This window comes from Hakea prostrata, chromosome 1, assembly GCF_041222555.1.
Source record: "Hakea prostrata isolate BN-2017 chromosome 1, UWA_Hpros_2, whole genome shotgun sequence".
NCBI lineage: Eukaryota > Viridiplantae > Streptophyta > Magnoliopsida > Proteales > Proteaceae > Hakea > Hakea prostrata.
The window spans coordinates 38524636-38596724 of NC_142600.1; the positions used below are offsets into that span (position 1 = coordinate 38524636).

Genomic DNA, 72089 nt, shown 5'->3' on the forward strand with positions numbered 1-72089 from the left:
AGGAATGGAAGTATCTGGAAATGGCATGATATGATTAAGTAGATGACTTGCATTGGGCTAGGCTATACCCTGACATGCGCCAATACTTAGACCAAACGGTGATGTGAGAGAGCGGTGACCGAAACCCCAACCATGGATTTGTCCGAGAGGGATGCAGGGACCCAATTCCCCCGGTGATGAGTGACTCGAGACTACCTAAAGAAGTATGGTGCTATGACTTAAAGCATGTCTACCATAGATGACCAGCATACTTAGAATAAAGTCATATTGCATTATATGCCTCATATCATCTGCATCATTTTATGATTATCTTGTGGTTTATGTGTGGTGGGATAACTTCCTTGCTGAGTTCTTTTGAACTCATTCCTTTTCTCGTTGCAATATTTTGTTAGGCTATTCTACTGGTGATTACTCGATGGCACCCTCCCCGAGGCGGACCCAGATACCTCATACTACCATCCAAAGGCTGGCTACGTTGAAGACTTCGGTGACCATACCGAAGAAGATTACCAGGCGTACCAGGGTTAGCCCCGGAGTTGTATGGGAGCAGTCATGTTGGGTCTCCATGGTCCTCAACTTTGAAGAAGATATATTTATTATGGAGGAGACTTATGAGTAGTTACCCCTTCTTTTGTGACAGTATACTTAGAAGAATTGTAATAACTTTAACTTACCTTTATAACTTGAGACTTGTACTTAACTAAATTTTGACCTCACTTCCGTTTGGTGAAGGAGTGGATTCCGCCCACTGCCTTCTTAATTTATCTGATTTGATATTTATTTCCGCACTCTGATTATGTCTGACACCTTATTTCTGAATTCCATGATCATTCATTGTTAGTTTATGATTATTATCTGTTCATGATTGTATTATCGTCGATGTGGATTATGTGGTCCCTGAACTATGGATCTTCGGGGCTGTGGATCACATCTCGGGTATGCCAGATAGGGTACCGGCTGGGTGGATGTGACAAGCTATCTCAAGAATATTCTCAGGATTAACATTTACAGCAGCATCATTTGAACCAGTCTGCATGATGATATTTTCTTGGTTTTCATGACCATTTTGAGGGTCAATTACCATGAGAGCTTCAGGTGGGGAAGGATTATTCTCTGGTGGAGCTACTTCATGAATTTCCTGGGAAATATTCTGGTTATTTTCCTCCAAAGGAGGAGCATCTTGATCACTTTTCTCAAAAGGGGGAACATCAGTATCTGGGGCAGCAACAACATCAGTATTTGGGGCAGCAACATCCAACACAGGGATGGATAAAGGTAAAACGGAAACGGAAATTTCATTCACATGATCCTCGGCAACAACATCCAAGGGAGAGACAGGAACATCAGCATTTTCATCACATAATTGGTCAGCTATTTCCTCAATAATACCACCTGCAGCATGTATTAATATGTCTTCAGCAATTCTCTTCAAATGGTCAAAAGAATAGTCAAATAAATCCTTACCTTGACCTTCGTCCTCAACCATTTTTTCTGGGAAGACGGAAGTATCGTGAGGAATTTCTTCATGTGGACTATCTTCAACAGTGGGAACTTCTGTGGGGGCAGTATGAATTTCTTTTCTTCTTTTCTTCTTCTTCTTTGAACCAGACGAGCCCTGGTCAGAAACTGGACCTGTAGACCTAAGTCTGCATCTCAGTGTATTGGAGGTTCTGGAGGTCCTCATCTTGGGACCAGGGGTCTTACTTGCAACTATTTTCACAATTTGCACATCGGTATGTTCTTTGATGGCACTTTCTGGAGCCGGGATGGTTTTCTCCTGGTCAGGGGAATCTTTTTTAACAGTTTTTCTTTTTGAAGGATGATAGGCAGTGTGTTTCCTTTTCTTGGAGGGTTTAATAACCCTAGAATCGGATTTCTTTTCCTCTGAAGCACTTCTTCGGAGATCAGCAACATTAGGGATTGGACGAGCAATTACTTCTGATGGTAAAAATATATGATAATAAGTAAGGATTACAAAAAGAAAGAAAGGTATACAACAGTTATTATCTTTACCTGGAAAAAGGCCGTGACTAATGAGACCTGCATCTGTCTTCAACTTGGCCGCATCTATGGGAGTTCCAGTGGGAATCATACTCCAGGTTATTCGGTCATATTCAGTAAGTACAGGACGTACTTTCAGAGGAGATAAGGATTCCAAGGAATGTAGGCACCATCGAGACCGGAAGTTTGGATTTGGAATGGCACAGAAGAAGTACTTTTCCCGCCATTGCTTGTTGTCATGGGGAATGGAAGAATCAATGAAAATTTTGGATTCTCTTCCCAGTTCACTCACAATGCAGGTTCTTCTGGCAAAGTGAAGGTATCCGCGTTCGCGGGATACTTTCAAGGTGTAATAATTTCTGAAAAGGTCAACAGATGGAGGACACCATTCATCTGGAGAATAAACGCAAAAAAAACAGTAAACCAGTCTCCAACTATTTGGAGTAAGCTGAGAAGGACAGACATGATAATAGTCCAATAAAGATTGAACTACGAGAATCAGGGGGATTCTAAAACCTGAATCAAGGTGATCAAGGTAGATGGTGATAACACCTGGATCAAACTAAGTAGGGACGGTCGGAGGAGTCAGGAACCCATATTCTAGCATCGGAAGGAAAATGGTAACTTTCCAAATAAGAATCCAGATGGGATTTCTTTATTTTGGTGGGATACCACTCGGGACCAGCATGCTTTGGGTCCATTTTTTCTCTGGACATGTTGACAGGAGTATAAAGAAGGATGGCTTCATCGTGAGCATACGGAACAGGTTTCCAGTCTGAAGGATTATGCTGAGAGGAGGAAGCACCAGACACGGTTTTCATTTGCTCGTTGCTTGAAGGTATATCAGGTTGGGCAGAGGTACTGGGTACTGAAGGATTGGAAGCAGGATCCATGGCGGAGACAAGAAAGGAAGAAGAAGAAAACTGGAAAGGTAAAATCTGGAAAAGAGTGATAAAGGAAATAGCAGAAAGGTATGTTTGATGTTCGCGAAGAAGAAGAGCAGAGTAAGGAAAGGAACAGGTGACAGTTGACAGATATATATAAAGAATGAGAGAGGATTTCTTGAAAGGAGGGGGAAATACACGATGGTCCAAAATCAATGGTCATTACCTTTCAGTAATCGACGCGTGGGATCAATCGGCTAATGTATGAAAACAGCAGTTGAAAAGAATGAAGATGATGTGTGAAAAGGCAAGGGAACAATATGATGGTAATGCATGGGAAAAAGACAAAATTAGTGATCAAGCGGCGGTAACGTTAAGGAAGCTAAAAAGTTATATTTGAAAATTCATAAAAGGTCTGACAAGACAGTGATTTCAGCCAGTTTTAAGATAACTTGGGGGCTGAGTACAGTAATATAATTTAAACCAATGCAAAGGACATGATTTCATGAGGGACATGGTTATAAGCTGATTTTCAAGATAATGATGATATGATATGATAACTCGTCATCAAGGTTTTGAAGAAATCGAGGATTACCTGGGGAAAAGGCGTAATAGCTGGACAAGGAATATTGTATGATCTTGGTGAAAAGGATAAAGCCTACTGATCAGAGTCTCATTTAGGATCAACCTGATCAGCAGGCTAGGGGGCTTATGTTGTAACTAATATGTCCACTGCCGGTTCATACCGGTCAAACCAATCTTAGTTGGGTTCGATTGAGAGATAAAGGAAGGATGATCAGCGACGTCCAAAGAGGAGCGATGATCCGACGGTTATGATTGAAAGAGTGTTATAAGCGGAAATGTAAGTATAAAAGCGAGGGAAGATCCGAAAAAAGGTAAGTCTCGAGGGTCAACCAAAACTCTAAGCTCACTCTGATTGAACTCCATTTGTCACATCCTCCCAGCCGGTACCCTATCTGGCATACCCGAGAGTGTGATCCACAGCCCGAAGATCAGGTATCGAGTAATCAACCTCCCACATAAACAATAACATAATCATGAACAATAATAATAAAAGTGCGGAAGATAAACCATAGATCCAAATAAGGAAAGAATGAATCATATATAAATCAGAGTACTAGATATAATCAGAGTGTCAAAACAGATAAGTAAAGTGAGGCAAAATCCCACTCTACAACCAGCGGAAAAGTAGCTCTAAAAGAGAATAAGCAAAACAAAATCTAATCCCAGTAGCAAGTACAATGGGTAACTAAATTGTTCTCCACTCTATAGATAACATCCCTATAAGTATAAATCTCATAAACGGCACAAGGGCGCTTCCACTCAATGGTCGGACTAAGCATCGTACGGAGCATAACCACTCGCGGGATCCTCAGTGTAATTGTTGTAACCGCAACCACCTTCCTGGAGATATGCCTCTTTGCCTTGCACTTCTTCATAGGGACCGTCATAATATTCAAGACTGCAGAGAATAGTCTAACAAACATTGTACAATAAAGGAATGAGTTTCAAAGAAACTCAGTAAGGCAGTTAAATCCATAATAACATAAATGGCAGGATTTCAGAACAAACATAAATGCAATATGGTATGAGACAAGCAATGAATGAATGAATCTAACTCTATATATGTTGGTCTCTATTGGCAGACATGCTTTAAGTCATAGCACCGTACTTCTTTAGGAAGGTCTCAATCACTCATCATCAGTTGGTAAAGGGTCCGGCATCCCTCGGGACATTCCATGGCTGGGGGTTAAGTCACCACTCTCTCACATCACCATTGGTCTAAGTACAGGCGCATGTCAGGGTAAAACCTAGCCAAATGCAAGTCTTCTACTTAGTTACATCAAGTCGGATCCAGATACGTCCATTCCTCGTCCCCGACGATCCTTTCCGGTATCCTTCACACTAGAGTCCTCATAGTCCCCGACTACGGACTCATCAACCCTATTGGTTATCCACATATGGTAAACGGGAAGCTCTCACGTCCTCTCACGGGTTGGTTACCAGTCTTGAGCGCCCGTGAGCCCAAGTCTAACCATATGCAACCCTACCAATAAATGGCCCCCACAATGTGATTCCTGTCCTCTCACGGGTTGGTTACCGATCTTGAGCGCCCATGAATCCCCATTGCTACCACGGGTCGTTCGGTCTCAATACCCCTCCGATTAGGGTCTGACATAACAGGACATCCTAGCCAAACACTACTAGACAATCCTAGATATGTCATCCAACAGTTTAGGAAGGTGTCCATAGGGCATCTCCGGAAACATCCCATAATATTCCCGTAGTAGTCCAAGGACAGAAGTGTCAAAAGGACACCTCTCCTTTCCAAACCATACTTAGGCATACACATGCATCAATTCATATCATCACATATATGGTAACTGCATATATGGAAAGAAATCAATAATTACAATCACTTTGTATATAATTGGTAAGTAAATCATACATGAGTCAATTCAATATGATTAAGTAATGCTACTGATATCAAGATAGTACCACAGTAGTATAACATCATAAGAATCTAATTAAAGAAATAACTTAACAAGATTCTAATATAGAAACTAAGATATGCAATTTATGTTGTCAAAGAAGTAACCATCCTTACCTTTTATAACTCGCAAAGGAATCCTAAGAAATCAAGTAAGATCTTGGCAAACTTGAGAAGAAGGTCCTAAACAAGTGTATACAACATATTAGGAAAGATCCCTAACAGAAAAGATACCAAAACATCCAACACAGACCAATTCTGGAGTTGCTGTACTCATTGGTCGAGTGGGTTGGTCGACTGGTCCAATCGACCAATCAGTCGACCAATGCGACGATAAGCCTAAAAAAAACAGAGTTTTAAGATATAAAATCCGAATTTGGTGGTTCAAAAGGGTACTAATCAAGGGGTAAACTACATCAGTAGTATCCTAACATAAAGGGGACCTCAAAACACTATTCCAATCAAGCCATCAAGATCCAAATTAGGAAACAAAAAGTTACCATAATTAGATCAACCATGGATCTTGAAGAATTCAAGATAGAAATCATAGACAAGAACAATAGAAGAATGGATCATTGTTTCAGGTAAAGGTATTATGAAAAGCATACTTAGATCTTCAAGGAAATAGGCTTAAAAGCATAAATCTAAATAAGGAAACAAAACCTACCATATATGTAACTATCAGGATTCATGAAGAAAACATGGTATGGTAGAAGAGGAACAACTAGAGATTGATAGATCATGGATCATGAAAAGAAAACACAGCAATTGATACTAACATGATCAATATAGAAAGATCCAAGGAGATCAGAATTCAAATCAGAAGTTAAACAAAGACTAGATCATGCTTTGATCATGATTCCTTCAAAAGCTTGCAATGATCATGGTTAAGATCATTGTTCTAGCCATTAATCCTTAGGATGATCATGAGAGACAAGTCCAGAGATGTTTGCAACAGAGAATGCAGCATCTCCTCTACTGTCTCAACTCAAAAAGGAAAGAAAAACAGAGATGGAGGAGAAGAAGAGAGTGTAGACATACCTTTGATGCAAAAGGAAGAGTTTCGACGAAGATCCGTCAAGAAAATCACCAAGGATGCAAGGGAGATGACTTGCAGAGGTCTTTGGTTCGTTCCAAAGAGTTTGGAGGCAGCAAATACGAAGTAGACTTGAGATTGGACTTAAATAGAGCAAGCAAGACCTAATTGCCAAAGACAGCACTCATTGGTCGAGTGGATTGGTCGACTGGTGCAGTCGACCAATGCTGATAGCAATTCCAAAACAGGGAATTGAAGATCCAGATCAAATCCAATCCTAAAGGGATTTTGCACACATAACAAGTGACTTACCTAATAGGTAGAAATGCCTTCAAACCATGATAGAGAGCACTCCAAGTCCATCAACTAATCCGATCTTCATCAAGATTCAGTTTCCATAAATAGAACTTCATCATCAACTCTCATGGATTCAAAGCCAGACACCAAGTCCTCCACTGGGATGGCCCAAAGTTGACTTCTTACTTTACTTCGGGTCACTGGACCTACAAATAACAAGGTTTCCGGGTCAAGGTTAGGGCTGGGTTTTACACCATTACTAGCATTTTAGAAGCTCCAAAGAGCTCTGAAAACACCGTCGACACCATATTGACTAAATCGTCGGAGACGAGACGCTGATCATGACGATCGGCTCCGTTTCTTATTGGTATTCTGTCTTTTTCAGGAGTGAGAGGTTGATCGATCGAAGAGCAAACCAGATCGAATCAGATCTGAGGAGTTCGGTGCGGAAAACTACGGCTCGAGGCGATCAGAAGAAATAGCACCAAGACCATGTTTCAATTCTACAATCATATCCACTTCTCATGACTAAATTAAATAAACATTTTGCTAAATTTAGTGAATGCAGATATACAACACTACACTCAAGGTTATAACCCACACTTGATCCAATCTCACTTCCATAGTCCCAATTAATGCATGAACCTGATAAATAAATAAAATTTTGCTCTATCATACAATAACACAAGCACATTTTAGGCATAATAGAATACAAACCCTAGGATATAACATGCAATTCCCTTGGCCTTGGCATATGAAAAAACTTGCTTGGATTGGAGTGCCATCCCTAAACATGTTCCCCTAGAACGAGGGTTCACGATAGGGCTTCAAAGTAGCCTCTAAAGGGCATTTGGGTTCATTTCCACAAATTAAATCCAATCAGCAAGGTCATTGGCCGATTAATTGCAGTAGCAGCAAATGGCTCCACAACATTGTTTGATCTATAAGTTCCTCGTTAGAAGACCATTTGACTTGATTTTTTGACATTGTTTTCTACATTATATGAGCTTCATTTCATATGAAGAACAAGGGGTCCAATTCCAATGCTAGCATTTCCTAATATGTGTTGGGGTTTGACTGCTCTGCAACCAACCAGGTAATTGGTCGTCTAGTGAACTGGGTCGTCGATCCATATCACACATCACACCAAGGGGGGAGTAAACAAAGTCCAACCAATCCACAGTTACTCTAACCCCCACTAAAAAAATGATAGTGAAGGAGCCGCACAAAAGAGCCACATAACTTGGCAACAATTTTCCAATTTTAGATGCTTATGTCATTCAAATGATGGGTTCATCAAAATTGTTATGTCAAAACAAGAAGTTTTGAATGAAAATGAATTTAATAAAATATAAAAAATTGCCAATACATTTTCCTAGTCAATCATAGAACTTCAATCCTCAATTGATCTCTCCAGCATGATATATGTTTCTATGTTCTAAAACCAAAAATAATTTTTATATATTTAACTTGACCATCCAATGCCTTTATGGATTCATGCAATGCGACTTTTTTATTTTATTATTATTTTTAAAATTTTTTTATTTAATCGTATTTATCTACATAAAATATACAAGATGGACGGCTTGCCCTGACGGGACCAGAACCACGGCTTCTGGCTTCAATAGGTAGTAGTACTCCATAAGTCAACAAGGTGTCTGCCACACGCGTCGTTCTTGCCATTTTTTCTTTTTCTTTTTCTTTTCTTTATCTCTTTCTTCCCTTGCATGTTGATGTAATTCAAACTTTCTTCATTGTGGCAAATTTGTCCTCTTTTTGGAACGTTCTTTCTGGTAATAAGTGTACTTTAAACTTGGAAATACAGTACACACGAAGGGCAAAACTGGAAATAAAATCTCTGACGACAAATACGGCAGTTACCTCAGCTCCGTTTAAAATTCAGCGTTAACGACAACCTTAAAGAGAATAAGAAAAAGATTTTTATTTTTGTTTTCTTTATTTTTCCTTTCCCTTGCATGTGCTTCAAACTTTTTTCTTTCCGGTAATAAGTGTACTTTACACTTAGAAATACAGTAATGCCAGAGGGCAAAAATGGAAATAAAACCTCTGACAACAAATACGGCAGTTACCGCAGCTCCGTTTGAAAACAACGTTAACGACAACCTTAAAGAGAATAAGAAAAAGAAAAAAAGAACACCAAAAACGAACGATAATACACTTCCTGTGCGGCCCAATTAAATCCGTTCGCGGACTTCTCTCCTTCTCTCCTTCTCATTTTACTCAATCTCCACTCACTCGACCTGGTGACAGATAGAGCTGCGGAGGAGAGCTTTTGAGCACTTGAACTTGTTCTCTGTATTTGTTCATCATCTTTTAACTTGCATGTACCATTGTTTCACAAGTACTGTTCGGTATGCCATAATCTCACTCTTGCTTGAGCAGTCTGTTTTACTCTACGTTTCACAATTCAAGTGGGTTGCTTGTAATTAGGGTCCAAGACGCTTTAGGCCCGATGTTAGGCCATTGTTTGAGCTCCTTTTGATTGCTGAGGTATTTCTTCCTAATTCTCAAATAGGTTTGACTATCCACATTTTTTTCTGCTATTTTTGTCTTATTTTTTGTTCCTGCGTAATTATTAGTTTCTTTTTTAATAATTCTTTGTTTTATGCTCAAATTCTCTCTTAAGTTTGCATTTGTTAACAATTTCCTTTATTCCCTTAACCTTGGTGGGTTGGGCAGCTAGGTTGGATTTGGGTTTGCGCAAGAAACGAGGAATCAGTTCTTAGCCTGAGCTTTTGGCTTCCTATTTTGAATTTCTTTTGATCACATAGAAGATATATGCTGGTTCTAATTGCAGCATGGTTCTACGGGCTGCTCTTCCCACTTTACATGCCCAGTACAGTTTAAGATTGCTTGGTAGATAGGGAATAGAAACTACTGTGATGTATTTAAAAATGTTCTGTAAGCATGCAGTGCAATTCTGGGCCCCGACTATTTGAGCATTTGTATTGAAAGATAGCAGTGCCAGTTGCCGGGACTGTTGATAATTTGAAATCTAAACACACTTCTTTCTCAAACCTGAGTTAGTTGGCTAGCACCACTAATTGCTGAGAAGGAATTTGAATTTTCCAGATTAATTGCAACGGAAACTTATTCTTCAAAAAAAATCCAGTCTCATGGAGCTTCTTTATGGAATACTTTTACTGTATTTGACAACTCTCCATGCTATTAATTTTGCAAGGCTACCTAAATTAATCTTCCTCGTTTCCTTGTAAATAGTTAATATGATCACTAATTATTTTTCTTGCTTAGAAGCTCTTGATGAATTTCTTTAATAAGAATCTTCTCGCCAGCAAGAGGTGGGTGTGGTACTCTGCAACATCTTTGCACTTCTGCGCTTTTGAGTTGCTTGGTTCTCAGTTAAAGCTTTTCTCATCCTACCCTTTGCTGTCTTTCTCAATATTTTTGATGGGTGTTAAGATATTTGTAAAGAATGAATTGTAAAAAATGTGAAATTCTTAGTCAAGGAATAGAAAAATGGGAGTAACCATAAACAGACCATAGACAGAAACCTAATAGGTAGGGTCTTGTAAAAGTGGTTTCAAATTCTTAATGGCATCTGAACCGGAACCACAGAATTAAGTTTGTTTGTTTGCAAAAAGATGACTAGTTTGGGCATATCTCTTTATATGAGTGGAGTTGCGGTTATGATGTTTGCATGCGTGAACATGTTGGGGCTTTGTTTTCTTGTTGATAATTTTATATTGGAATCTTCTGTCATTATTATAATTTCATAAGCTGAACAAATCTGACCAAGTATAAACCATACTGTTGCAAGAATGTTCTTGATCTCTTGAAAGAATGAAAGACTGTATATTTGAAACCAGGCAGTCTAAATTAATTTGAATCCCCAAAAAAAAAAGAAAAAAAAAAACACAAGTTTGTTGTTTTCTCCAAGAACCTATGGATGTTGTCTTGTCGAACTGTGTGTGCATAAATTATGTGATTTTCCATTGTCTAACTTCCATGTGGAATACAGCTAGCCAGGAACCATTTTAAGCATATCATGGGTTCAAAAATGAACTCAGGAGGCAGGAGAACTCAAAGCATAAAGCATATGCTCATTGTTATAAGTCTATGTGGCTTCTTTTATCTGCTGGCAACATGGCAGAAAAGTGGTTCTGGTAAGGGTGATACAATAGCATTGGAGATTATTAAGCAGACAGATTGTGGCATCCTGAAAGGTTTGAGTTTTGAGACCCACCAAAATGGTGGTGGGACTTCAGACTCTTCTGAGGCTAATGTCAAGCTATTCAAGCCCTGTCCCATCCAGTACACTGATCATACTCCATGTCAGGATGAAAAGCGTGCAATTACCTTTCCACGGGAGAATATGATCTATAGAGAAAGACATTGTCCATCAGAAGATGAAAAACTGCATTGTCTTATCCCAGCACCTCAAGGATACGTGACTCCGTTTCCCTGGCCAAAGAGCCGTGATTACGTAGCCTATGCAAATGTTCCTTACAAGAGTCTAACAATCGAGAAGGCTGTTCAAAGCTGCATACACCTCCAGGGTAATGTGTTCAAGTTTCCTGGTGGAGGAACGATATTTCCCGAAGGTCCAGATGCTTACATAGATGAGCTTGCATCAGTGATCCCTATTGCGGATGGCACAGTCAGAACTGCACTTGATATGGGCTGTGGAGTAAGTTAGTCTTTGAACTTTTACCATAAGAATTGAAGGCTTTTACTGTTGTTGTATAGAGTACTGGTCATTTTCTCATTGGATAGTTAGCATTATTGTTCGACTTGATAATTTGAACTTGCTTACTAAAATCTTTTTGCCGCATTTATGTATTTTCATAGTCTTGCAATGGTGCAGGCATTTAAGTACCATTGTCTCAAGGATCAGTCCTGCAGAGTTGCTCAGATTGGTTTAGGCAAGCTTCTGGATTGAGATGGAATGCCATATCCAGTGACATAATCAGACAGATTTTTGTCAGTCCACGTGGAGAAGCATATAAACATACCAACCTATTTTGTAGGTTCTGATCTGGACTGGACTGATCCTTGGCATTATTGGTCTTACATTGGCAGTAAACCTTGCTTTGGAGATGTGGAGAAAAGATTCAACATATTGACACTTCGATCTCTTTATTGTTTCACAGCTAGCATTGAGATTTGTAGGAAAGGCTTAATGATACACCTCATCATTTTTTTTAAACATTTGACATTACTTGTGTAAGGGGATGGGTGTTTGCATAATTGTCAGTGGACTATAGTTGTAGCCTGAGATCAAGATATGGAAACAGCCTTTAAGCAAAAATTGCTGAGGTAAGGTTGCGTAGGAAAGTTGCCTCCATGGACTCTACTTATGAGGAAGCCTTCGGCACCGGTTTTTCCCATTTGACATTTACTCATTTACTGGTACTGTTTGTCTAAATTTGTAATTTGAACTGTGGTGAACATTAGGGCTAGGATCTGTAGAGGCCGTACCAAGAAATTGTCAACTCCATTGGATGGCCCTACTATCAAATGTATAGAAAAGTTAGCAGCTTAGTAAATGCAGTCTGGAAGAAGTTATTTTTGGCAACAGAGCATGATTGGGGAACTTGCCAGATGGAGAAATCTTGAGATTTCACCAAGATCTCCTGAGATACCTCTTGTTTTACATTTAGGAAGACGAGATGATGTGCAAGGCAAGATGATGTGCTTATAGCACACAACTACACAAGATCCAAGTCTCAACTCTCGAGTTGTAACTTGAGTGATTTGGATTATCATTTAAACTCCATAATTTGAACTATAAACATGTATAATGTATTAGATTCATGTGCATGTTAAACTTTGAGCATTAATATACGAGTATATGATGTACACAATAGACCATTTTGAGGCTTCACTTCTGTATGGTGGTTTCCCAATTGGGGTCCAAAGTTGAACTCACATTACACTATTGTTTTCATAAATTTGAGGTCACTAGTGTGTTCAGAAGGGCTGAACAAGTTTTAGCCCCAAATGACCCCCAACACCCTTTGAGTTGGAGCCTCAACTTACGGAAAACAATTCCACCAACTCAGCAAAATCTCACCAGGATCTGAAGCCAACTCTCTTTTTTGAGTTGGCTGATGGGCCTCAAGATCGAGATCTTGAACCATGCAACAGTAGTTGAGTTTTGACTTGGTATAACTTCTGAGATCCATATAAGGCGGGCCTTGAATGTATGTCCAACATGTGGCAGTAATGGTCCAGATTATATAAACATTCTTCTTCTTCTTCTTCTTCTTTTATTATTTATTATTATTTTTTCTAAATGTAGGTGCTTCTGGCAATATTAGTTGTTGACTTTAGATATACTGAAAAAAATTTGTTGATTTTTGGTTCAGACTCAATAATCTGCTCAATCCCAGTTGATGACCTCATCATTGGTTGTTCCTTGACTGACTAATTCAAGCATGGTATAGGTTGCAAGCTGGGCTGCATATCTGTGGGAGAGAAATGTAATTACGATGTCATTTGCACCGCGAAACAGTCATGATGCACGAGTGCAGTTTGCATTGGAGCGAGGTGTACCTGCTGTTATTGGTGTCCTTGGAACCATACAACTTCCATACCCATCAAGATCCTTTGATATGGCTCATTGTGCTCAGTGTTCGATACCATGGGCATCAAATGGTAAATGTCATTTTGTGCCCCACTCCTGGGATTTGAAAGCCTTAAACATGCTATTTTCATTGCAAATACTTAGGAGTTAGGAATATAATTGTAGCTGCTGCACGATTTCCTTCTCTTTTATTTATTTATTCTTCATGTCATCTTATAGATATAAAGCAGTATCTTTTAAGTTTTATTTCACTTAATTTTTTTTTTCTTTTTCTAGATCTGTCAAATATTTGATGTATTGAGCTTATGTCTACGTGGCAAGTTGTAGAGTACATGTTACAATATAGTTAGTCATGAAGGGTACAAGTTCCAATCGTAATATATCATGAAGACTACAAGTTTTAATCATATCTTAGGGTAACATAGATGCAATCTTATTGACAAATACAACATTTTACAATATTACAGAACTTCCCCTCAAGTCCATACATAAATCTCAACCATGCCAAACTAGCTAACAATGGAAACAAAATTCTTGGTACTTTCGTAAATACATCAGCTGACTGACTATCAGTAGGAACATATGAAATGAAAATGAGACCCCGTCCAAGCTTTTTGATAAAATGACAATCAATCTCCAGATGTTTGGTTCTTTTATGCTTAACCAGATTGTGGACTTGCTATCAGAATATAAGCCTTCAGATACTTCCACATTAACACAATGTTCATGGAGGAACCCCCTTAGACGTGATAAATGACAAATTCCATGGGCCATAAGCTGGAATTTTGCTTTGATACTTGACCTTGCTACAAGTTTTTGCTTCCTCGCTTCATCATGTGATAAGGTTGTCACATAGATCTTCAATCATTTGGAATACCAGCCCAATTGGCATCTGTGTGGGATTTGATGTGAAGGTAGTTTTGACTAGACATTAGAATATCTTCAACTATCTGAATATTCAATCATAACATCCAAATGCGAGGAAGGGGATCATGAATATATTGACTAACCGAACTAATTGCCAAGGCCATCCTATCTAGTATGGGATCAATAAGTATGTCTCCAAACCCAAACTAAGTGTTTTTGGGTTACTTTATTAACAAGTTCACCATTTTAATTTTTTAGATGAGAATTCGGCTCAAGTTAACTATTAGCAGGTTTACTCCTGAGGATACCTCTTTGTTAACAGGTCAAGTGTCGGTTATCTTTCTATTCTATAAATAGATGGGAGATAGATCCTTACTTGGATTCGCTTTGCCCAAATTAGAAAGATTTGCAGAGGAAGAAAACTTGAATCCAGGTCCTCGTTCCTCCACGAAACTCGTCATCAACAAATCCTCCACAATCTTAAGGAATGGGAAGAAAGTCCACAACCCAAATGCCATTGTGGATGAATGAAAATCGAGATCAAACCAGGGAGAGAAAAACCTTTTGCGGAGCTTTCAGAGCAGTTTTCAAAACTGAATACCATAACTCAATTGTGCATGGAGTGATGTGGCGGTTACCAAAGTATATCCCTATATTTTGTAACCGCCCAATAAGTGATCTTCCACTTTTCCCTTGGGCTGCGTTTGTTTGCAAAGGTGGGGTGGGAAAAAATAACATGTAGGCCCCATGTGTAGTGGGGTGAGGGAGAAGAGAAGGAAATGAAAAGGTTTTGTAGAAAAGTGATAGTGGTGGGTCCTATTTTTTACTTTTCCAAACTTTTCCCCAAAGTCCCACCAAATTTGTGGGGTTTTGAAAAGCTTTGGGGTGGGAAAGTTGGGTTGCCACCTCACCAGACAAGTTTCCTTGAATCTCACTTTCCCACCCCAAGCAACCAAACAATATACACTTTTAGGAAAAGTAGAAAAAGTTTGTTTTTTTCAAGAATTTTCCCACCCTTTTTTCCCACCCCACCTTTATTCCAGCAAACAAATGCAGCCTTGGGCATATTAATAAATGCCAACATCTCCCACTTGCACAAGGAAAAGTATCAATCTCTCTGTCATAGTGTATCCTAGACACATTTATATCCCAGATATACACATTTAGATCTCTCCACTATATATCCCAGATACATAGACCACTTTTCCACTTGTGTCCCAGACACCAACATCTACAAGTCATATTGGTAAATGGGTCATGCGACCGGTGATATTCCTGCACTCGTGAGCCCCAAACCAGAACCCTTGCCAGAAGGCCAAAATGATAGCATCACTCAAAGAAACACATCAAGTAAGCATTAGTATACCACAGTTTTCCTAGGTTTATTCAAACTCACTAGACAAAAGGTATCTCGATCCCTCTGAGAGATCACCTTCTTGTTCTTAAAATGTTCGTTACTGTAATTGTTGAAAACATGGACTGAGGTTTCCTAATTAGAATAGGATTATGTTTCCTCATAAGTCTAGAGTTTTATTTCTATATTTCCTTTTCCTACATAGTATATGACTTAACTAGGTTGTAACTATAAATACCCTATTGGGGTCTTGTGAATAATATACTTTTAGAGAAGCAATTCCTCACATTACAACATAGTATTAGAGCAAGGTTTTGTTTTCATCCTACAGAGGTGCTGTAGAATTTTTTTTTGAAATCGCTATTCACGTGTCTGTTTTCTTTTCGGGTATCCTGGAACTATATATTGGGTGATTAACTGCATGTCTAGGAAAATTTTGTCTAAGGAGTCTGGTATTTAAGTGGACCGGTTGTGTCCCTCCAATCTTTCCTGAAAATTTCCTGGTGTACTTTGATTCAATAATATACCAATTGGAGGTAACCTGAGGAGATACTTTTCACGTGAATTAGTGGGAGTAATTTTGAAAATATTTCAGGGACTTTTTCGTAATTTTAAAAAAGTCCAGGGATTTTTTTTTGCAATTTGCTACAATTTTAGGGGACTTTTTCGTAAATTTTGAAAAAGTTCAGGGACTTTTTTAATTTCTCCTTGCAATTATGGCTGATCCCATATCTCCTTTATCTGGTACATCTGAAGAGTCTCCCATGTCTTCCATTCATAAGGATCGTGAGTTTTCTCCGCTTTAGATAACCACTGTGAAACTTAATTGGACAAATTATCTTAGATGGTCTCGTTCAGTTTCCTTAGCTGTTGGTGCTCGTGGTCTTACTGGCCATCTTGATGTGACTTCTACAAAACCTTCCACACCTGGTCTGTAACTTTCCAAGTGGTATACAGATGAATGCTTGGTCATGGGTTTACTCATCAACTCCATTGAATCTAGCATAGCAGAGAGTTATCTCCTCCTTCCTGATGCGGCAACTATTTGGAAAGTTACTAAAGATACATACTCCGGAGTTGGCAATGATGCACAGTGCTTTGAAATTAGACGGAAAATCAATCAGTTAGAGCAGAAGGACCTTCCTCTTTCTCAGTACTATAGCACTCTTCGGGGATATTACCAGACTTTAGATTTCTATGGGAAGTTTACACCAAAGAATGCTGAAGATGCTATTTCCTATCAACAATGGGAAGATAAACAGAGAATTTATGATTTTTTGGCAGGATGGAATATAGAATTTGATCAAATTCGCGCACAGATCCTTTCGAGAGAGATTTTCCCTTCTCTGGCTTAAGCCTATGCTATGGTAGATATCGAGGACAGTCGAAGGACAGCTATGGTACACACTCAAACATTTGATAGATTTGCATTGGTGGCTGGTTATGGCAATAATAAATCTAGTTCTGGTAATTTTCGCCCTCTAGTAAAGTGCGAGTATTGTGGAAAAGAGCGTCATACAAAGGACAAGTGTTGGAAGTTGCATGGACGTCCAACAAATTCCCGTGGAGGAGGTAGAAATGGAATCAAGGGCAACAATCAAACATCTGCAAATCAAGCCTGTTCTGACACCTTGAGTACTCCAACACCTCTTTCCTTAGATGAGCTCCAACACCTTCGCCAATTGATGTCCGGACTTGACTCATCTTCTCCAGTACAGACTTCCAAGACGAGAATAGCCTTTGTCATTGATCCCTCTGTTGATCCACAAATCCCCAAAGGTATTTTTGGTTGTCATAGTGTCTGATAGGTCCCTAGTATCACGAGTCTACATTCAACAGCGAAAGCAAATCCCTAAATTCTAGGGAAGGAAATGATTGGCAGATTTGAAGAGTCCTATTGTATTCAGGTTACTTTTTAGGATTAGATTGAAGAGTCATATTACATTCAAGTTACTTCTGAAGAGTCCTATTCGAATTCAGGTTACTTTTGAAGAGTCCTATTCGAATTGGGATGATTCTGTTAATTAATACTGTAGGAACGTAATTGCTATAAATATGGGGAAGGAAGAATAGAAGAGACATGTTTTGAGCATTGAGAAAGTTTATGTGAGAGCTATTGCTCTTGGGTAGCCGTAGGAATCACCTACTGTTGGTAGAATGTATTGTTTCTTATTCAACTTTTATTCAAAGTTCCTTTTTTCTTCTTGAGTTATTCCACCTTGTTAAGTAGCCCCATTCAGGTACCTAACAAATTGGTATCAGAGCTGTAACAATCCAGGGAGGTGATGGCACTACCTTTGTTTTCTGGTGAAGGAGGAGTTCAGAGATGGATTTTAGAGGTTCTTCTCTTTTGCTGGGAGAACCAGATCGAGAAAGAGCAGTGGTTGGGGGTGGCGATCCAACATCTAGAAGGAGAGGCACTTGACTGGATCTATCACAAGAATTGGACGGCATTTTCTTGGATGGGATTCAAAGAAGCCCTGAGGTGTGAGTTTAGCGACAGGAGACAACCAACATCAAATTTGGAGATAGACAACAACCAGGTTGAGAAGTATCGAATGAAGGATGAAGTACTGCCGGCTACGGAAGTCACGCATCACCAAACGTGGAACAAAAAGATGAAGATAGGATTGAGTGAAGATAGCTACCGGACCAGAGTGGAGGAGCAATATTCTGCTATAAAATCGAGATGCAGTGAAGTGAAGAAGCATAGAAAGACGCCAGGTACAATCGACGGCAAGTTGCAGGCGGCTAAAAATTCTATTCGCAGGAAAGGAAGAAGACGATGGAGTATTAGGGTTTTTGGGGTTCGTTCGGTTCACCTCAAACCGGTTTGTGGGTTTGGTCCAATCCCTATGAGCCAAAGATTGTGTTATTTGGGCCTCAATCAGTTATGTTTCCTCTCAAACTTAAGGCCCAAACAAACCCGACACAAAGACTGGGCCGCTAGACCCCCAAAGAAACCCCCTTGGGTCAAGCCCACTCCATTAAACCCCAGCAGAAGAGATTTTCAGATTTTCACCTTGAGGACAAGGTGAAACTGTTGGAGGGGAGTATTGATAGGTCCCTAGTATCACGAGTCTACATTCAACAGCGAAAGCAAATCCCTAAATTCTAGGGAAGGAAATGATTGGCAGATTTGAAGAGTCCTATTGTATTCAGGTTACTTTTTAGGATTAGATTGAAGAGTCATATTACATTCAAGTTACTTCTGAAGAGTCCTATTCGAATTCAGGTTACTTTTGAAGAGTCCTATTCGAATTGGGATGATTCTGTTAATTAATACTGTAGGAACGTAATTGCTATAAATATGGGGAAGGAAGAATAGAAGAGACATGTTTTGAGCATTGAGAAAGTTTATGTGAGAGCTATTGCTCTTGGGTAGCCGTAGGAATCACCTACTGCTAGTAGAATGTATTGTTTCTTATTCAACTTTTATTCAAAGTTCCTTTTTTCTTCTTGAGTTATTCCACCTTGTTAAGTAGCCCCATTCAGGTACCTAACAGTGTCAATTTAACTTATCCCTCCTGGGTAATCGACTCTGGGGCAATCGACCATATGATAGGCTCATCTACTTTGTTTCATACTTATTCATCTATCCCTATTGCTTAGGATGTTCGAATGGCTGATGTGTCTCTCTCCCTTATCTCTGGGAAATGATCTATTATCTGTTCGCCTTCTCTTACCTTATCTAATGTCATGCATGTTCCTAAGTTTTCGGCTAATCTTTTATCTATTAGTAGCCTTACTTGTGATATGAATTGCAAAATAACTTTCTTTCCTTCTCATTGTGTGTTTCAGGACCTGGAAACAGGGCTTACGATTGGCAGTGGTAGACAGAAAGGGGGGCTCTACTTAATGGATGTGTTCCCATCAGCTCTTTCTACGGTCTCTAGTTCCACCTCCCTTGCACTTTTTTTCGTTATTACAGTGGCATAGTCGTCTTGGCCACGTTCCTTTACCTATTTTGTCCAAATTATTTCCTGATCTGATTAAAAGGTGCAATTTAAATGATTTTTATTGTGAGGCATGTATTTTGGCCAAACAAACCAGGCATGTTTACCTTATTTCAGATAATCGTAGTAAAATTCCTTTTTCAGTCATTCACTTTGATGTGTGGGGTCCTTCTCGGACCGTGTCTGTATCTGGTCATAGATGGTTCGTTACCTTTATCGACTGTTGTACTAGGACCACATGGGTTTACTTCACCAAAAAAGTGTCGTTTTCTCATGCTTTCAAAATTTCATAATATGATTAGGACTCAGTTTGGGGCGACAGTCAAAATCTTTCGTACGGATAACGGAACTGAGTACTTGGGTGGTGCATTCCCTTCCTACTTAGCAAACCATAGCATCATACACCAAACTAGTTGCGTAAACACTCCACCTCAAAATGGGGTTGCCGAATGCAAGAATAGACATTTACTTGAGGTAGCACGTTCCCTGATGTTTTCTATGCATGTGCCTCTTCGGTTTTGGGGTGAAGCCGTTTTTACTGCGGCATATCTAATTAACCGAATGCCTTCTCAAGTCTTAGACCAACATTGTCCCCTTGAGGTTTTTTTAGGTACAACAGTCTTTACAGTCTCACCTTAGTTCTCGTCTTTTTTTCATCTCTATGGATGTTGTGTTCCAGGAACAAATTCATTTTTTTTCCCCTACACCTCTTCAAGGGGAGAGTTTTAGTGAAGATGTTCCAATGTTGATTCCTCCTTTCGATATTTCTCTTGAGATTCCTACAGATGATCCTCTTTTGGAAGATGGAATGACCGGACGGAAACAGTTGGTGGATGATATACAGAGGGAGACTAGACCTCTAAAGACCTATAAAAAAAAGCAACAAGTGACCCCTTCTGAACCAAGCGAGTCAAAAGCTTTGGTTCCTGGTCCTGAACAATCCGTTCCTCTAGGTGAGTCTGTCTTTGACCCTTTTTCTAATCCTACTTTAGACTTACCAATTGCATTAAGAAAGCAGCCTCGAACTTGCACCAAACATTCTATTTCCAATTATGTTTCATATCAGTCTCTATCTCCAGAATTTCAAAGTTTTATTTCCTCTTTCTCCTGTACTTCTATTCCGAACACTTGGCAGGAGGCATTATCTCACTTAAATTGGAAAGAAGCTATGGATGAGGAAATGCAAGCTCTGGAAAAAGAAAAAAACAAAACGTGGGACTTGGTGACTTTGCCAATAGGAAAGCAGACTGTTGGGTGCAAATGGGTGTTTGTGATCAAGTACAAGGTAGATGGGACTGTTGAAAGGTACAAGGCAAGATTGGAGCCCAAAGGTTTCACTCAGACTTATGGCGTTGACTACCAGGAGACATTTGCCCCTGTTGCTAAGATGAACACAGTTCGTACTATTATTTCATGTGCAATTAATAAATGGTGGAGTTTACAACAGTTAGATTTGAAGAATGCATTTTTGCATGGAGAACTCCAAGAAGAGGTATATATGGATATACCACCCGGGTATTCTACTACAGAGGCTTATAGAAAAGTGTGCAAGTTAAAGAGGGCTTTACATGGGCTGAAGCAATCTCCAAGAGCGTGGTTTGGAAGGTTCCATAAGGCAATGATATCTAATGGCTATAAGCAGAGCAATGCAGACCATACTTTGTTTATTAAAAGAGATGGTTGCCACAATACTATACTTTTGGTATATGTGGATGATATTGTGATCATAGGCAGTACTAAGGATGAGATTTCAGCATTGAAGACTTTTTTGAGAACTGAATTTGAGATCAAAGATATGGGAAAACTAAGATATTTCCTAGGTTTAGAGTTGGCATATTCTACTAGTGGTGTATCTCTATCCCAGAGGAAGTATACATTGGATCTTCTTGAGGAAACTGGAATGCTAGGATGTAAGCCTGCTAAGACTCTTATTGAGCCTAACCTACACTTGAAGGCAAAGGAAGGAGAACCAGTTGACAAGATAAGGTATAAAAAATTAGTGGGAAAGTTGATCTATCTATCTCACACTAGACCTGACATCACATTTGCAGTTAGTCTTGTTAGCCAGTATATGCATGATCCCTATTCCTTAAATTTGGATGTAGTATATCGGATCTTGAGATACTTGAAGACTACTCTAGGAAAAGGAATTTTAATTTCATCTCATGGACATTTGAAGATTGAGGCATATACAGATGCAAATTGGGAAGGATGTCCAGATGATAGGAGGTCTACCTCTGGGTATTGTGTATATGTGGGAGGTAACCTTGTGACTTGGAGAAGCAAGAAACAGGCTGTAGTTGTGCGCTCCAGTGCCGAGGCCGAGTTTAGGGCGATTGCTCAAGGCATTTGTGAGGTACTATGGCTTAAAGGGCTGCTTCAAGAGGTTGGGACAGATTTGGAAGTTCCTATACAGTTATTAAGTCAGCAATTAGCATAGATCATAACCCAGTACAGCATGATAGGACTAAGCATGTGGAGATTGACAGACATTTCATCAAAGAGAAGCTAGAGGTTGGGCTGATCCATATCACCTTTGTTACTTCAAATGAGCAACGGGATGATGTGTTCACAAAGAGCTTGAGCACGAAGATATTCAATTACATTATGAGCAAGTTAGGCATGATAAATATCTATGCTCAAACTTGAGGGGGAGTGTTGAAAACATGGACTGAGGTTTCCTAATTAGAATAGGATTATGTTTCCTCATAAGTCTAGAGTTTTATTTCTATATTTTGTTTTCCTACTTAGTATAGGACTTAACTAGGTTGTAACTATAAATACCCTACTGGGGTCTTGTGAATAATATACTTTTAGAGGAGCAATTCCTCACATTACAACAGTAACTAATACAATTGGCGCCAACAAACACTCTTAAGGTGTAGTTGAATCAAACCTTTCCTTTCGCCCCAGACCATCACTACACTTGGGATTGACTCCTTTCCCAGTAATGCCTCTTTAGGTCAAATCAATCATGACCATAGGTAACACCCAAAGTAGCCACTTCAACCCCTCGTTTCATGATGTTGTCAAAAGTCACTAAGGACACTAATAGACCATAAAGTCCAGGACTCACACAATGAAAGGAGTAGAGATCCATCCACTCATTTCCAATGATCGCTAAGCACACAGTATGTTATACGTGCTATGGTGGAGCATTCTATTTACAATAAGACGTATGTCTCTCCCAACACCATGTAGGTCATAGTCTAGTCGCACCTCTTGCGCTTAACCACCTGAGTTTCTTTATTGTTGCTACCCTAGTGCCACATAAAGTACTTGCACTTGGCTATTGTAGGCAACATGAATGGTGGGAACATTCATGTCGATTCTTTTCACAATAGAGAAACTCATCTTGATTCCACAATCAAGGTGACAACATGATTATGAATCGATTTACATAAGGTCATTCACAATCCGTCTCATCTCTGTTTACTTCCAAAGCGCCAGAAGTGAATGCTCGTGTGAGTGGGCCATTCTCATGCCTATTGACATATCACGTTTTATGCTAGAAGAACACAATCACACAGAAAGTGAAAAGAGAAATGCTGGAATGAACTCATATTACTTAATAATAAGAAAGTTTCAGTACATAAATAAGTCACAATCTACCCAAGCCCAAGGATTTTACATGAGAAATAAAAACATCTTTGGCTATAGGTTTGGTAAGAGGGTCAGCTACCATCTAACTAGTAGATATGCGCTTAAGTACAACTTTCTTCCTTGCTACAGTGTCTCTAACAAAATGATATCTCACTTGTATATGTTTGGCCTTCCCATGATACTTGGGGTCCTTAACATAACTAAGAGCTGTCGTACTATCATAGAAGACAAGTGTAGGCTCTTTGGATGTCAGCACAAATCTAGTATGTCGTAGGAACCTTCTTAACCAAACAGCCTTTTGTACCGCAGCTGAGCATGCCACATACTTTGCTTCCATGGTTGAGAGTGCTGTACAAGTCTACTTCTTGCTACACCACGAAATGGCCTCGCCATTCAGCAAGAAAGCATATCCAAGGGTTGATTTGCGCTCATAAATGTCTTCAGCCTGTCAATATCGCTATAGCCAACCAATCGCAAATCCGATCTTTGGTAACACAACATGCAATTACTCGTTCCTCTGAGATATCTCAATATCCTCTTGACTACTTTTCAGTTCTTTATGCCTGAGTATGATTGGTACCAACTAACCAAACCCACTGCATAACAAATATTCGGCCTAGTACACATCATAGCATATATAAGGCTACCCACAACACTAGAATATGAAACTCTTTCCATTTTGGTTTTCTCCTCTGGAGTCTTTGGACCCATGTTAAGGCTCAAATGCAAACCCTTCTCCACTAGAGTATCTATTGGTTTGTTGTTGTGCATTTGGTATCTCTTTAAGACATTGTCAATATAGGTCCCTTGAGATAAACCCAGTAATCTCTTTTGCCTGTTTCTAACAATCTTGACACAAAGCACATAGCTTGCTTCACCCATGTCCTTCATATCAAATATGAAGGACAACCATTTCTTAATGGTTTCCAATAGCTCCTTGCTATTGCTAGTCATGAGTATGTCATCTACATACAGTGTCATAATGACATAATTACCATCGGATCTCTTGGTGTAAACCCAATGGTCTTCCTCAAGCATGAAAAAATCATTTTCCATCATAGCTTGGTGGAAGCGCACATTCCACTGTTTAGATGCTTGTTTTAAGCTATATATGGACTTCTTGAGCTTGCACACTTTGTGCTCTAGTCCCTTAGTTTCAAAACCTTGAGGTTAATTCATATAGATCTCTTCCTCAAATTCTCCATTAAGAAAATCAGTCTTTACATCCATCTGGTAAAGCTCCAAGTCCATCTGAGCAACAATGGCTAAATGAGGTGTATGGAGGCAAACCTAACCACAGGGGAAAAAGTTTTCTTATAATTAATGCCCTCTCTTTGGGTGTAGCCCTTAGCCACTAAACTAGCCTTGAATCTCTCAATAGATCCATCTGCCTTACTCTTGATCTTGAGAACCCACTTGTTCCCAATTGCCTTTCGGCCCGACGGTAAGTTAACCAAGTCCCAGACATGGTTAACTTTCATTGACTCCAACTCTTCCTCTATCGCTTTCAAACATTCTTTTAAGCTTGTTCCCGCAAGAGCTTTATGCACACTCTTTGGTTTTTGCTTATTAACTGGAGTCATCTCAGTCACCTCACAGTCAGTCTTTTCGGGAGCTACCGTGTAGGTTTCATCCTCTATGTTGAAACGTCGACGAGGAACTAGCCTGTGCTCACTACATCGCAAGTGTATGTTAAATTGCTCACCCTCTGAGGGAGCTATCACATCTACACTCCCACTCCCACTAGGATCTTCTGGATGAACCCCAGGTTCGTTATCAAGAATCTGAGTCCCTGGAGTGACAAGATCACTATCTTGTATTTCAAAGAATTTCGATGATTCTTTGCTAACTCTTGCAAGAGATGGAAAATCGTTTTCCAAAAATGTTGCATCCCTAGACTTGAGTTCCATTCTCCTCTCACTCTCATCTAACCCAATAAAGACATGGTCCTTCGAGTGTTCACAATATCTCACAAAGATACACTTTCTTCCTCTGGGTCCAAGCTTCTCATATTGGTGAGAGGTAGAGTGAACATATGCTGCACAACCCCATGCGCGCATGTGACTAAAATCTGGCTTCCTTCCAGTCCACAACTTATATGGTGTGGAAGAAACTGATTTGGTTGGAACCCTGTTGAGGATATAGCATCTCCCCAAAAAGAGATGGGTAGGTTTGCTTGTGCCATCATGGATCTCACCATGTCTAACCAAGTTCTATTCCTCCTCTCAACAACTCCATTTTGTTGTGAAGTCCCTCGAATAGTAGGTTGCCTAGATACCCCTTTTCATCACACAATAGAGATACTCTCGACCTCTATCCGTTGTAACAGTTTTAATTCTTTTATCTAACTGATTCTCAACTAAGCTCATGAACTTCTTAAAACATTCTAGAGATTTTGACTTATGAGAAATTAGATTAATGTGACCATACTGTGTATAATCATCTATGAATGTGATGAAATAAGCCTGTCATTTTCTAGTATGCACATTCATGGGTCTACACACATCTGAATGGATAAGTTCTAGAGGAAGAGAGGCTCTCAAAGACTTTTTGAATGGTTTTCTAGTTGCTTTTCTTATTAGACACGACTCACAGGTTGGCAAATAAGATAGTGAAGACCTTCTCTTGCCAACCTGTTCATCCTATCTAAGCCAATATGCCCTAGTCTAGTATGCCACACAATAGAATCAATACACAGTATTTTGGCACATAAAAACACTATTAGAATTAGATAAATAATCAATTTCATTTAATACAATAAAACCATTCTGTAGAAAACCACAACCATAAACTGTATCATCTAGATATAAACCAAAGAATTGTTCTCAAATACAACTCTAAAACTGTCACATCCCGCCCTAAATCCACCCAGGGGGTACCCTATCTGGGTTACTCGGGAGTGATCCACAGCCCAACAGATCCAGTTTAGGAACGATCATATCCACTTAGCACAATAATATAATCAAAAGCAAGAACAATTTATGGTATTCAAGTAATCTAATAATAAAAGTTAAAAAAATGATCACAGAAGGATCACAAAGAACATCAGAGTGCTGAATAACAAGTACCGAATCAAAAGACAATTATAGAGTATAGCGGAAATATACTCTACAAACGTGTGCGGAAGGTAGATCGAAATAAGGTAAAGGTTACAACCAAATCTCCAAAGAAGGGAAATAAAAAGGTAAACAACTAAGTTACAGTTTCTTTTAACTTATACAATGTCTCCTCAATAACATAATCATAAGAAACTAAGCCAGGCCGGATCTACTCCTGACAAATATGAGTCTTGAACTGATAGCCTTCACCGATGTAGTCACCATAGCCAAAGTGGTATAAGTCACCAACTTAGTCCTCAAAGTGTTGACCGTCACAGTCAACAGTAGTAGTACCTGCAAAAAGTCTAACAAAATATGTTGCAAAAAGGAGTGAGTTCAAAAGAACTCAGCAAGGAAAGTTATTCCATAATAACATAAATCATATGATGCACAGCATAACATGATGCAATATGATATGAGACAATAATGATATATGATTCTAACCCTAAGTATGCTAGTCTCTAAGGTAGACATGCTTTAAGTCGTAGCACCATACTTCTTTAGGTAGTCTCAGTCACTCATCACCGGGGGGAATTGGGTCCTGCATCCCTCTCGGACAAATCCATGGTTGGGGGTTTCGGTCACCACTCTCTCACATCACCATTTGGTCTTAGTATTTGCGCATGTCAAGGTAAAGCCTAGCCCAATGCAAGTCATCTACTTAGTCATATCATGTCAGTTCCAGATACGTCCATTCCTCCCCTCTCGGGATCCTTTCCGGTATCCTTCACACTAGAGTCACGGATATTACCCACCGGACTCATCAACCCTATTGGTCATCCACAAATAGTAGACGGGAAGCTCTCACGTCCCCTCACGGATCATTTCACCGGTCTTGAGTGCCCGTAAGCCCAAGTCTAGCCATTTGCAACCCTACCAATAAATGGCCCATTTCGGGTATCCGCAATGCAATTTATGTCCTCTCACGGAGTGGTTACCGGTCTTGAGCGCCCACAAATCCACACTACTACCACGGGTCGTTCGGTCTCAATGCTCTTCCGAATCGGGTCTGATATGATAGGGACATCCTAGCCAAACATTACTAGACAAGTCCTATGTATGTCATCCAATAACCCGGGAAAGCGTCGATGGACATCTTCTGAGAACATCCCATACTATTCCCTCCAATGTCTAAGGACAGAAGCACCAGTAGGGTACTCCTCAATCCCAATTTATACTTAAGCAATCACATGCTCAAGTTCATCATATCAATTCACAAGATACAACATCATAGTAAACATTCTATTCATAACATTGACATAATTCATCATATATTGAAATTGATAAACATAATAAGGCATTGTAATAAAACAAATGTGAACACAATGCTACTGTTATAAGACATATGTAGCAAGTCTAAAATGGTAAGAACATGAGATAGAGACTATGTTCACTATGTTAGAAATATCAAGTCAAAATCACACATCCTAAGTAATTGTAGCGATAACTATCCTTACCTTGAGTTGGGGAAGAAGATGGTCCAAGATCACAAGCAAGTGGCCCAATTAGTCTTAAAACCCTAAACAAACATATATGAAGGATTACAGAAGAAATTAGAATAATCGGAGATCGAACGAATCAAAACTAGGAAAAAGTTGCTGACAGCAACTCTGTTGGTTGATACATTGGGTCGATGGTATCGACCAACAAGCATCAACCCAAAGAGTCTCGGACAACAAGCTGGGTTTTGGGGTTTTGGCCCAAATTTGGTCTTCCGGGTCTTGGATCGATACGAAACTTGGGGAACAGTCTAAACACACTATAGAGACCTCAATTATTAAGGAATTAACATCATCTAATGGTCAAATTAGAAATCCCCAATTTGGCATATCAAGTTCAAGAGTTGGAAATCATGGCATTGGTTATTACTTAATGCAAATTGGGGGGAAAATAGTGAATTAGGTAGGGAATAGATTAGGAGCATTATTGTAATCATAGGCAAGGTGGGAATTAGGCTAATCATAGGCTACCTTTCAGTTTTGGTTAATAAACCAAGTTGGTGAGCAACAAATCATGGAAATGCATAGTTAATGATCAAGAGGTAAGTAAATCATAGCAAGATTGGGGAAAACATTAATGTATTAGGTAAAGAAGACTCATGGTAAGGTGTTTGCAAGGTTGTAGCACCTTGGCCATGGTCCCAACAGCAAGAATAGGGTGAGGTAGAAGTAGATTAGAGAGAGAGTGAGAGATCACATACCTTGTAGAAGAGATTAGAGAAGAGAGACAAAGGATTCTTGAAGAAGATCAACACCCAAGCCAAGGAGGAGGCTTAGAGGAGCTTTCCCACGTTCTCAGATGTTGAAATGAGTGAAATAATGTTTTAGGTTCGAGGTTTCACTTAAAAAGAGGAAGGAATATCCAAAAAGCACCTTTTTATTCGAATCTGGGCTTGTTGGTCGATACCTTGGGTTGATGGTATCGACCCAAAGTAGTTTCAACAGAATTTTCAGGAATAGTTCAGCAACTTCGGATGTGGATTCGGAGGGCTATACAAGGTCAAATTGAGTGAGGTTTTCTCCTACAAGTCAATCAAGAAGTTTAGTTTCCAGAAATACCTTTGGATCAAGTATGGGAGTTCATTAGATCCACCAACTAAGATCACCTTCTTCGATGTGCAAGCAGGATTTGCCAGACATAGTTCAGCAACTTTGGACAAGGATTTGGAGAGCTATATGGGATCAAATTGAGTGGGGTTTTCTCCTACAGGTCCATCAAGAAGTCTAGTTTCGGGAAATACTTTCGGATTGAGCACAGGAGTTCATTAGGTATTTCAACTAATTCACCCCTCTTCGGTGCGTAGATTCAAAACTAACACTGACAATGCTCTCAAGTGAGGGGCATCATCGTCAATGTCCATGGGCTTGGGTTTCGACACCACGCCATCAACTAGTAGGGTCCACAAGTCCCTTCTACCACCACTTCGGGTCTTCGAACCTACAAACACAACAATTTCCGGGTCGGGTCAAGGTTAGGTAAAAGCTGGATTTTACAAAAACCATGTCCCATAAGAAAATTAACAAAAACAAGATTCCGCCGAATGTTCAGAGCATACACCACATCATGGGGTAACAGCGTATGGCCACCCTGCAAAACTAATTTGCATGTGCCAACGCCATGGACCTCCACACTCTAGCTGTTCCCCATTGTTACTCTTCTGCTTCCTTTTGGAATACGATAGTATTCCATGAAGCTCGAGCGTTCCCTCATTATGTGTTTTGTCGCACCTGAATTAACAATCCACAAAGGACTTAATTCAGCAAGCATTGAAGTGCTTATTACATAACAAAATGAGGTATAACACAAAGTACATTACCTCCTGGTCAGTGCAATCACGAGCAAAGTGACCAGGTTTCTAGTAATTGAAGCAAATCAAAGACGAATTCTTTTTACCAACTCTGGTCCCCCTGGAACGCTTAGGGCCATTCTTGTTTCTGTTCCCACCCTTGTTACTTTTCCTAGAACGCTGAGGTTGAGCATTTTCCCTCTTGCGCTTAGAGCTTGCACCCTTACTGGTGCTTGCTTCAGCAACAAGTACTTTAGTGGGAGGGGCATCAACCAACATCTGATCCTCCTCCAGCTCAAGGTGCTTGGCAGCTTGATCAAAAGTCTTGACATCATCGGTATAAGTAAAAAAGATCTTCATGTGCTCCAAGTCGTTGGCAGTGACTTGATGACTGCAAAAACTTGTTCCTTATCAGTCTTTTGGCTCTCACATGCGCAACTCATTTATCATATTGGACATGATGGTTATGTGCTGCCTCATGGTGTGACCCTGGCGCATCTTGTAACCATTAAAAGTGAGTTCAAGCTGGCGGCCTCTGGTGGTGGAAGTCCCTTCATACTAGAACTTCACTGCCTCCCACAAAGATTTTGCAGTCCTATGCTTCTCAAATTGAAGCATCAGATCATCCCTCATAGAGCTCAGGATGGTAATCCTAATTATCCTGCCCTTCCTCTTCTAGGCATTGTAAATTGCAAGGTCCCTGCGATGCTGTGCAGTTGTACCTTCTTCAGGTGGGGACACAGTCTTGTTTATAATTTCCAGCATGTCCTGCTTTTCCAGGAGATATTGCACCTTTCGGTGCCAAAGGTCATAATTCCTCTCATTCAGCTTATCTCCTTTGGTGAGGTCAGCAACAATGCTCTTAGTGGGAGCCATTTAAACTAGAGACAATACATGCAAGAATGAGCTCTACTTTTCTAGCATAAAACATAAGCAACAAATTCACACTAGCATGGTCAACCTACGGGATAAGCATTTGAACCAAAAGAAATGCTAACATCCAATCAAATTCTCATGCAAATCTACATAGAATTTATTTACTAGTTTCATTCAATGTTAGAAGCATAATTAAATAACCCAAATGAAAACTGTTTTACTACTTACAAAAGTAAACACTAAATCATGCTCATGCTATGAGGTGGTTCACACAAAATTCTTATACTCCAGTATCTCCCACTTAGCCCCATTAGGCTTTTAATGCCCAAAGATCACTAAGAGTGTCGGGCTACTGGTATCCAGAAAGTCAGAAACTCCTTTTGAACTAGACGGACTGTCAGACGGATTCTGAGACGGAATGCCATCTGGCAATGTGTCTGAGATGGATTCTGAGAGGGCTCACCATCTAGGAGTCTGTCTGCCCAGACGAAAATTCAGTCTGGTCCTCTATGGACCAAACGGCGCTGGTATTCCTTGTATGAAGCGGTCTCTGTCTAGACAGAAAAGATCCATTTTTTCTCCAAAAAACGATCCCAAAAACTCACAAAAAATCCAAAAAACATCAAAGAAAACTTTTTCTCATGGATTATCAATTCATGCATGTTATTACAGAAGGAAAATCACAAGGAGCCTCTTATTTGGATTAAAAAAAATATATAATAAAAATTTTAGGGTTTATATTAAACCCTGGATCCTCCATTGGATCCAATCTAAGGACCAACAAATATGTCAGGAGGAACTAAGAACCGTGGGAACCTGGCTCTGATGCCAATGTGGGTTATCTTTCTATTCTATAAATAGATGGGAGATAGATCCTTACCTAGATTTGCTTTTCCCAAATTAGAAAGATTTGCAGCGGAAGAAAACTTGAATCCAGGTCCTCATTCCTCCACGAAACTCGTCATTGGCAAATCCTCCACGATCTCAAGGAAAGGGAAGAAAGTCCACAACTCAAATGCCGTTGTGGATGGATGAAAATCAAACCAAGGAGAGGAAAACCTTTCACGAAGCTTTCCTTCTATTATTGTGTTTCTTGGAGAGAGAGCGAGAGAGCGAGAGCAGTTTCCAAAACTGAATACCGTAACTCAATTGTGCGTGGAGTGATGTGGCGGTTACCAAAGTATATCCCTATATTTTGTAACCGCCTAATAAGTGATCTTCCACTTTTGCCCTTGGGCATATTAATAAATGACAACATCAGGTGTGTATTTCCTTTCAGAGAGAGAAATCCATTGAGTGGAGTAAGCTATTTCTATATCCAAAAAAATATCAATCTTACCACGTCTTTTGTATAAAATTCTATTTCTAGATAGGACTTTGGGCAAGAAATCTTATGAGTACTACTCTTTATTATGGCATCGTCATCCATATAAACAATCATGATAGTGACATGATGTCTTTATGAGCAACATGTGATCTGCATTAATTTGTTTGTAAACTGACGTGGATTATGACCTTATAAAACCTTCCAAACTATTCCTCTGGGGACTGCTTCAATTCACATAAAGCTCGGTGAAGCTTTCAATCCTTCCTATTTCTTCGCGTTGAAGCAAATCCAAGTGGGATGTCCATGTATAACTTTTTGAAGTTCTCCATGTAGGAATGCATGTTCTACATCTAAATGTTGGCAATCCGATCAGTGATTTGATTTACTCTAGAAGGAAGGATAACTAGTGAAAGGTTTTCTGGTAATCGATTTCATAACTTTGGGTGAGTCTCTTACAAGCAATCTGGCTCTGTATAAGATCACAATTCCATCAGCTTTTTTCTTCCTAGGCTCTCATTTCTTTATTCACTACCTCCTTCCGGTGAGAGTTAGCTAGTCCTTGTCAATTGTTAAGAATGAATATAGAGGGTAATGAAGAAACAAAAGATTGGAAGATAGGAGACATGGAATCATATGATACTAAATTTGATTGGGTGCATATTTTGCTGTATTTTTGAATGGCAATAGGTAATAAAGGAAGTATCATTAGTAGGAAAAGAATTACCAGGAAATGGAAGAACTGTGGGACATGAATTGTTCGGGAGAGAGAGTATTGGGCTTGACAACTTGTTTCTTGTCTTTTTTCTAGAGAGACAAGTTTATGAGAGACTATTGGAAATTTGAATTGGAGGTTGGTCACCCCAAACTGATGACATTGTTCATGCTGTCCAGTAATATAAGGTTTCTAGGTTCTCTGTGTCTTTCCTTGAACCATGGGTCTTGTTCCTGTCTGGTTACATTCTCCTTAAATAGTTCATCCTCTAAGTTCATTTCTATTGGGACATCCATAGTGGCAATTAGGAATGACACCTGCTCACATGGGGGTTGCTCACCCAAAGAGGTAAAACAGATAGAATAGAAAGGAACTAGCTCTTGGAAAACCATAGCCATCATAACAAACAATTTTCGCAAAAGTAAGGTGATGAAACTTGTAGCCCTTCTACATAGAAAAATAACCATGAAATACATCGTGAAGCCCCTTGGGAAACTTGCCATGCACGTGATCTTACTAGCAGATATAAGTTGATAACACACTGAAGGAGGCACCATAAATGCAGAGGAACCCATAAGGAGTTTGAGAGGGTAGCCCTAGTTCAACATATGAGAAGACATTCTGGGTATGGGTGTAAAACCAGTCTGTAGAATGATGCCATTGTTGCAGAAGCAGGATTGAAAAGCAATGACCATGTATTCCTTTCTATTACCAGTCCTAGGAATTTTAATCTTAGAACTAAATTTGGTTTGAACTGTCTCATGAAATGATTGGAAGTAGTGAAATACATCTCTCGTTTGCTGAAGAAAATAAATCCATGTGGCTTAACTATAGTAATCAATAAAGCTGAGAAACCAGCGAAATAAGTACTAAAGACATACCAGGTGAAAACCCTTACATCATAATTAACCATACCAAATGAAATTAAATAAGGATTATTGAAAATAGGATGTATAGGTCTAGTTTGCTTCAGTAGAATGCAAACGTCACTAATAAAATCATTTGGATAACAATATTTAACCAAATAAGAAAAAGGCCTAGTTAAATTGCCCAAGGAGTGTGACCAAATGATGATACCACTGAAGGTCTCACAAAGCGAATGTGGACAGGAAGCGAAGACGATATGGTAGGCAAAATGGAGGAAACGTTCACTAAAAAAGGTATAGACCATCATCCAGTGTACCACTACTTCGTACGTCTTGTCTCCAAATCCTTAAAAGGAAAATCGTAAGGAAAAAGGTAATTTACAATTTATTGGAAGAGATAACATACAGGAACAACAGATAGATCCCTTACTAGAAACCGGTTACAGAAACCCATCAGTGACTCGACCTTTACTACTATTTGACAGAGGATAATGAAAAATGAAATGGAGGTAAAGCCACAAGTGATCGATGGCACTTGAGCCGATTATCTGAGGAAGGAGACCAACCAAAGAACTATGACTAATGAAAGAAATACCTGAGAAAGATGACAGGTTGGATTATGGGAGTGTAATAGACGTAATACTAGCAATGGCGAAGGGCACAAATGAAGAAGTTTGAGGTAGGTCATCAACCAATGCAGGTGTTGAAGCTCAGCTAAAGACCAATTTGCATTGGTGGGGAATCATCAAGCTTAGAGTTATGGGCCAGCAGTCTTATGGCCCTGATCCTATCCATAAGAAGTAGGAGGATGGCCATGAAGCTTCCAACAATGTTCCTCCTTTCCAGAATAATCACATTTCACTGAAAAGTCATGCAACACCAGAAGGGTCAGCCTCATGAGAAAGAGACCCGTGGCAAGAAGTATCAAGTGTGGAGGCGCTTGGTCCATGGTCTCAATGGCATAAGCCTATTTAGCCTATGGAAAGGGATCAAGGGTAAGAACATGAATCTGAATAAGATCACTCCACACTAAAACCAGACAAAAAATTATTCTGCACTGAATTTTCCCACCCACTTGTGAAATGAAAGAGTATTGATGTCACAAGTCACAGTGAATTTCCTGCAGTAGTTTGAGGCCTACTATAGTCCATGTGTAGCATTATGCTACTAAGATAGAGGAGATCTCTTTGTTGCAATTGATGAGTTTTCCTGCGAAGAGTGGGCATCAGTGCCCACCTTAGGATGAGTCTTAACAACTCTCCGAACAATGCCAGTGCTATCAAGAAGGAGATATCCTTCAGCAGGAGCAAGATAATGGAGTTGAGAAGGTATCCTGTTGACTAAGCATTCTTTAGTGGACCAGCAGTAAGAGGCTTCAAGGAGACTCCAGAGAGATGGCTAGAGAGACTATGGGAACCAACTATAAGAAAGCACGATCTGGACCACATTAAGTAATTACACTGTTGGAAATCAGGATCCTGTAACCAGTCAATAACAGAAAGGTGGAGAAGAAGCTGAATCAGAATGAGAAGGAGAAGAGAGTGAAAGACATTGCAAGGTTTGGCTGAGAAGGCCCTGCAGTTATACTTGATGTCTCTCATCGCAGGTCAGTTTATTTATAGCTGGAAAATCAGAATTACAGTCTAAATAGGATTCTACTGCCTGGCGGCAGAATTACGAAGGAATTCAAAATAATAAAATACCTAGAACTTAACTAAAACAGTATAAAGACAATTATTCCCCTAGACTGCTAGTGCTAGCTACGTTATGCTAGATTTCAACAACCCCCATCAAGCTTGACAGATTTCATAGGGAATGGAGAAAATTCGTGTTCACACAGTTAGTTAATCTCATCCTTTCTAGAGGATGCTGTTGATTGTCTTAACATGACTGCTAGTCACAAGGATATATGAGAAAGTAGAATAACAAAATCACCATCAAACCGCCCGGGGGGGGGGGGAGGTGGAAATCAACTGGAGAAAGGAGGCTGCTGACAGTGACAGGTCGGTGGGTAGTGTTAAGAATGAGAGGAAGAGGAATGTGGGAAGGGTAGATAGTCATAGAGGTGGAGATGGACGGCAAGACCAAGAGGGGGGAGAGAGGCAAAGGTGGATGTAGGTGGTGGCGGAAGGGGAGAAATGAGAGCTAGAGAGAGAGAGAGGGCACTAATGGTGGCACTAGGTTTTTTCTATCCTAACATGAATCTCAAAATCGATTCTTCTTGCTCTGATGGCATGTATAGAATTTGGGAAATTAAAGTTATGTCAATCTGATACAAGTACTCTCTATTTATTGTAAGTCATAAGGAGTTCAACTTACAATTTTACCCTTGGGCAGTATGGATAAACCCTCTAGACAAATATAACATGTTCCTAGGATAATTTTCAAAAGGTAAAGAATAATAAATTTTTCTTTTTTTAGGAGTGTGTTGGAATCTTGCAATTTTTTGCTCAATATATCATATGTCGAATAGGAATGTCTTCCATATCCTAGTTCCAGTCATTGCAAAATTTATTGAAGATTTCAACAGCTTGGTGGGACATTTCTTTCTTTGTTCTATTTTCTATTTTCTTGCTTTATGTTCTTCCATCTCAATATCTTGAGGGGGAAAAAAAGAAATGGAAAAACTGTCAAATCAACCTTTCCTAGAAGATTTGAGAGGGAGCATGGAGATACAAGGGGCTGCCTCCTTTTTTCTTTTTTTTCTTTTTTTGGGGGGGGGGGGGGGGAGAGGGTTGTGATGTTATGGCTTTCAGTGTGCTGTCTTACTAATCCATGATTGACTGATTGTGGCCTAGTCAACTTCTGCATGGCTGAATTAATCATGAAGGGGCCATGATTTCCTTTCTAGCCACAGGAGGTTCACCTAATAGTGGAAGTGGCTCAACTATGGTCTTGATTAGATTGCCTTCGGACTCAATCCCTGAATGTTAGAATGCAAATCTTAATGTGGGACCAGAAATTCCTTGTCCACTTTGGCACCCTTTGTCTACGACTCTCTATTAGACTATTTGGCCAACCATGACAAAGAGGGAATCTATACCTTCACTTATGTTGTGTGTTTCCTACCATCTATGAGTTCCCATTACTTGATTTCTTCTATTTTTTTTTTATATTCTTGTGCATTGCAGGCTTGTTCTTTGATTGAATAATTTGGCATTCATTACAACCGGTATTAGAGTTTGGATCGAATTCTCAAACCAGAAACTGTTCTACATGCAGACAGAATGTACCTAATGGAAGTAGATCGAGTTCTAAGACCTGGTGGATACTGGATCCTGTCTGGTACTCCAATTAATTGGAAAACCTATCATATGACATGGAACCGGTCTAAGGAGGACCTCCAGCAGGAGCAAAAAAAGATTGAACGGCTGGCTGAAATCCTTTGCTGGGAGAAGCAATATGAAAACAGAGATATTGCTATCTGGAGAAAGAAACTGAATGCTGCTTCTTGTGATATAGAGTCTAGAAGTTTCTGTGAATCAAAAAATGCTGATGATGTCTGGTGAGCTTTCTTTACAAACTATGTTGACTCCATGACATTGATGCATTTGTCACTAGGGCCTGTGGGTGGAAAAATTGGTTAATGGTTCTCTGGTCCTAAGACTAGGTGTAGTTTTTATTTTTCTTATTTATTTGTGTAATGTAGCTTCCCTCAGACTTGAATCTGGGTCTTCTCACTGGTTCAGATCTGTTCATCTTTGAGTTAGGGCATTTAGTTATTGAATCTTGAAACAGCCTCTTTGTTAAAGCAGGGTTAAGGCTGCATAGTGCATACATTATGACCCTCCCTAGATCGCACAACGGTGGGATCCTCTTCTCAGTGCGTGCATCCTAGTTATTATAGTTTCATGGATTTTATTTTGTGTACATGAAATCCTTTGATACATCTATGTTCAGAATTTTATATTATTTAAACTAGAAATTACATATTGAGGTTTAAATAATGCTGACAATGCCATTGTCATGGTTTGGACCTATGTATCTTTGGATAATGGCATATAATGGTTGATGTGTTTGTCCATGACTGGATAAATGAGGAGAGTTAAGCATGGCAGCAGGCATCATAAAATCATTCATCAAACCCTTTTTCTCTTTTGCAGCCTCCAATGCCATGGGTTGCCTAGATGCTGTCGTAACCATGTTGATCACACTGATTTGAAGGGACAATGTGGGAGAAATGTTTATAACTACCATAAGGATTGATCTGTATGGTTGTACCCTCTGTCCATGTTGTTAGTGTGGGGGTTCTTTTGCTTGAGACAGTTGATGACTATCTGCCTATTTAAGATAGTCTGATCTGTACCCCTCCACTTGAATAGAGTTATTGGCCTGACAATGTTATCCTCTAAGCTCTATTCTCTGGTATAGTGAATACTGAATAGTGAGCCAGATTCAAGGTATCCCCTATAATTGATGCACCGCTTTGGCGCCTGGTTGTGGTGACAAGCGAGCAAGGGTGCCTGCGGCATTGAAGACTCTGGTTAAAAAGCTTGTCCAAAAGCTCAGGGTTAAGTATAAATTGGTAAGAACTTTAAAGGAAACAAATTTAGAAACGGTAGGTACAATGAGAAGAATTAACATAGCTTGTGTACATGGGACTAAATGGAAGGGTAAAGAAGCCGAGGAAGGAGATGGCTATACATGTTGGTACACTAGGGATAAATATAACTGAAATTGATTGAGAGTAGCACTAGATAATGATTTAAAATTGATGTTGTAGATTCTAAAAGAATTGTTGATAGGATGATATCGGTCCAACTTATGTTAGGAAAACAGCTAATCATTATAATTGATTCTTATACACCCCAATTAATATTTAAATAAATAAGAAACACGTTTGGTAACACATGGATAGATTAATTTGAGGAATTGGGCAAGAAGAAAATATTATTATTAGAGGATATCAAAATGGGAATGTTAGGTGAGCTAATAGAGGCTATTAAAGAATTTCAGGGTGGACATGCTTTTGGAGATAGGAATGAGTCGTCTTCAATTTCGGAAGTTGCTGTGGTTTATCATCTATAAATAGTAAGTACATGCCTTGAAAAAAAAAAAGGAAAAAAAAAAAGAATAATAATTAATAAGATAAAAAGGTAGGCAAATTAATAGCCAAATAGATTTCTTTTTTACTAAGGACTAATACGTTACTATGTAAAGATTAAATAAACGGTTTTTAACCAAGGACCAATAGTTTATAATAGGGTAGTGTAGCCATGCAACATAAATGATTATAGATTGGTTCTAAAATGCTGAAACATAGGATTTTGAGATTATATGCTTCAAGATAAGATGGTGGAACTTAAATGGAGATATCATGAATACTGTTATTGTGACCCGAACTTGATGTAGGACCCACAGGCCACAGCCACCCCAGGAAGACCCCAGGGAAGGTCTGGGGTGGTTGCCCAACGCTCTGCAGCTCTGTCAGCAGAATAGGAAATTTTGGCAGGCATGAAGGGTATTTTGGTAATTTGGGCAGACCAATGCAAGCCCAATGAGGTCTAGTTAGAATCAGAATTTTATTAGGAGTGTAGTCCTACTTTTGTTTTGTAATTCGAGTCAGTCTAGGTTGAGATAAGTATGAGTTCTATTTGCAGTAGGAGTCCTAATTAAATTAGATCTTCTTCTTTGTTTTGCTTTCAAAGTTGAGTCCAAGTATGAGTCCTTCAATGTGGGCTATAAATATAGCCTACTACATGTAACCTAGGAGTTCATGATGAATAAAAATTGATTGAAGTAGAATTCAAGTGGAGTTTTAGGGTTTCCAAGTGCATAAAAACTGTGCCCGAATAGAGCTGACAGAGGGGAACATGTAAGCGTGAAAGCTACTAATGGAAGCTGGGAGCTAGCAGCAGTCCAACATTTGACTTTTGTTCTAACAAAGACCTTAGATACTTGTTTGTAAGTGCCACCCCCAACGACCTAGTTTCCTTTGGCTGCCTACTTTTCTCTTATCTCTTATTAGTATCCAGACATCCCTCCGTTATAGTAGCTATCCGCCCTGCCCTAAACACAGGGATATAGAGAATCTATTCAGATAGGAGCTCACCTATTTGACGAGAAAAGTGGCCTATTCATGACGGAAAGGTTAGGCGTGCCAACCTCGTTAGCATCAAACGAATGGTTATGGTTACAGTCCGTTAGCTGTGGTAGAAATGTTGGTGATCTTCCTGAAACATCTGATGCATTGGATTGGGCCAAATCCTTGATGTCATGTCAAAATAAATCCCCTGGTTTCATGATCCTCAGCCAAGTTATTGGCCTTCATTAATGCAGTTCTTCTTTCCAAGTCCTCAATTGGTAAGCTAGCATTCCCCACCCTTCCCCCTCTTATCCCTTGGCGCACCTAACCTAGAGCATTCCCCCCACCCCTGCTGCAGTTTACCTCATAGCCCTAATTCCCTTGTCTCCCAACTTCCTACAAACACCTTCCCCTTCTAGGATTCCATTCCCTCCTCTAGCATTCAAGCCCCAACTAACCCCTAGTATCCCTAGAACTAGAAACCCTAATTCCACACAACCTAAATCCCATAACTTCCAACTCACACCATAGAATCCCCTTTCCTTTTGGGGCCGTCTTCCCCTTACCAACCCTAGCCTTCAATCCAAATTGCAACCCAAAACTAACCCTTGAAAACCCTAAAATCTGAAACTGTAAATGTCACACTGCAAAATCCTTAGAAACTTAATCTGAATTCGAAATAATTAGGTTCAGATTTATATTCCATCAACCCTAGGTCTGAAAACACCTAACCAACCCTCCCTACATTCCCCTAGAATCCCTAAACAGTCCCTAAATCTCTGGCCACAGGGTCTTGAGAAACCTTACTTTGTCTTGTTGATTTAATTAATTGATCCTTTGATTGGCCTCAACTTTGAGGCTACATCAGAATTCTTGTACTCAACTTTGAGATGGACCCACAGTGGCATATTTTGGTGGGTGACCCGAATGCCCATTTACCCAATTGAAGTTTATAAATATGTACCCTATGTTCTCTTAGGGAGTCATTATAAGATTTGGGATTTTCGCCTTGGGGTTTTTGGTGAGAGCTTTTGTATTGCTATTCCGGCAATTAGTTAAGAGGTCTCTATTGTTATCTTCTACCTAAGTAATGAAAGTTCTTTCATGCTGGTGGACATAGCACATCATGTTAGTGTGTGAACCACATTAAATGTATGTATTCCTTCCATTTGTTTTTTGTATTTGTTCGTGACTTTTTTGGTGCTCGTCTTAACAAACTGCTATAAGAGCTCCTAGTTGTTTTCTATATATGCCTTAATCGTGAGTGGTTCTCTATTTACGATCCTTTTCGAAGTAGAGTTGTGTTGATGGGGAATGATTCTCCTTGTACAATAGTTGGGAAGGGAAACATCAGAATCAGGATGCATGATTGCATTATCAAAATTTTGTTTAATGTTTGGCATGTTCCTGACTTGAAGAGAAGCCTTATCAATTTAGGCACCTTTCACTCAAAAGGATGTAAATACATAGCTGAAGGTGGAGTCATTAAGGTCAGTAAGGGTGCTTTCATATTGATGAAAGAAAAGGTTGGTGGTTAGTATGTCTTTTGCATGGTACTACAGTTACTAGATCCATTGCAGCAGCTTCATCAATTTCTGATTCAGATGTGTTAATTTCTAGCACATTGAGGTTAGGCCATATAAGTGAAAGAGGGATGGCTGCATTGAGCAAGAGAGGTCTATTATGGTGTTAGAGTGTATGAAAGATGGACTTCTGTGAGCACTGCATGTTTGGGAAGTAGAAGAGAGCCAGCTCCAGTATTCCCATTCACAAGACCAAAGGAATTCTAGACCATATTCATTTAGATCTATGGGGCCAATCCTAGGTTCCATCAAAGGGGACTAATGTCAGGTTCTTAATTACCTTTGAAACTAGTGTTTGGTACTTACTTACCTTTATTGATGATTATTCTAGGAAGGTCTCAATCTACTTCTTAAAGCACAAAATGAAGTATTTGTCACTTTCAAGCAATGGAAGAGTTTGGTTGAGAAGCAGGCTTGAGTTAATTAAAAGATTGAGAATAAACAATGGCCAAGAATTTCATGCAACTTTTAATGAGTTCTGTTAGAATGAGGGAGTTGCAAGACACCATATAGTTATGAAGGCATCTCAGTAGAATGGGTTTGTAGAGTGTATAAACAAAATCTTGTTAGAGAAGGCAATGTGCATGTTGTCAAATGTACGATTAGGCAAGGAGTTCTAGCAAAAGCAATAAAAGCAACAACATGGTTGTTGAATAAGGCTCCCTACTTATTGAGTAAACCTATTGATTACTCTAATTTAATTTTTGGATATCCTCCTTATGCATATAAGAATGATGGGAAGTTAGTACCTACGGTTAAGAAGTGTATTTTTCTTAGGTATGGATTTGTAGTTAAGGGATTCAGATTATGGTACCTGATCCTAGGAATCTTGAGTTTTTATTAGCAGAGATGTAACATTTAATGAGTTTGCTATGTTGCACTCTAGTGACGTTAGCTAGAAAAGTTCACGGAAGAAAGTGGAATTTGGAGAGGATGGTCCATCTTTAAAGAAAGCACCATCATCTTGTAATTCAGCTGCCCACATTTACTGAAGAAGAACATGCTTTAGGGAATTAGGAAGCAGATGAGTAAAGCATTGCTAGTTTAGGCTAATGAGGAATATTGGGCCAGCATAAAAATACAGGCATGTTGAAATTGTTGGTTTTGCATTGTTTTCTATAGATACAATTGAAAATCACCTTGCAACATATTTGGAAGTTATTTCTTCACTTGACTCTTCAAAGTGGTTGTTGGCTATGAATGATGTGATTGAGTCTCTTCATATAAATCAAACATAGGAGCTTGTCAAGCCGCGACAAGGGAAGAAAATGATTCGTTGCAAATGGGTCTACATGAGGAAAGAATCCACGAGAGGGTTGAAGATGCTAGATACAAGTCAACATTGGGTGAAAAAGGCTATAGTCAAGTACGAGGAGTTAATATAATGATGTGTTATCACTTGTTATATTAAGCATAGCTCTATTCGTGTTTTGTTTACTTTAGTTCTTATACGTAATTTGAAGTTGGAAGTTGGAACAACTCCATGTGAAAATTGCATTCTTGCATAGCAAACTAGAAGAATAGATTTACCATGGGGGTTTGGTTGTGGAAGGAAAGGACTGTATTTACTTTTTGAAGAAGTCCCTATATCTTTTGAAACAGTCTCCTATACAGTGGTATAAGAGGTTTGATTCTGTTATGGTTACTTTTGGCTATAGTAGTTGCAACTATGACTATTATGTATACTTTAGAAGACTCTTTAATGGTTCATTCATATATTTACTATTATATGTTGACGATATATTGATTGTCATTAGAGATATGAATTAGACTATTAGGTTGAAGCAACAGTTAGGTACTAAATTTGAGATAAAAGACTTGGAGATTATTGGTATGGAAATCAAAAGGGTTAGAAAGGTAGGGAAGTTATGGCTATCTCAAAAGAAATATATGGAGAAGTTATTCGAGTGCTTTGGCATGAAAGTGCAAAGCTCATTAGCACTCCAATTGCATCTCACTTTAGACTTTCACTACTCTATTACCTCAGATAGATAAAGAGGCGAATTACATGTTACGTGTTCCATGGTCTAGTGCAGTTCATTCTATTATGTATGCTATGGTACTCGACCTAACATTTCACAAGAAGTTAGCATGATGAGTAGATATTTGTATTGTGCAGGTAAAACTCAATAAAAGCAGTTAAATGGATACTTAGGTATCTGAAGGGGGATCTCTGGTGATTGTTTCGAGTTTGGGAGGAATGGTGAAAGATTAACAGGCCATGTAGACTCATATGCAAGTGATCTTGACGAAAGGTCACTTATAGGATGTGTTTACTATCAGAGGTTGTGCAATCAATTGGAAGGCTACTTTACAGGCAACGGTTGCATTATCTACTACAGAAACAGAGTATATGGAGGTGACTGAAGAGGTTAAAGAAGCTATTTGGTAGGGGTTTGAATTTGTAGACCAGACTGCTAAGACTTAACCGAGCCGGCCCAATTAGCCCAAACCAAAGCCTATTGATCTGGCTATGGGATGAGAGGTAAAAAATCTAATAGTTTGGGCTGGGTTGGCCAACCCATTTGTGGCCCTTCAGCCCCGAACCTAGGACCTTGACTAAACAGTACTAAATTCTCAACCCCTTATAAACTTGTAAAAAAAGAGATAAATAAAAGCTTTATTCCTATGTATGCTGTAGGGGTTATCTACTCAGGCTTGAATATCGATTATCATATTTGCTAACCAAACAATTTAAATAGTAAACATAATTAAAAAGAAATGGGTAGCAAAACATGATTGCACAGTTCCATCTTTGCAATTCACATGTGATCCTAGTGTTTTTAGATAGCTACTCAGCAATCTAAGACTGACCGCAAGTAGAGACACTCTCTGCACAAGTAACCCAACCTTTAATTGAGTGAGAGATGCTAGTACAACTTATGTGTAGGACGGACTAGGGTGTACTACCCATTTTTATTAATGTTAATTTTTATTCTCATAAAAAAAAGTCTTTGTTGGACCTTAAGCCCAAGAGATAAGAATCAAGACCCAAATGAATTTTAATTCCAGATGGGCTATGATGGTTGGATAATGGGTTGGTAATGGTCTCAAAAGTGCCTTAGCCTGAAACCAAACCGTTAGTTAACCCAAACCAAAACAAAACTGTTATTTGCAAATGGACCGTGTTTGGGCTCGATGTTTTTTAGCCTGAACTGTTAATCCCAGACCAAAACTGCCCTAGACCGAAATGTTGACATCCCTACTATTTGGCTTAGAGGTTTGATTGGAGAACTCAATATGGATTAGGATTTAATTGTGGTCCACTTTGACAGCCAGAGTGTTATTCATTTGATTAGAGATCAGATTGTCATGAGAGGATGAAGCACATTGATGTTTTAGCGGTTGAACTTTTTGACTTTTCTCCTTACTTTCTTAGAGCTCCCAATCCTGATGAAAGGGCCAATTCGAACGTGCCTGAAGAGTTCTCTTTGTATATAGATACTCTGGAGAGTGTAGTCCGTTTTCCGTTCTTTGTTTTCTGCTGTTTTGAATCATTAGGACATTTGTCCCGGAATGCTTCTCCCCAATAGCTGACGTCTCATCGTTGGCTTTTTGGGTTTGTGTTTTGAACTTGGCATCGAACCTTCTCTCCCTGTTTTTGTACATTTTCATGTTTTGTCTCTTTCCCACCCTTCGGGTTGGGTTTTTCTTTCCAAGCGTAATAAGGTTGAGCTTGGATGGTCGGGTAGTATCCTTGCCAGGGGAACCTGTCCTTCACAAGGGGTGGCGCAGACGATATTTTTCTGCCGAGCGCCTCAATCAGATCTTAATTTCCCGATCACCTGGAAGCTGCTTACTTCTTATTCTGAGGGTAATCGGGTCCTTCCCCTATCTAAGGCTGAAAAAGCAGCTGTCAAGAAGATCAAGTCAATTCCATGGTACCAAAAGATACATGGTCTTGAGATGGAATACACCCCGATTCTTCAATATTGGGGGCTGGCTTGTTGTGAGTTTCCTAACTGTTGTATTTGTCTTTTCTATTCTCTGACGATACCCTGAACAGAACTTGAACAGGTAAGTTTTCTCATTCTTTTTCTGTCTGGTTCGTTGGCTTCTTCTCCCTAAATAACTCCAAAGTAGTATACTTGGGGGTTATTCATTCCGGAAGCTCTTTACTAAAAACTCCTTTTCCGATATCTGAACTTTAGACATCTATGGTTTTTTTTTTGTTGGTTGACCTTCCTTATCCGGCAACATTCGCCTTTCCTTGCAGTGCCTCCAAAAGTTAACTTGGATGCTGTTAGGGTAAAATCTTCTAAGAAGACTACTCCAGTGGCGAAAGAGGTCATTCGATGCGAAGAGGTTGTTGTTGGTGATCCTTCTAAAGTTCAGATTCCCATAGCTTCAGCTGGTGCCGTTCAGATTCCCATAGCTTCAGCTGGTGCCTCATTTGTGTCTTCTTCCATGATGGAGACCGTTTGGCTTGCTAAAAAAGATGCGGTTCCTTCCATTGCCGCCCAAGTCTCCGAAACCCTAGTTGGCGCCTCGTTGGCATCTTCCTCCACGCCTTAAACAGTTATGGATGCAATCAGGGATACTTGCTCCTCGACAGTGGAGGAGGTTTTCCAAGAGGCTGAGGATCCTGCTTCCAAAAGAAAGCTTCCTTGGTCAGATGATGAAGTATACAGGCCTTCTTGGTCGTTGAAGAGGTCTGACTTGGTGACAGGCAATTTTGAAAAGGCGCTAGAATGGTGCACTTTTGCTCAGATGCCTGCCGAGAACAAAGCCTTCAATGCTGTTCCCGATAAGGCCTTTATAAAGTCATTTGTACTGTAAGTATTTCTTCATCGTCTTTTTTTCTGAAAATTTTTCTGCTTCCAACTAACTTCTTTCGGTATTGTAGGAGCCTTGCTGATAACTTCCACAAGCAGGTGGAATCAACTTTTAAGCTTAGTAGCTTAAACAATGATCTTTCTCGGCTTCGGGAAGAATCCAAAGCCAAAGATGCCGAGCTTGCTCATATTCAGGATAGGCTTTGGGAAGTTGCCCGAGTGAAGAATTCTGAAATCGAGCTGCTTCATTCTGATTTGGATGGTGCTAGGGAGAGAATCCGAAAGCTGGAGCGGGAAGTTGAAAAGCTTTCGGGAGAACTGAAGGGGTCTAAAGCTAAAGTTCCTGCGCCTACGGCTCAAAGGCAAGCCGTTACTCCTCTGCCCGAAACTCTCTTGACTGATGTTCGCAGGGCTTGTGTCTTCAAATACTTGCAGAGCAAGCCATTTGTTAATATGTTGAATGCCTATAATTTGCAGGCTTATCGGGACGGCGAGAACGAGGTATGGGAGTCAATCCTTATTTCAACACGGCTCCCCACTGTAAAAGTTGTCACCCCGAAGTGTTTGAAAAGCTGCGACTTCCTCTTCCTGCTTGGGCTAAGGATGTGGTAGACCGACCCGCACCAGATCCGAATATAATGCATTATCTTGTTGACTCTCCTCCTTTGTCCCCCCTTAAAGGATTCAGCTATGAAGAGCTTGCTTCGAATGCAGGTCTGATTAAGGGTCAGGCCTCTTTAGAAAAAGCTGGATGAAGGGTACGGAATTGCGGAGGATTTTGCAGGTGGGAGCTTACGGAACTCTTTGCAATCACCGAGGATGAGAGGGGTCGGTCAAATGATGAGAGGCCCCATGTCTCCACATCCATCAGTCAACCTATGTCTTCCCAACTCTGTTTCAACATATAGGAGCCGCTTCAATTTTCTTCTTGACTTTGCTTCGATAAAGGAAAGTTTAAGGAACTCTTTGCAATCACCGATGATGCTACTTAGAATTCGCTATTTCTTGTCCGAACGAAGATTTGACCTCAACACTTGTTATCTCACATGTATTTTTTCTGAGAACTTTTTGATGTTGTAAAGGTTGGCCCCTTTTGATCATTTAAAGAAATAAAGAATTAACTTTATGCTTAAACTTTGTCAATCGATGAAGTCTTTGCTTTAGTAGGCCTTAGCCGATCGAAACCGATGCCTTTGCTTAGGAATTTCCGAAGAATTTTTCTTAGCTTGCGAAGGTCCCACTCGGGTTTTAAACTGATGCCTTTATGATTACTTAAGAATTTCCTTAGAAATTTATTAAGCTTGCGAAGGTTCCACTCGGGTTTTAAACCGATGCCTTTATAACTACTTAAGAATTTCCTTAGAAATTTATTAAGCTTGCGAAGGTCCCACTTGGGTTTTAAACCGATGCCTTTATGACTACTTAAGAATTTCCTTAGAAATTTATTAAGCTTGTGAAGGTCCCACTCGGGTTTTAAACCGATGCCTTTATGACTACTTAAGAATTTCCTTAGAAATTCATTAAGCTTGCGAAGGTCCCACTTGAGTTTTAAACCGATGCATTTATGACTACTTAAGAATTTCCTTAGAAATTCATTAAGCTTGCGAAGGTCCCACTCGGGTTTTAGACCGATGCCTTTATGACTACTTAAGAATTCCCTTAGAAATTCATTAAGCTTGTGAAGGTCCCATTCGGGTTTTAAACCGATGCCTTTTGATTTGATCTATTTTTGCTGAATAATGTGTGTTGCCCCCAATCAAAAGATATGTGTTGAAAACCGGAAATTGCATTGATTGAGCTGGATTCTCTACATCGGGAATGAGAATGATAAACTTTTAGGGATAATACTTCTTCAGGTGTCTTGCATTCCATTAACGATCCAGCTCTCGTTCCGTTGCAATGTTCTTTAGCTTATACGCCCCTTTGCCGACCAGCTTGATTACTATATATGGTCCTTCCCATGAAGGATCTAGCTTCTTCTGATGACGTGGATCTGAAGCTAAAGTGTTCCTTAGAACCAGATCTCCCGCTCGGTATTGACGATGCTTTACCTGGGAATTGTAGTGTGATGCTATCCTTTGCTGGTAATGTTGAGTTCGGGCAATTGCCTTTGTTCGAACTTCATCTAGCAGCTCAAGGCTATCTAGTAATCCTTGTTCGTTTGCTTTTTGCTCGAACTCTCTTTCTCGAAGTGTTCCAGCCATTACTTCGACGGGTGCCAATGCTTCTGATCTATAGGCTAATTTAAATGGAGTTTCTCCAGTGGGAGTCCGAACCGTAGTTCAATAAGCCCATAGAACATTGTGTAACTCTTCAACCCATAACGCTTTGTTAGACTCGAGTCTTTTCTTTATTCCATCGAGTAGCGTTCAGTTGGTAACCTCCAATTGCCCATTGCTCTGTGGGTATGCTACTGATGACATTCGATGTTCAATCAAGTAAGTGTTGTAGAACTGCTCGAACTGTGGGTTGTCGAATTGTGTTCCATGATCGGTTACGAGGATTTTTGGCATCCCGAACCGATAGATGATAGATTCCAGTACGAATTTCTCCACCCTTCTTTCGGTGATGGTCACCAGAGCTGTAGCCTCTACCCATTTCGTGAAGTAATCGATTGCTACAATGAGATATTCCCGTCCGCCAGTGGCCTTGGTGAATTTTCCCATAATATCGATTCCCCACATTGCAAAGGGGATGGGGTCGAGAATTGAAGTTAGGGTTTCAGCTGGCCTTTTGGAGACTGTGGCATGAATTTGACAGTTTTTGCAATGATGAACGTACTCCATTGCTGTCTCTTGAAGTTTTGGCCAATATAAACCGAGTCTTAGGATTTTGTGGGCTAAAGCATGACCACCCATATGTGCCCCACAAATCCCTTCATGAACCTCTTCCAACGCCGCATTCGATCCTTCGGGGCCCAAGCATCTTAAGAGGGGTCCGGCATAAGACCTTCGGTATAGCCTTCCATTCTGCATTATAAACCTTAATGCCCGCACCTTGATTACTCTTGCCTCCTTTGGATCCTCCGGTAGCTTATCATCTCTGAGATATTCTACGATTGGGTCCATCCAACAATGTTCGGCTTCAATATATGATATTTCCTTTCCTTGATTGCTTGGGAATGTTAATTCCTTAATGTAGACTGAAGGGTCGAGTGTCTTCTCCTTGGCATTAGCCAATCTTGAAAGTTCATCTGCCATCGCATTTTCTTTTCTTGGAATCTGACACACTTTCAGACTCTTGAATTCCTTCTGCAATGCTTGCACGATTTCTTGATATTTTTGCAATCGGGGCTCCTTGACTCCATATTCCGCTTGCACTTGGTTGATAATAAGTTGCGAATCACTAAAGATAGTGACCTCTGCTATTGCCAGTGCCTTTGACAGACGAAGTCCAGCTATCAAGGCCTCATATTCTGCCTCGTTGTTGCTTGCTTTGAATGTGAACCTTAAAGCGTAGTGAATGATGAATCCTGCTGGGCTTTTCAAAAGAATTCCAGCCCTAGCTCCTTGCTTATTGCTCGAACCGTCCACTTATACCTCCCACATCGTTGGAATACTGAGTTCGGCTACCTCCTAAGTCGGTGTAGTGGTTTCTACCATGAAATCAGCCAATGCTTGAGCTTTGATTGCTGTTCGAGGTTTGAAACTTACTTGGAATTCACCAAGCTCAACCGACCATGCCACCATACGTCCAAACAAATCAGGTTTATGAAGGACTTTATTCAGAGGAAAAGAAGTCAATACCTCTATCGGATGTGCCTGAAAGTATGGCCTTAGCTTTCTGGCCGCCGTCATAAGAGCTAGGGCCTGCTTCTCAATCTGGGAATATCGTGTCTCTGCGTCGAGGAGCACGTGGCTGACATAATAGGCTGGCCATTGCTTCTTTTCTCTTTCCCGAACAAGTACCGCACTTACCGTCGAGAGAGATGTTGCTAGGTAGACTTGCAAAACTTCTCCCTTCTCCGGTCGGGATAAGAGTGGTGGCTTGCCGAGTGTTTCCTTCAGATTTTCGAACGCCTTTTGGTATTCTTCTGACCATCGAGCCTTCCCTGCTACCCCTCAAATCCTTGAGTGCTTTGAAGAAAGGGAGGCATTTTTCTCCTGATTGCGAGATAAATCGGTTCAGTGCAGCTACTCTCCCCGTTAGGCATTGCACATCTCAAACGGTTCTGGGAGGTTCCATGTTAATCAAAGACTGTATTTTCTCTGGGTTGGGCTTGATACCTCTTTGAGATACCATGAAACCTAAGAATTTCCCTGACGATACCCCAAAGGCAAATTTTTCTGGGTTTACCTTCATTTGGTATTTCCAAAGCACCGAAAATACTTCTGCCAAATCTTTGACATGCTTTCTCCTTGCTGTGCTTTTTATTAGCATATCGTCGACATATGCTTCCATGTTTTTCCCAATTAGATCGCTGAATATTTTGTTTACTGCCCTCTAGTAAGTAGCTCCTGCGTTCTTCAGGCCGAACGACATGACTTTGTAGTAGAAACTTTCACGATCGGTCATGAAAGCGGTTTTCTTTTCATCTTCCTGATTCATGAGGATCTGGTTGTACCCCGAGTATGCATCCATGAAACTTAACGTTTCATATTCAGCGGTGTCATCTATTAAAAGATCTATCTGGGGCAGCGGATAGCAGTCTTTCTGGCAGGCCTTGTTGAGATCCGTGTAATCTGTACAGATTCTCCATTTTCCATTCGCCTTCTTTACCATCACCACATTGGCCAACCAGGTTAGGCATTCAATGGGTTCAATGAACCCTGAATTCTTTAGCTTTTCGACTTCGCCCCTGATGGCCTCGTGCTTTTCGATCGAGAAGTTTCTCCTCTTCTGGATAATTGGTTTTATCTTTGGATTTATCCAAAGCTTGTGCTCCGCTACTTGACGATCTATTCTCGGCATATCCTCTCTGAGACCATGCAAACACATCTCTGTTTTCCCAAAGGAATAGCTTTAGATCCGTTTTGAACTCTTCCATTTGCTCGGATCCGATGTGAGTAGTTCTTTTTTCATTGTCGGGATCCAGCTGGATTCGTTCCAACTTTTCTACTGGCTCAGGTCTTTGCATTTCTTCCTCATCCCAATTGTCATGTGTCTTAATTGGCAAAGCCGTGGCCTTCTTCGGACCTTCCTTGTCTTTTAGATACGCCACGTAGCACTATCGGGAGATTCTTTGGTCAGAGGAAACCTGACCAATTCCCGTCTTAGTTGGGAATTTTATCTTGAAGTGCTTAGTCGAAACTACAACACCTAATTTTGTTAAAGACGGCCTACCGAGAATGACGTTATAAGCCGGAAGTTCCCGAACCACTAGGAAGCTCACCCGAATTGTAGCTTCCTTGAGGAAGTTTCTAACTGACAGATCCAGTTGTACTGATCCTTCAGCTATAGCCGATGACCCGGCAAAACCATAAATATGTGTGGATGACGGCTCCATTAGACCTTCCTCGATTTTAAGCTTTTGATAAGCTTCATAAGACAAAAGGTCTGCAGCAGATCCTGTGTCAACTAGCATTCTGTGTACTTCTCGGCGTGCAATTTCTACCTTGATGACTATGGCATCCTCATGAGGTATACAGACACCTCTCTCATCTTCTTCACCAAAGGTGATCAAACCCTCACCATTCGGTCTTTTTCGTTTCTGCGTTTCTCCAGTTCTAATGAACTAAGATTTGGCCTTCAGCTTTCGGAGCGACTCAGGCTCGAGTCCCCCGAATATCGTCAATATTGGTGATCGGGTGGCATCGATCACTTCCTTGCCCTTCTTAGACTTAGGAGCTTTGGTTCGCCGCTCCCGACTTACCGAACGCTCCCTTTTCTCTCCAGTTGCTCGCGATTCTCCTTGTCTTCCCTTGATGAAACTAGAAAGGTGACCTTGAGATATCAATCTCTCGATATCGGCCTTCAGATGTCTGCAATCATTGGTATAGTGACCGTAATCTTTATGAAAACGACAATACCTTTCCATATTTCGCTCCCCGAGTTTTGTTGGAACCTTGGTGGCCATTTTAGGATATTTTTTCCTTTTATGATACCCAAGATCTCTGGCCCGGGGGGTATTCAAGGGTGTATACTCGCTTTGATTTGGAGACCTCTGTCGCCACGCCGTATGAGGCCTTCCAACTCGATCCCGAGCTCGCTGTTTGGGCTTTTGCTTTTTCTCGGGAGCTGCTTTCTGCTCTTTTGTAGAGGCCTTCTAGTCTCCCTGACGTGCATCCATAATTTCTGTGACCTCCGCCTACTTCTGACACCTTTGTACCAGTTCAGCATAGGTGGTAGGCATATCTTAGAGTAATAACTCCAAGAGTCTCCGGTTGGTGAGTCCAGTGAACAAAGCATTTTTAGCTACCTGTTCATCTAAATTCTCGATTTCCATCGTGACCCTGTTGAATCTTTTCAGGTATTCCCGAATTGATTCGCTTTTCCCTTGCCTAATGGTAAACAAGGTTTCCTCGGTCTTCTTAATCTGAATTCCGCTTTGGAATCGACCGATGAATTTTCGCGCCACTCCTCAAAATCTATGATTCTTCCTGAGGGAAGATTCGAAAACCATTTTTGTGCTGCTCCGGTTAATGATGAACCGAACACCCTGCAAAGGATTTCATCTGAGTTACCAGCCACAACCATTGTTTGCTGGTAGTAACTTATGTGAGCGATTGGATCTCTCGAACCATCAAACAAAGAAAAAGTAGGTAACCGGGAATTTTGAGGAAATTGATTCCTAATGACCGAATATATATCATCAGTCATTTTTCCTCTTGCCAGTTGTCTGAGCCTCTGATTTATATTAGCCAGCTCTTGGCCAATACATATCGATTGTCCACCGGTGATACGAGCATTGTCTCGAACCATACACCTGGAGGTTGGTGAATGAGTTCGTACTCCAACACCCAACCTTGTTGTTGAATGAGTTGTGCTTCCTTGCGGTCGTATAACTCGATCATCTCTTCTGGGGAGTTCCCCAATTCTTCTTGATTCTTCACCTTGCCTCCGGGCGTCTTCCCGGAAATTCTGGCCAACATTCCGGCCTTCCGGTAAACTTCTTTCCCTCCTTTGGGAACGTCCTCGTGGAAGCGAGGTAGATATTTCCTCGCCTTCTCTCACACGCCTTCTTGCTTCTCACTGATCAGGAGCCTGTGGCGCCACCACTTGCCTAACCAACGCATGAAGCATCTGGTTCATCTCCAGAAATTGGAGCTGCATTTGGTCCAACTGTTGTTGGAGAGGATTGAGAGGATACTGTTGGTCATTACCCCCCGTCCTCGATCTTCTTGTACTTCATGAGCTCGACTTCCTTTAGGGATTTCATTCAGGCCATTTCCTTCAGGAAGTGGAACGTTCGCATCTCGCTGAGCCGCAGCAGCCGCTGCCGCTAATCTGGTGACCATGACTTTCTAAAGCATTTCACACAGTCAGCCCCAGATGATGCGTCCAAAATCCCAGCCCTCAGATTGTGTAAGAATGACCTGCAAAACAATCGTCAGATGTGGCCCTACCGTGGTGGTCGGGAGTCCACCTCCGAAGGCTAAGTCAGCTGATGAACTGATCACAAAGACTTTGCTTGAGCACAGAGCAGACGTATGAATACGAATATTGGGAATACGATTCAGTTACCTTTCTTGTACGTAGGTCATGCTTTATATAGTGTTTACCTTCGAACCTCCTTCGTTGGATTTACTTGAGCCTTCTTCGGGTGGCCGTCCGATCTTAACGATTAGATCCGTTGATAATAGATCCGTTCGTTGGTGGGATAATGGACAACTGCATGATCATAGTGTGGCAGTTATCTGAGTAAGCACGATCGTTTGCTCCCGTAAGTGCCCTTAACCGTCTCCTTGACATTCGTCCACTCCGATAATTACGGACTCGGGCGTGCCTGTTGACTGAGTCAGGTTTCTTCCTCAGCAAGCTATCTTTAAACCTGGCCCGCTCAGATGCGGGTCGGTTCGTTTCTTCCCGACCGAAGTCAAGGGTCGAACCAGGGGCGGATCCGGTTCGACAATGATTTTTCCCGTATCAGGTATCATATGTCAAAGAAATAGTTGGTGAAGTCAATATCCAGGTATTAAAGATTGGTATTGAAGACAATCTAGCTGATATGTTAACTAAGCGGTGCTATACCAAGTTTGAGCATTGCTTGGACTTTATTAGAAGTCGTACTATGTTAAGGGGTACATGATCAAGTGTTCCTTGGGGTACACTTAGTCATATACAACTATGATGGATGTTGATCTGTTGCAAATTCAGGAAAGAGAGTTACCAGAAAGTGGCTATTTTGGTTATTTGGGGTAAATCATAATAAAGAACAACTGAACAAGTTTGAGGGCAATAAAATGCAGAGGATCAAAGTAGGACAGATGAAGTGTAGAGGCTGGAGTTTTGTGTGATCAATGTATTCCTTTACAGTTTAAAGGAAAATCCTATATGATTATTGTACTACTGGATATGATGTACGTAATAGAATGTTGGGCAGTTTAAAAGTGTCATATCCAGAAGCTGTGCATAGAAAAGATGATGAGGATGTTAAGATAGATGTGTGTAAAAACTAGCAAAGATAAAGTAAGGAATGAATGTGTTAGAGCTGGTCTGAGAGTTACCTGGACCAATGACATGCTCTGAAGGAGTTGTTTGAGGTGGCTTGGGCAATGTTCAGCAGAGCCCCAGGGTCACCCAGTAATGAAGTGTAAATGAACCATATTGAAGGGGCAAAAAAGAGCTTGGGGCAGGCATAAAATGACTAGGAATTGTGAGAAAGGATATGCATAGTCTAGGTCTTGCTAATAAGTTGATCTCAGATAGAGACCATTGAAGGGCAAGGATCTTGTGGTCTTGTCTTGCTGTGCTGTGACTCTTTCTGCTTACATTAATATTTCATTTTTCTGACCTATACGGCTATACCTTTTGTAATCTTATTTTATTTTATTTTTGTTTATTAAAAAGAGGTTTATTTGGATGCACGTAGCCAAACCCATTAAGTTGTGATAAAGCTGAACTGTTGTTATACTGGGAACTTCTGGGTTGTGCTGCTTTGGTTAGATGGGTTGGAAAACAAAATTTCTACAGTTCTACCCAATATTGTAGTGATCTTTTTTCCTCGAGAACTGGAACACAGTCAGCTAATCCTTATGGATAAGTTCAATCTGTTGCCAACCTCCAGTTAACTATATTATAATTCTTATGAGCATGAATATTATTGTTAGTTTGGTGAAACTAAGTCATACAATAGCAGCAATCATTAAATCTTTCATTGAATTGAAATTGGAAAGTGTTGTTTTAGAACTTCTCGTCAATCCCCCTCCCCACTACAATATATGAATAATGATAATAATGCAATCAATTGGGAAATCCAAGGAATAGCAAGTTGATTCCATTTTCTTTTAATATCCTGGTGCTACAAATGTTGCTTTAAGTAGAAGATTGGTAATGGATGGTTGGTGTTTGATTGTCCATTTCAGACATCAAGAGAAGGGTCATGCATTCATGTTATGATAAGAAATTTTTATTGTGTGTAGACCTACTGTATGATGTTTCATGTGTACCAAGAAGTTACTTCTCTTATGTAGAATTGCTTTTATCTAGAGACCTCTCATTTGGGTTTTTCATGTTGTCAATCTGATTATTGTTTTCTACTCTAGGTACAAAAAACTGAATGGGTGCATAACCCCTTGGCCTGAGGTCAACAGTCCAAAAGAAGTAGCTGGAGGGGAGTTACAGGGATTCCCAGATAGACTTTATGGAGTCCCTCCTAGAATATTGAAGGGATTTATTCCGGGGGTCAATGCTGAATCTTTTCAGAAAGACAACAGTTTGTGGAAGAAGCATGTAAATTCTTATAGAAGAATCAATCAATTAATTGGAACGAGGAGATACAGGAATCTTATGGATATGAATGCTGGGCTTGGAGGCTTTGCTGCAGCACTTGAATCACCAAAATCATGGGTAATGAATGTTGTGCCCTCTATCACTGACAAAAACACTTTGGGAGTCATATATGAAAGAGGATTGATTGGAATTTATCATGACTGGTATGCTCTTCTCCCCTCTTTATTGTCAGCATTTAATTTTTCTTCTTTTGGAGTGAAGTTGCTTTTTGGACTTTTATCTTGATGTTATCTTCATTATAGTTCTGCATATCTGATTGATCATTAGTTGGGAAGCAGCACATGATGGAGATTTAAGCATGAAAGATGTATCTCTGGACTTTGAGACAGATATAATGTGAAAATTTATCCTTTCAGGTGTGAAGCCTTCTCCACTTATCCTAGGTCATATGATCTCATACATGCTTATGGCGTATTCAGCTTGTACCTGGACAAGTAAGTCGGTTCTTTATTCCTGAATGTTATGAACTAATAATATTTGGTCTAGCTTCTGGCTGTAATGTATATTACATTAGCATATTAAATCGAAGTCTTCTAATGCTGATTTAATGAGTTAAAAAAGAAAAAGAAAAAAGGCTTATCCGTCCTTACTCGACTTTCTATCAATCATCAAACAGGTGCAGCATGGAAGACATCCTTCTTGAGATGGACCGGATTTTACGCCCAGAGGGGACAGTTATATTCCGGGACAATGATGATGTCCTCAATAAGGTGATGAGGGTAGCAAGTGGAATAAGATGGGACACCAAGATGTTCGATCATGAAGATGGACCACTGTTGCCGGAGAAGATACTGTTTGCAGTCAAACGTTATTGGGTTGGCAGTGACAGTAGTGTTATATAATTATTAGGAATGAGACATGCAATGGGGGAACCAGCGATGGCTTTTTACTACAATAGATTTCATAAAATTTTTTGAGAGTATAGGTTTAGGTGTTCTGTTTCTCATATGTATGCAATGAAAAGAAACTGTTCTGTTTCCCATATTCCTCTGATGGTGGTTTGCTAAATATTATTCTCCTCATTGTGATGGGGGCCATGCATATAGCAAAAAATTAGTCCAACAAGATAAGGAACTTTCCCCCCTTGGCATGTTAATCAAACTTGGCAATTGATGCATGTCACTAGCTTATTAAGCTTCACTAGTAGCAATAAATATTCTAAGCTTGTCGGTTGTCGCACACCCTAGATGGGCCAGTTACGTTTTAAAGTAGGCTCAAGCCAAGTTTGTGGAAGATTGTGGTACACTTAGTTAAGGCCTTAACTTTAAAAGAGAGGAGAACGGCCCCATCTGTAAAGAGAAGCGGCCCATGGCTTCCCCCGTGCCCCATATGTGAAGCTGAATTCGGATGCTACCTGGAAAGAAAAAGAGAAAGATGATGGGCCGGGCTTTGTCGTTCATGACCACACCGGGAAACTTTTGGCTGCGACTTCCATTCGAATGGATTTGAGTGGTGCATTGAAGGGCAAAGCCATAGCGAAGAGGGAAGGTCGTTTGGCTTGTGTGGCAGAGGTCTTATAAGCTACTGGTTAATGCTATAGAGATAGGCAATTATATTTTCATTGAGATTATCTTGTGAGGGATATCGTGTTAGAATATTAATAAAATATTTCACATAAGGTGGGTTTTATTGATGGTTATACACTTTGATTTTGTTTCATTATTTGGCATGATATAGACAATATATGGTTACTAAAACTCTAATATAGACTGGCTAGTGTAGGCTAATAAGGACCGTTAGACCTTGATAGACGATTTATTAAATTTGCCTTTATAAAATATGTTAGGTCGTATGAAATCACACCTAACCCTAACTTAGACACCCTATTTGTTTTGAATGAAGAAGAGCTTGTTTGTTGTTGGACCTTGAAGTTGGACCTTGAGTACAATGTTGTTATCTATGGAAGGTCTTAGGAAGTCAGGTCAGACCTCTCCCTTAGTGTAGATCCGAAGACTCGAAGTGAAGGATGAAGACTTTGTGGGCCATCTCAGTAGAAGACATGGTATTTGACCCAAAATACATGTGTTAATACAACCTAAAGGGGGTGATTAGGTTGTATCTAGTGGATTATCTCAAATTCTCGATTTAATTGCAATTTTAAAGTAAATTGAAGATTTAAATGAAATTGGATACTATCAAACAATTATAACACAAGAATTTATAGTGGTTCGACTTTACAAGTCTACGACCACTCCTCCCTTGGCCTCAAGAGAGTATTCCACTAATGAATCTCTTTCAATACAATGGGTAGAGAATCAAACCCTTACAGTCTTTGTTCCGGGGCAAGAGTGCTCTTTACAATCTTTGTTAATAAAATAGGGCAAGAGCACCCTTTGCAATCTTTGTTCACGGGCAAGAGCACCCAATGCAAATCCTAATCAACCTATACTAGAATTCAACAATCAATACAAGTATAAGAAGTGATGGATATTACCTAACAAGGAGTGTGACACTTTACCCCTTGTGTGAGTGTGATGCAATGAATGAATCAATAAAGACAATGCATCAATGAGAAGTCCCCATAGCCTTCAATAACTCCAAGCTTGATTTCAATAAGTTTGCTTAATAACTTTGGATTGATCTTCAAAGTTGGGTGGAGTTGGAAAGCTAGTAATCAATGCAAGATCACTTGTGTAGTTGCTTTTTCACTTGAGAGGGAGTAATAGCTTTGTTGGCAAGATTAAACCCCTCAAATGAGGGTGGTTGGGCTTATAAAGAAGTCCCACAATTGCTTAGCCCAACCTCCCAATGGATATAAAATTTCAGTGAAATGTTACTCCAGATGGTCGTCTGTCTCAAAAAAACTAGACATTAAACTAGCTAATTGAGTTGAGTCAGGGCCAGATGGTCGTCCGTCTGGCTTAAGTAGCCCAGACGGAAATTCCGTTTGGCCTACTGTGATTAAAACACAGTAAAGCAAACTAGACGGTCGACCGTCTGGTGCACAATTGCTGAATTACATTTGGAGCTTGGACTTGGCTTGGGTTCATGGACTTTTTGGTAAACCCTAAGCCTCATACACCCTACTAACATGTCCTAGGTCAATCTAGTGACATGAATTACATAATATACATGAATTTACATATGCGTGTATGCGAGAGTGTCTTAAGCCCTAATTCAACCTAAGTCTTGATCTTTGACTTGATCTTGTGCAACGGTCTTAATATTCATCTTGACTTTGGTTCTTAGTCCAAGATAGCTTGACATGACTTGAGCTATAGTATCCGGTAAATCTTTGGTCCGATTGCATTGCATTGAGGTTCGCTTAAGTGATGAGCTGGATAATACACAACTTAAGGGAATCATTAGTATATTGTGTTTGTCATTATCAAAACTGATTGGAGGGCGATGTGGCAAATGCTGACATGACATTTCCCAACAATCTCCCCCTTTTTTATGATGACAAACATATAAGTGATAACATGATAGAAAATCTTAAAAACTATCATTTATGCACTTGGATGATTATATAGCCATGAAGTATACTAATTACTCCCATACTTTGAAACATTTCATAAATCATCATGACATGCATTAAATGTCATGTTTATATGTTTCCAAACTTCATGCTATAATGTTTTACAATCTAAAGAGAATTTTAGCTGACTGTAATATTTCTCCCCCTTTGTCATGAAAAAAGGGAGAAGAAAGTATGAAATGCTCCCCCTAAATGTGAGCTTCTCTTGCAATAAGAACAAGATGACAGTAGAGAAGAGAAACATAAACTTGCATTTCATATCAACGAAGTCATTTACATCAATAATATCAAAAGTCATGTGTAAAGACAAGGGTTCAACATAAAGAGAGATGCAAGAACTAAAAAAATCATACCATGAAGTAAGATCTATTCAACCAAAAAAAAGTTCATAACATGAAACAAAAGACAACTGGAGCTAGTCTTCATCTTCGCTGCCATCCTCTTCATCACCACCACCACCTTCGCTGTCACTGCCACTTGCCTCAACATCTTCTTCATCATCCCCTTCCTCATCTGCATCTTCTTCTTCATCGCCTTCCACATCTTCAACTTCTGGAGATGGCATGGGAGGAATCTTGAGATGAGTCATCATATGTTGCATCATTGCTATATGACGAGTCATCATGCCTTCAAGAGTGTCTAGGCGATTACCCATTGAGTCAAAATGGGTATCAACATGCTGTTGCAAGGAGGTGAGGCGAGAATCAAAGGCTTGAAACCTCGAACTGGTGGAAGAGAAAGATGACCGTTGTGGCCCGGCTGATGCACCTTCTATATCAATGGCCTGAGGTGCACTACTTTGGCAGGCTTGTGCTGCTGTTCACTTGCGAGATGGAATAATTCCTTTGGCGTCCAGGTTTGGTGGTGGTTTCCTAGAGTCTTCATTTTTTAAACTAACATTAAATTGCATGAAGACTTTGGTGAGGAGACTGCCATATGGTAGACACTTGTTCCCAGTTACAATAGATTGAATCATGTATATGAGGATGATGTATGGGAGACATAAGGGTTGATGATGAAAAATGCAGTAGGTGACATAGGTCTGAAGAGAGGTGATATTAGACCGATGTCCCTTTTTAGGAACAAGGTTTCGCCGAGTGATTTTGCTGACTGCTTTAGCCTGATCATTGAACATTGTTTCCGTAATGTCCCTATGGTAGCTAGGCCAATTTCCAGGTTTGAGGAGACTTTGATAGACATCATCTATATTAAGATCCTCAGGTGGGATATCCTTGTAAGTCTAGAAGCGAAGATCTCCCTCAGTAGAGACCTGAAACAGGGTGTGAAAGGAGGGGATGGTGAGACTAATGTTCACCCCTTTTACATAGGAGGTGACTTTCAAATTTTCACCTGCTCCCTCATGACGAAATTGGCATAAAAATGATTCACAAGTCTGGGATAGGTGACCTCAGTGGCACAAAGCATGGGACCCCAGCCCAAGGCTTCGAACATATCCTTGATGGGAAATTTAGAGAAGTCATCAAGGTCAATAGTTGTGCCTTGCTCAATGCTTCGGGCGGCAACCTTATGAAAAATTCTTTTGGCTTTAGTGTCCCTAAACCACTTGTCTAGTCTAGGGGAACCCTCAGGGGACTTATCATGGGAAAGGCTAGGAGGAGGGGCTCTAGAAGAGGAAGCACCACCTCGAACTGAAGCGTTTTTGCGGCGAGACATGATAATTTGTCAATTAAGGAAATATACCAATTGGTATAAGCAATCACATTTTACAGAAATCTTGAAGATTTTAATAACAAATGGATGATGAGTCCTAGTAAGATTGACTCATGTGATCAAGACTAAGTTTAAAATTCAATTGGTTTGGCTGTGATGTGGAGAAAATATGATTGACCTTGGTTCATCCATGGTTCGATCCTCGACTCCGGCCGAGAAGAAGGAAATTGACTCACTTCCGAGAGAGCCAAGTTCAAGAGGTAGCTTGTCACATCCACCCAGCCGGTGCCCCATTTGGAATACCCGGGATGTGATCCACAGTCCAAGGATCAATGATCTGAGGTCCATGCCTCCCACATACACGGTAACACAATCATGAACAGTAATAATCAATGGTAAAAACAGTTAATACTAAGTATCATGAATAAGATAAGATTAACTAAATCAGAGTGCGGAATATAGACAATAATAGAGTGTGATCAAAATCATAAAGGGTGAGAAGGTGTGGTAGCCACCCTCTCAGAGCAGCGAAAAAGAAGTAAATCAAGTTAGTTACATATCCAAGTGTCACCAGAATAATCCAAAAACAAGTTAATTACAAGATCCAAGGTTCCACAAATACACCAGGGGAATGGGGCACTATGCTAGGGTTTCTTCTATACTAATGGTAGTCTCCTCAACAGTACGGATGAAGTAAACCCAACGTTGCCACTCCCGCGCAAATGTGGGGCTAACCCTGGTGCAGATAGTAATCCTCCTCGGCTCCAATATACGGATCCTCACCGACGCCCCTACCGGGAGGGTAGTATGTGGAATCATAGTCCGCCTCATAGGACGTGCCATCGTAATCTTCGGTACCTGGAATGTAGTCTAAAACATTTGCACAAAAAGGAATGAGTTCGAAGAACTCAGCAAGGAAGTTATTCCATAATTAGAAATCATACACATTCAGAACATATAATAATGCAATGCAATATGGAACATATGATGCAGATATGAGCCTAACTCTATGAATGCTAGTCTCTAGGGTAGACGTGCTTTAAGTCATAGCACCGTACTTCTCTGGGTCGTCAGTCACTCTCCCATTTCCATATCTTGGGAATGCCCGGGGAAGATCGGTAAAGTCATCAAAAAGCCGTGGTAAGGGGATCGGTCACCACTCTCTCACATCACCATTTGGTCAAGTACTGGCGCATGTCACAGTAAAGCCTAGCCCAATGCAAGTCATCTACTCAGTCGATCGTGTCAGATTCAGATACGTCCATTCCTCGCCCCCGGCGATCCTTTCCGGTATCCTTCACACTAGAGTCAGCGAAATCCCGGATTTGGACTCATCAACCCTATTGGTCATCCACATATAGTAAACGGGAAGCTCTCACGTCCTCTCACGGATTGGTTACCGGTCTTGAGCGCCCGTGAGCCCAAGTCTATCCATATGCAACTCTACCAATAAATGGCCCCTTTCAGGTATCCGTAGCATGGTTTATGTCCCCTACCGGATTGGCTACCGGCCTAGAGCGCCCATCCAACCATACACTACCACGGGTTGTTCGGTCTCAATGCCCTTCCGATTCGGGTCTGACACGACAAGGATGAACCTAGCCACAAACCTAGACAATCCTATGTATGTCATCCAATAACTCGGGAGAGTGTCGATAGGCACCATCGGAGAACATCCCATACTATTCCCTCCAATGCCCAAGGACAGAAGTGTCAGTAGGACACCCCCCAAATCCCAAGTCATACGTAAGCAATCACACATCCAATCTCATCATTTCTTATGCATCCAATGCATATTCATAATAGTAATCAATTCATGATATTGAAACGAATCATTATAAACATAAGCAAATCAAAATGATAAAGTAACACAACAAGAGTATAAAGATTTAAATGCTACTGTTCTAACACATATGTAACAGTCTCATAATGATTGAAAGGAAATTAAGGGATTTCATTCTTTAAATAAAGCACAGTTCAATATTTGATGACTTATATGTTTATGGATATAACCATCCTTACCTTGGATGAATTGATGATGAATTGAGAATACCAAGAATAGTCCAATAGAATTATTAAGGCCCTAAACAAACATCAATAATAAGTTAGAAAAGAAGTCGGGAAGATCGGATGTCATTTGGGTCAAAACTGACCAAGGTTGCTGTCAGCAACAACTTTGGTCGATGGTCTTGGTCGATGGTATCGACCAAAAGGATCGACCAAAATTGTCTTCAGGACAGAATAGTGGATTTTGGTCCGAAATGAGTCTTCCAGTGTTCGGATCAATCTGAAACTTGGAGGCATACTTAACAACAGTAGTAGGACACTATAAATCAAGGAATTAACCCAATCCAATGGTCTAATTAAAAAGCCCCAATTTGAGCTATCAAGTTCAAGTGATAAACATCATGGCATGAGTTGGAATTGATTGCATTGATGAGGAATAGCATGCAATAGTTAGAGGAACTAATAGAAATTCGATTGGAATCATATGGCAATGTTAAACATGAACATAATACACTCTATAGCTCAGTTTGATATCAAATGGCATGATGTTAATAGGTAAATCATGGAATACATATGCTAGGCATGAGATAGAAGCATAGCATCAATGAATAGCTAAGGAAATCATGGATTGAACATGAGTAGGCACTTGGAGTGGTGGTTGCAAGGTTGCAGCACCATTCCCAATGTCTCATCAGCAAGGTGACAATAGAAAAGAGTAGAAAATGGTAGGGTAGAGAGTGGAATGAGGAGTCATACCTTAGTGTGGAAGATGAAGACAAGAATCAATGATAAACTAAGTGTCTTTGATGAGGTACCCTTCACACTAACCAAGGAGCTGCTTTGGGAAGCTCTCCCCACGTTCTCAGGTGAGAAAATGATTGCAAAAGGGCTCAAGGCTCGAGGTTATATTAAATAGAAAAGAAATATTCCATGGAATCATTAACTTGGCAGACTGGGATATTTTGGTCGATGGTATCGACCAAAAGGATCGACCAAAATAATTCCAGCAGAAAACTCAGGTTTAGAACAACAACTTCATGTAGGGATTTGAAAGGCTATACAAGGTCAAATTGAGTGAGGTTTTCTTCCACAATTCAATCAAGAAGTCTAGTTTCGGGGAATACCTTCGGATTGTGCACAGGAGATCATTTGGTACATCAACCATATTAATCTTCTCCGATGCGTAGACTTTCCTTAAACACTGACAATGCGTTTAAGCAAGGGGTATCATTGTCAATGCCCATGGGCTCAGTCTCCGAATCATGATCATCAATCAGAATGGTCCATAAATCTCTTCTTCCACCACTTCGGGTCTTCGGACCTGAATACAACAGTGGATCCGGGTCAGGGTCAAGGTTAGAATAGGGCTGGATATTACATAGCTGGCTGAGGAAGAAAATTAAATCAGCCACAAGCACGCCCTAATCCGCACATATTTGGACGTGAACACTTAGATGCTTACTATCTAAATCGAATTCCAGTTATTCGTTCCTTAGCTCTGTGCTTCTAGCAGAGTTGTTTGTGATTAAGTTCATCGACTGACTTAGCCTTCGGAGGTGGACTCCCGACCCCAGCGGTAGGGCCACATCTGACGCTTTGTTTTGCAGGTCATCCTAAGGAGATCTAAGGGCTGAGCAGATACTAGTGTCCAAATTCCTGGAGTAAACAATCCAGATATTCCTCAGGGAAAACGACCCCTCGAAGTAGATATCAGTCAAGGAGGAAATAATCCTCCAGAACCACTCCAGTATCAACTGGATCAATTGAAACTCCAGATGTTGGATGTAAGTCAGGCACTCCGTGCACTGACTAGACAGGTGGTGGTACCACAAGAGCCCGATTGTCGTGATGCAGGAAGGCGCGCATCCCACCGAGATCGGAGACTAATTGATGAGCAAATATCGGTCAAAACTTCCGTGAAGACGACCGAATGCCTACGAGAGCTGAAAATATCCTTAGGCGTGATGATCGGTTTGACGGACCGCAAGGAAGTACTACCGATTCAAATACAAGGTTGGTTACAAGGGTGAGAACTCATTCACCTACTGTTAGGCGTGCTGTTTGTGATGATCGTGCTGCTTGTGAGCATGATCGAGTTGTTCGAGGCCGTGATCGTGTTGCTGAAGATTGATCGACACATATTGGTCAGGAGTTGGCCAATATCAATCAGAAGCTTGGTCAATTGGCAAGGGGAAGGATGACTGATGATATCTATTCAATTATTCGAAAGACTCCGTTTGCCGAGCCTATTGCGAGGTACCAGTTTCCTCACAATTTCCGTTTGCTAACTTTTTCCACATTCGATGGCTCCGGAGATCCCACGGCCCACATCGGTTATTATCCACAAACTATGGCAGTTGCAGGTAATTTTGATGAAATTCTTTGCAGGGTCTTTGGTTCATCTTTAACCGGAGCGGCGCAGAAATGGTTCTCGAACCTCCCATCAGGAAGGATCGTAAATTTTGACAAGTTGGCACGCAAATTCATAGGGCGATTCCAGAGTGGAATCCAGATCAAGAAGACCGAGGAAACCTTGTTTACTATTAGACAAGGGAAGAGTGAATCAATTCGAGAATATCTGAAAAGATTCAACAGGGTTACAATGGAGATAGAGAATCTGAATGAGCAAGTAGCTAAAACTGCTTTGTTCACTCGACTCACTAACCGATGGCTCTTGGAGTTATTACTTCAAGATATGCCTACAACTTATGCTGAGTTGGTACAGAGATGCCAAAAGCAAGCGGAAGTCACGGAAATATTAGATGCACACCAGGGAGACAATAAAGCCTCCGCAAAAGAACAAAAGGCTCCTGAGAATAGGCAGAAGCCAAAGCAGAACATTCGTGATCAAGTTGGAAAGCCTCAACAGACATGGCGGCAGAGATCTCCTGGTAAAAGTGAGTATACTCCATTAAATACTCCTCGGGCTGATATTCTGAATATTATCAAGAAACGGAATATTTTGAAGTGGCCTCCGAAGCTTCGTACAAAACCCGGGGAGCAAGATCGAGAAAGATATTGCCATTTCCACAAGGATTAAGGTCATTATACCAATGATTGTCGGCATTTAAAGGTAGATATTGTGAGATTAATATCTCAGGGACATTTGTCCAATTTAGTCAATAGAGGACAAGAGGAACCACGCGATGCGGCACCAAAGAGGGACCGTTCGGTTAGCCCAGATCAACCGACGGAGGTTCCTAAGTCAAAGAAGGGTAAGGAGGTGGTTGATGCTACTCGGTCAGCGATCCTTACAATATTTGGAGGTCCCAAACCTGAATCACTCCGGAAACTGAAAGCAAAATCTAAATTTGTTGGGACCGGAGAAACGCAGAAGCGTAAAAGGCCAAAGGGTGAAGATTCGATCACCTTTGGCGAAGAAGATGAAAGAGGCGTTTGTTTACCTCATGATGATGTCATAGTCATCAAGGTAGAGATTGCACGCCGAGAAGTGCATAGAGTGTTAGTTGACACCGGGTCTGCTGTAGACCTATTATCTTATGAAGTGTATTAGAAGCTTAAGGTGGATGAAGACTTGATGGAGCCATCATCCACACACTTATATGGCTTTGCAAGATCGTTTGCAATAGCTGAAGGATCGGTCCAGTTGGACCTATCGATTGGAAGTTTCCCCAAGGAGGCCACCATTCGAGTAAATTTTTTGGTAGTTCGAGAAGCTCCTGGCCTACAACGTCATCCTCGGGCGACCATCCTTGTCAAAGCTAGGTGCTATCATTTCTACGAAGCACTGAAGATAAAATTCCCAACCAGAGATGGGAATCGGTCAAGTTTCATTTGACCAGAGGATTTCTCGGCAATGCTATGTCGCATATCTGAAGGACAAGGAGGGTCCAAGTGTGAAACCCAACCCTGACCCTAATCCGGAAACTCTGTTAATTGTAGGCCCAGTGACCCGAAGTAAGGCAAGAAGTCATCTTTGGGCCATTTCTGTTAAAGACTTGATGGCTGGATTGGAATCCATGAGTGTTGATGCTAGTGTCCCAATGGTGGAAACTGCACCCGGATGAAGATTGGATTAGTTGATGGTCTTGGAGTGGTCTCTGTATTGATTCAAAGGCATTTCTAACTCCTAGGTATGTCACTCTAGAGGTGTGCAAAACCCCTTGATGTTTGGACTTGATCTGAGCCTTCAATTCCCTGTTTTGAAGTTGCTGTCTTGATTGGTCGACTCATTGGTCGATTGGACCAATCGACCAATCAATCGACCAATTGATTCTGTTTTTGAAATTTGAATCCTGTCTCTTCTATTTAAGTCTAATCTCGGGAATACTCCGCCTCCTCTGCCTCCTAAGCCTTTGGAACGAGTTAGAACCCTAATCTAACCCATTCCCTTGCATTCTTTGGTGATCTCTTACAAAGACTTGAAGAATTCTTCATCTTTCTACGGCAAAGGTGTGAAACCCAGCCCTGACCCTAATCCGGAAACTCTATTTATTGTAGGTCCAAGTGACCCAAGTAAGGCAAGAAGTCATCTTTGGGCCATTTCTGTTGAAGAATTGATGGCTGGATTGGAATCCATGAGTGTTGATGCTAGTGTTCCAATGGTGGAAACTGCACCCGGAAGAAGATTGGATTAGTTGATGGTCTTGGAGTGGTCTCTGTATTGATTCAAAGGCATTTCTAACTCCTAGGTATGTCACTCTAGAGGTGTGCAAAACCCCTTGATGTTTGGACTTGATCTGAGCCTTCAATTCCCTGTTTTGAAGTTGCTGTCTTGATTGGTCGACTCATTGGTCGATTGGATCAATCGACCAATCAATCGACCAATCAATCGACCAATTGTTCTGTTTTTGAAATTTGAATCCTGTCACTTCTATTTAAGTCTAATATCGGGAATACTCCGCCTCATTTGCCTCCTAAGCCTCTGGAACGAGTTAGAACCCTAATCTAACCCATTCCCTTGCATTCTTGGTGATCTCTTTCAAAGACTTGAAGAATTCTTCATCTTTCTACGGCAAAGGTATGATCTCAACCACTCTCTCTTCTATCTCTGATTTTCTTTCTTTTATTCTGTTTTCATTGAGATCAGAAAGGTGATGAAGCATTCTTGTAACCATCAATTCTCTGATCTCACCATATTCTTTAAGACACATGATCATCATCATGTTCTTAAACCCTACTTATTGAATTCTTGAAAACCTAACCCTAATTCTTTGAAACCCCAACCTGTGTGATTGTCTGGAAAACTTTTGGTAACCTCCCTTGTGAAGGAAAATCTTCTTGAGTAATATTGTGTTAACCTAAAATTTAATCATCTATACTTTCCTGTTTTGATTTGTCTTTGTTCATTCAGATCTCACAATTATTTTCCGAGGGAACCAAAAAGGGTAAAACCCTAATTCTTGGGTAAGATCAAGAACCTCTAGTTTAATCATGGTAACCCAATTATTATGTTTCCTTTACTAGATCTGAATTCTTTCATATCCTAGTTCATTATGTTTAATGTTTCTATTTTTCCCCCTCCTAACCTATGATAACCCTAATCAGGTTAACCTCATGATTTCTAGGTTGTAACTTGAGAATTGTTTTGAGTTATGGTTTAATATCCTCTATACCCTAGAATACTACCATGATAATTTCCCTCTTAATTGTACCCTTTTGAACCATCGAATTCGGTTATGGATTCTCAAAATTTGGATTCTTGCAGGCCACTGTCTGCATTGGTCGACTGGTCCAGCAAACCAATCAATCGACCAATGAGTAAAGCAACCTCAATCTTGGCCTGTTTCGATTGATTTATGATCTTTTCCTTTATGCATCTTTCCTAACATGATGTGTGCACTTGTTTAGAACTGTCTTCTCAGGTTTTGTCAAGATCATACTTGATTCTTTAAGATTCCATTCAAGTTAGAAGGTAAGGATAGTTGATTCCTTAACTACATAGATTCCTTGTTCTCTGGTTTCTACTTTATGAAACTATGAGATTACCTACTGTTATTGTATTTTAATTCTAATCTCCTACTGTGAGAACAGTAGCACTTAATTACATCATCTTTTCATTGTTTATGTTATTTGAATTACTTATTACTGCGTAATCTGATGTTGCTTTTACATTCTCTTTTATATGATGAACTACTGGTTGTGTATGTCATGACTGATCTGAGAATGTGTTTGCTTAAGTTTGGTTTGGGATTGGGAAGTGTCCTTTTGACACTTTTGTCCTTGGACATTATCGGAAATAGTATGGGATGTTTCCGGGGTTGCCCATCGAAACTTTCCCAAATCAATGGTTGTCATACCTAGGGATGTCTAGCAGTGTTTGGCTAGGATATACCCCTGTTATATCAGACCCGATTCGGAAGGGTATTGAGACCGAACGACCCGTGGTAGCAATGGGGATTCACGGGCACTCAAGACCGGTGAGTTATATCCGTGAGAGGACGGGAATCACATTATGGGGGCCATTTATTGGAGGGTTGCATATGGCTAGACTTGGGCTCATGGGCGCTCGAGATCGGTGAGTTATATCCGTGAGAGGACATGAGAGCTTCCCGTTTACCATATGTGGATAACCAATAGGGTTGATGAGTCCGGTGAGTAATATCCGTGACTCTAGTGTGAAGGATACCGGAAAGGATCCCGAGAGGGGAGGAATGGAAGTATCTGGAACTGACTTGATGTAACTAAGTAGATGACTTGCATTGGGCTAGGCTCTTCCCTGACATGCGCCGGTACTTATACCAAATGGTTGTGAGAGAGTGTGTTGACTTAACCACCTACCATGGTTTGTCCGAGAGGGATGCCCGGACCCACTACCAACAGGAGCCGTATGCGTGACCTTCCCAAAGAATTACGGTGCTATGACTGAAAGCATGTCTGCCATAGAGACCAGCATACATAGAGTTAGATGCATACATACATTACTTGTTTCATACTGCATTGCATCATGTTATGATTTGCCACATGTTATCTATGATGTTATGGATTAACTACCTTACTGAGTTTCTTCGAAACTCATTCCTGTTGTATATTTCTTTTTGTTAGATTATCCTGTAGGTACAGAATACTATGACGAGCGAAGACAAATGGAAGCACAAGCTGATGAAGCGTATTACACGCAAAGTGCTGGCAACGATCAAGATTACTTTGATGATCCCCCGGCGGATCAAGCTGCGTACTACTTTTGAGAACGGCATAGAGTTAGAACGGATTCATTGGATTGATGAAGTCCATACTTATGAAGACGTTATCTATAAACTTGAAGACGCTTGATCTTAGTTTATTTATTAGTACATTTGTTTCAGTTGTAATCCCTTTTGATTTTTATACTACGTTCCGCTATTTTGGTAAAGTGAGTTTCCGCCTCACTTCACTCCTTTTTGATATCATTGGATATCTGGTATCTTTCCGCACTCTGATTATTCTGATTGTTCATTTCTTGTTTTGAACCTTGTTTATAATATTAAACCTTGATTTATTTCTGTTCATGATTATGTTATTGTATATGTGGGAGGATGATTTCCTCGATACTTGATCTTCGGGGCTGTGGATCACACTCTCGGGTATGCCAGTTAGGGTACCGGCTGGGAGGACGTGACAGAATGGTATCAAAGCCCAAAGTTCAAGGTAATCCTAACCACAGAAAACAGTAACTGAACATTCCTGAGTCATAGATCCAGAAAGTGACTCATCTACTCTTAGAAGTGAATAATAGAACACTTGGACTAGAAACTATTAATGAAGCATAACTGGATAATTCTGAATAATGCACAATAATTATACTTAAACAATTGTCACTTAGTGCAATAAAAGAAATGTGCATAACACACAATAATAAAGTGAAACAGGGAGAACTTCATTAACTTTAAGAAAAGTTTTACAACTACATCTGAAAAGCATAAATGAAAATCCTAGTACAGTCTATCTAGGTGATCTCCTCTGATCTTTGTAAGCTTGGAACTCCTCTGAAAGCTGAGTCACCTGATGCTCAATCCTATCCTGTCGTGACTCCATCCTCTCATATAACTGCTCCTGTCTGACCTCCATCCTCTCCAGCATGGAAGTCATCGATCTCATCTGTGCACTGAGATCCGAAGTCTCTGGAACCGCATGAGAAGGACCACCTGTCTTGAAGTGCGAGGAAGGGAAATCGTGATGCTCCGACACTGTCTCGTGCATCTCAGTATCATCTCCGGCCTGATCATCATCACTGTCAGGACCGATATCCTCTCCACCATCCTCTGACTCCTACACATCCTCTGTCTCATCATCATCCTCACCCTCTGGACCAGGAGATCGCTCTGTCTGTGTCAGTCCCATCTGACGTATCATCCTAGTCCCTATGACATATCCTCGTGGACCAGTGTCCACTGGTGTATCTTCGAAATTGACCCCGAAATGCCTGAAGATCAAAGTCAGTAACCTCCCATAGCAAAGATTTCGCATGCTAGGCCGCAGAACCAAGTCCAGCATAACCTGCTGTATGATGTAGGAAAGGTCAATCTCGAAACCCATGTAAATCCGATAGATGACTAGGGCCTCCATCACTGTGACCCTATGGTGATGTCCAGCCTTCGACATGATGTTTCGGCCGACGATGCGACCGATAACTCGTGCAGCATCTGTCATCTGTCCGCTGTTCCTTGGAGTGAAGCACCGGTGGCTGTCCCACAGTGTAGAGCATATCTCGCGCAACTCATATGGCATCAAGTAGCTATCTATAGCTGCTCCTGTAGGTATCCATATGCACTGATCTGGGTAGTGAGGGATCCGCAAGATCTCGGCTAACGATCTGGTGGAAAAACAAATCTGAGTCTGAAGGACCCTGCTCTTGAGGACAAGTCTAAGTGGATGCCCTGGACCTCTAGCCTCCTTGGTGTAAGTAAGGTTACTGAAGAACAACCTCATTAGCTCAGGGTATACAGTCAGATCATCTGTGAAGAGATGAGTCCACTGCAAGGTGTCGAGCCTCTGCTATATCCTAAAGACCCGGAGCTAACGAAGGTGTAATAGACGTCCTAGCTCGATCTGGCAGTAGCTGAAGTAGGCCTCATACAGGAACTCAGCCTCTGGAGTGTCGAAGCGATCTGGTCTCCGGACATGCTGTCTAGGCTCTGAAGGAACCTGACCTCTACCTCTGATTGCCCCTACTATGCGACCTCTACCTTGTCCGCGTACTCCTCTCGGCATAGTGAATATCTGTAGTAGAGACAAAGACATTGTTGGTTAAGTGCTATTTCAAGATTTAAGCCAAAGGGGTATTTTCGTAAATTTTCGGAAAATTTCAAATTTGGGGGAAATTTGATTTGAAGATACTAGCATGTGCATAATACTTGGAATTGCATGTCTATGAAATTCATTTGATAAAATTCAATCGAAAGCTTGGCATAAAGCGAAAAATTAAGCAAGAAAGAATATGGGGATTTTGCATTCTAGGTCAAAATTGATTTTTTTGT

The 72089-nt window shown here is 40.5% G+C and overlaps 1 protein-coding gene across 2 annotated transcripts; it reads left to right on the plus strand.

The window, feature by feature from the left end:
* The first annotated feature begins 8886 nt into the window (after positions 1–8886).
* LOC149028920 (putative methyltransferase PMT2) lies at positions 8887–57186 on the plus strand. Of its 2 annotated transcripts, none has more exons than XM_089139401.1 (8): positions 8887–9102; positions 9182–9241; positions 10731–11399; positions 13159–13369; positions 36466–36748; positions 55271–55660; positions 55874–55951; positions 56134–57186. In XM_089139401.1, exons 3-8 carry the CDS (start codon positions 10758–10760, stop codon positions 56357–56359), a joined length of 1830 nt encoding a protein of 609 aa, XP_088995527.1. In that variant the 5' UTR covers positions 8887–9102; positions 9182–9241; positions 10731–10757; the 3' UTR covers positions 56360–57186. The 2 variants fall into 2 exon arrangements, with proteins under 2 accessions (XP_088995527.1, XP_088995534.1); XM_089139408.1 differs by having other exon boundaries at positions 8887–9092.
* The last annotated feature ends 14903 nt before the right edge of the window (positions 57187–72089 follow it).

Coding starts and splice junctions, on each gene's coding strand:
- LOC149028920 (XM_089139401.1), top strand. CDS start 10,758: ATGGGTTCAAAAATGAACTCAGGAGGCAGGAGAACTCAAAGCATAAAG. Junction 55,661..55,873: donor ATTGGAATTTATCATGACTG/GTATGCTCTTCT, acceptor TTATCCTTTCAG/GTGTGAAGCCTTCTCCACTT. Junction 55,952..56,133: donor TTCAGCTTGTACCTGGACAA/GTAAGTCGGTTC, acceptor ATCATCAAACAG/GTGCAGCATGGAAGACATCC.